We start from the raw sequence: 72,089 nt of genomic DNA, 5'->3' as shown, positions 1-72,089 counted from the left end.
ACCAGGGGTCGAACCCAGGCCCCCTGCATTTGGAGCACAGAGTCTTAACCAGTGGACCACCAGGGAAGTCCCTCTGTTTCTTTACATTTCTGCTTATCCCTAACCCTGTCTTTTTCCTCCTTCATCTCTCTTTTACTCCCTTTTCCCCCTCTTTCTAAATGTAAATGCATTTATCCTTAACTTGATTTTAACGTAGACATTATATGCCTACTATTTTTCTCTACACATGCTCTGAATTTTATATTTGGAGCAGTTTGCACAGAAAAGCCACCTATACTAAGTGACTCTTCTTTCTCTGAATATCCCCTAAAACTTAGAATTTCCCAGTGTTTTGAAAAGTTTTTCATCTGATGATTTGTCAGTGGTCCCAAATTCAGTGACTGCAGGTTTAGGAGGGCAAATTAATGAGTGAAGCTGGTCAGGTACTTCTTCCAGCAAACTGGAGAGCATGCAGCCAGCTGCGTCTCACCTTCAACCAATTGTTGCCCAGAGGAAATGGGGGCCCAGTTTTGCCAGATCATCTGATTTTTTTTCCAAGAGAAGAAGGAATTATGAAAATCTGTTTTGGTGAAATCTTCAAATGTTTAAATGTTATTAATCAATTTACAAATTTATAAAACACCCCACGTGGTGCTCAAAATATATAAAAGCTTGGCAAATAGGTGTGGCAGAGGTGTTGAGCTGTCCACTGAATAACGGTTTTCCATTCTGTTGTGCAGAATTCTTGCTGGGAAGTGACTGCCCATCAGGGATTAAGTTTCCCAGTATCTTTTGCAGTCAGATGAAGCCACAAAGTGATGTTTTAGATAATTTTACATTTGTGGGTTCAGTTGTCACACAGCTAGCCTCTTCTTTAAGTAGGTTTGGGGGATTTTAAAAGGTGAGTTGAAAACCAGTATTTCCATATTTCCGCTAATAAAAAGTACAAATGTTAACATGAAAAGACAAAGTTTTTTTTTTAATGGCAGTGTTTTTCAGATAAAATGTATTACAGAAACTTCTAGATATTGTCATCATAGTATTTGTATTATAATACTTTATTCATGTTACTTTGTAGTTTGAAGATCACCCAAAGGAAAAATACTGTCTATTCACATTTAGATATAATCCAGTTGTTGATGGTGGAATGGCTCTTGTCTTCCACTCACTCACCTTATGTCCTCCAGCTGGAATAGACTGATCTTTTGGCGTGGAGATGGGCAGAAGGAGAAGAATAGGTTGGTATAGGAAAACAGCAGCAGCAGCTGAGGAGGTGTAAGTTGAGTCTCTCATTCCCACTATTACCTGTCCCCGATATCCTCAATATGGGTGGAACAGACAACAAACAGATTTTTGGAGCCCCTGCTGCAGTCTTGCAGTTTCCAACCAGCCACAGAACCCAGAATTACTCCCACCAATATTTAAACCAAAAGTCAAATCTGCCACCAGGTGGCACTAGACCATACACAGGACATGGACCCATTGGGATGGAATTTCTTAGAGACTAGCTGAGTTCACCCCAGTCAGCTCATTAACCTTGAAAAAAAATGCAGCTCCTTATTTTATGCCATTTAATCATGTTGTATCCCACATATTGCCTTATGGCAGGAGTGTAAGGTATCAATACTTTCCAATACATTATCTCATTTGATATAACAACCCTAAGAAGTAGGCCACGCTGGTATATTATTGTCCCTTTGGATGAGGAAATTGAGGCACAAAGATTAAATGTGACACGGAATAAAAGAGTAAACAATAATACTGATTGCAGGTTTTTTTAATTCAAAAATTAATTTTTAAATGGAAGTCTTAATTATTCTACTCTAAAAGCCCTGAGTAAAGCAGTACGTCTTAACTCGGGTAAATGATTTTCATGGCAGCCACATTACAGCTCACATATGTTGTTCTCTTGTCATGTAACACAACCTCTGGGGCCATGGAACAGTACTGGTCCTCGGCCTGTTAGGAACCCGCCCGCACAGCAGGAGGTGAGTGGCGGACTATTGAGCAAAGCTTCATCTGCCACTCCCCATTGCTCCCCATCGCTTGCATTACCGCCTGAGCCATCCCCTGACCCCCCTGTCCGTGGAAAATTGTCTTCCACAAAACTGGTCCCTGGTGCCAAAAAGATTGGGGACTGCTGATGTAACATCCAACAGATAAGGTGCCGAGATCTTAGAACAGTTGCTAGTGGTGTGCTCTTTATACTATGTAACTCAAATAGTCAGTGTCTCAATCAGGTCACAGGCATCATGGTAACACTATGTCATCAGCTCAGAGGAGGGATCTTGTTTTACTGTTAGCTATATAGTAGCAGACAGACATAGATCCAATTTACTGGATAGTTATTTCATATTTTAAAATATAATTTTTAAAGAAGCAACATGCATAAGGACTTATTCTAATTTTACACTAACTAAAGTTGGATTTTCTCTCTTTTCAGCCTACTCTAATTCTAATAGAATTAGATATAGTTTGAAGATGAATTAATAAACTGATATCCATACTATAATTTACAAACTATGCTCATAACTCAAAGCTGTCATGCTATTAATGAAACCTACAATAACCCTATTTGACTTTGACCTTTTTATCTCCAAGAGTTAACATTTAGCATTGATTAGAAAAGGAAGAGTTGGGCTTAAAATCTGTACTATGGTGAGATAGCAGACTGCACTATTTAATTATGTAACAGCTAATGAAAAGAACTACGAATTTGGAAGGAAGATTCAGATGCCTAAGAGTCCCATTAATTTGAGCAAGGTAAATGCATTTGTTTTGAAGACTGAATAACACATTTGTTGAAGGGTTCTAAATTGGAGGGAGAAATTAGTCTAATAATAGAGATTTGCACTTGAAACACTAATCTAGAAGAAACAAACAAAATAGACAAATAGGTTCCCAATTCTTCATTAATTATTAACTCGGGGTTGATCCCATGAAGTTCCAGACATGAATAATGAGCACTCATTTCTGTCAAATCTGTGACTTGTTTATTGGCAAAGGAAGCTTTTTCTTTAAGAAGGCACTGAACACATTTTAGACTTCAGCAATAACTCATTAGAAAAGGAAACTTTTGCAGCTTATCAACATTCTCATTTAATATTTCAGTTGTTTGAAGCCAAAGCTTATCTTTAATGTTAATCTAAAATAGTAATCTTTGAAAATGGATATTTTTAAAAGATATCACTGAAAATAGAAAAGAGACAAAATACTACATATACATTTCATTGATTCTAAGATGGACTTTTTCACATTTAATAATACTGACATCAGGATGCATCTTCCAATCAATGATGCGTCATAGTGTAATTGGCTGCAACTTTTCTCCTTTCTTGGTGATGAAAAAATACTTAATCTTAAAATTAATGACTTTTAGATTCAATGAAATATGTGATCTGTCTTCTGCTTCTCTCTGTTTACACTGAATGGATATCTCTGCCTGACCTGTATTGTCTGGGCCTCTTTTTCCTTGTCCTTATAAATGTATTTTAAAGAATCTCCTACTTTCCCTAATATTGACATGAGTATTGAGTGTTGTGTGTATGTATGTATGTTTTATATATACATACTGTATAAATACATAATTTTATAGTTAGACATATTATTATGGAATACGCTGAAATTAGGGAATATGAAGTTATTTCACCAAGAGGAGGAGACAGTTGAGAGAAAGTCCTCAGTATAAGGGTGGGAAACTCATACAGTATTTACATAGTCATGTGCTTACTGCACAATGACCTTGAGACAACCACCTTGACAATGACCGAAAACAAAACAAAGGTTAAAAACTTTCTTGAATATCATGTTCTAAAAACTTTTCATTCGTCTCATATTTTTTTCTCAATTATATCAAAATGATGTTAGTAATAATGCTAATTTCTCTAAACTAAACCCCTTTTGCATGTCTTATTTTTATAATGTAAAATGATCGTATAGTAATAAATTTTTCTGTACCATTGTGGTAAGCAATTATTTCTCATAAATATATAGGAGAAGTAAATTATTTCTCCTGTATATTTATTGTTAAAATTTGGTGATTTCATTTTTTGGCATCACTTGTATTTCAAAATTAAATTGCAAATGCTGCTGGAACAGTGTCAGTCATAGAGAATTATGCTATATTTTCCCCTTGTAATTTCTCACTGCTTCTGATAACAGTTGAAATAGTATTATTTAACAGGCTAATTGACTTGAAAGATCCAACTCTTCAGCATGTTTGTAAACAATGTAAAAATAAATATCAACCCATTTAAAATAGTAGTCAAACTAGTTATGTGACATTTTCTAGCTATTATTTCAATATTCACATTCTAGCCATTATTATTTCAATATTCATACTATGTTCAAATTATTTCAATTTTTACATTTCAACTATTTTGACTGTATCTTCATACATGTTTATTTGACTCTCCCCTTATTTACCTCACAAAATTAAAGGGGCTTAATATTTTAAAAACATAAAATTGGTAACAGCTTTTAAAATAAAGAAGATAAACTTCTTTATACACATGGACTTTGGTCATGATGAAGGGAGATAAATGCATCTGGAAAAGGGATGAGATGGTTGCTGTAACTAAGCATTTGAACCTAGTTCTGTGGTTTTGGCACTCAGGCTCAAAAAAAAATACAAAGAAAAATAACATTCATATTATCTGATAAATGTATGTCTATCAGTCCTTCAAAAGATAGAATGCTTTGAGTCTGAAGTTCAAAATAGATTCATCGATTAGTTTCTTATATAAAGGTCAATGAGTAACATCACAAAGTTGCACGTGTAAATAAAGCAGAACTGGTACGTATAAGTTACACTTTCTTATCTGGACTAAATTAGGTGAAGTGTGTAAAATTCATAGTGTTTACAACTATAATAGTTTGAAGGTCTTTCTCTTGTTTTGTGGAAGAAACATGTATCTGTTGAATATCATAACACAGATATTCCACATAATTCTTCAAAATGGTCTTTAAGTATAGTGTTCTTATTCTCACTAAAATCACAGTATGGAAGTATCATCATTAATTCTTCAATGGTTGTCATAGAAGTTGAATATATGTGTATATATGTATGTGCGTACACACACACACACCCCCTATTCACATTCACGTTGCTTTCATCAATCAGTATGTGCAAAGGAGTGATTCCCTTTTGTTGAAATCTTAGCAACTGAAATGTGGCTAGTTAAAAGTTAAATCTCTCAGCCCTTTCTCACTTGACAATAGTGAGTAGAGAGCCTATTGAACTCTACAGAACAATACAGATCTTCTGAGTCTTTGAGGAATTTTTGGTCTGAAATAAAATGCTTTTACACATGGATGATTCACAGAGGAGTAAATCTCTGCCCCTAAAGTTCTATGGCTCATCAGTTCTTGAAAGTTTCAAGATTTTTAAAGCCCAAAAGCAATGGAGAAGCTGTCACAGATTCTGTTATTTTCAGGTCAAGCCTTAAATCACTACTAATTCTGGTGGACTTTCCAATTTCAAACCATGTCCAGTACAAACTTTTAGCTTTGAAAGAAATTATGAATTTCAAATTGCACGATAAATTCATGGGGTAATATCTGCTTCCAAGATCAGTAATAATGGAAGAGGTTTCAGGCATGAAGCCCAACGGGATCTTAGAGCAAATGAATGACTGCACAGTTTAACCCAAAATAAGACATTTGCACAGCCTGAAACATAGTATTTAACCAGCAGCCAACAACCTTATTCTAGGAGGACACTGGCAAGGATTAAGAAGAATATCAGGTTCTTATACGAATTAAATTGACTGAGACTTAAGCCTCCCTCCAGTCCAAGAGAAAACGACAATGCTAGAGAGAAAAAATGAGTTCAAAAGACGAAGCCATTATTTCAGGGTATAGGAGTGCTCAGGTGCTAAATCCTGATCTCTTGACAAGATTTATTGCAAGACTGTCTAGACGATGGTGCTAAAATACCTAATATACTTATTGCTCTCTCTGCTTTTGGCTCAGAAATCAGGCAAGACTGAGTTTCATCAGTGAAGTGATGGAAAAGGTAGGGACTGATATATTTTAAAGAAAAGTTAGTTTTTCTAACTAGGTAATAAGAACACAGTATCACAGTTGTGCCCAGGGCACATAACAAAAGCACCAAAGAGGTTAACCAGATTTGGTTTAGACTTCCTGTTTAATAGCATTAAATTAGGAAATATGTAATTCAGGTTTGGTGCATCAGCTCAAGTATCATCAAAAACTTAATTGCCTTCTGATTTCCAGATCTGCTCTTCTTAACACAGATTTTTTCTCCTCATGCTTGCAAGCTATCTACGCATTTTATCCATATTGCTGGTAAGAAGACTCCCTTTTTTTATTTATTAAAAAAACCATCTCCAACAACTCATCTAGAAATATAACACATGACCATCCTTAACTGCAGTTGAGGCTGAGAGATTAAATTATTTTCTCTAGGTATATTGATGTCCCAAACAAAACTGCAGTTATGTTAGCAAGAAAGAAGAGTTAAATGGGTATTGGGTAGATACCTTCATTTTCTGCTATGACTATCTCATATATATTTACCATGTATGTTGATATTTGGATCACAGGAAGTCCAGGATGACATGAATAGAGAAATTATTGTAGAAATCCTACCTTTAGGATATGAAGTAAAAATGGAACACTAAATCTGAGAATCGCTTACCTTTATTATGGAAACAAAATAATAAATAGTTTGGGGTTTTTAAAACTATTAAAGAAAACACAAAGTATATGGATGTAAATGAAGTTATAGACCTCATTCGTAATTCCCAAAATATAAAAGAAGGATATCACATATCTCTGAATCATTATGCATCATACATTGTTTTGATAAAAAAGTAAACTTACAAATTTTAATTGTACTTTCTTATTTTGGAGATAGACATGTCATATCATTTGAGATCTCTTCTGAGAGGTAACATTGAATTTTTATGGTATGTGGAAGAGACTGTGGGAATAAAAATTCTTATCAATCAATTACATTGCTCAGAGAGATGAAATTGACATTTAAATATAGCTTTGCATTAGCCCTTTCAAAATAATTATATTCAGGCTTATAGCTCTACATATTAAAACACCATCACAGAATATATTATTTGCAGCATCCCGATGCAAAATTCAAGCTTGCCAAGTTTTGTTCAAATTCCTTTAATAAATTTCATTTGAACTGAACACTTCAGCTCTCTTTAACCAAAGGAGAGATTTCCTATTTTATTGCCCATGTAAATTTACAACTTTAGCTCCATTCTTGTCTTTCAGATATGGCTATGTTATTGTGAACACATTTTCTTAAGAAACAATCAGAATGTAGTAATTTTATACTTTATTTTCTACATTACAGAAAGCATCATAAAATATCTTAAATAACATTTTCTTTTAGCTTGACTTCAGATTTTTTCTTATCAAGAAGAATTATATCATTTCTAACCCTCTTCTCATTATGAAGCCACGTGGATGTGAATTGTAAGGCAATGCAGTAAAAGATGAGGATAAAAGAGTCTGAGATTTTGTAACTGTGCTGAAAGGTGGGTTTTGTTGTGGTTTTCTAAGTAGTCAAGCTATTGATTGCTTCATTGCCGTAGAAGTTTGATGGCTCCAACTTGGTTTACAATGTGATTGAGGAAAAAATTAAACAGGAAGAGAAGAAATTTCGACAAGTAATAGTATTGCATATAGACTATTCATGATGAAAAGTCATGTTTTAGATATGGCCTTTACTGTAGTGGGACCAAGAAAATGCATAGTGGCATTTGATAACTTCTCAAGGTTACATGTGCAATCTAAAATTCAAATGTTTAAAGGTACCTTGGTGTAAATAACAAACTAAGTCTTTTTAGAACTTTGCAGGACTTGAAGGACATATAATTCCTCTCTGCTTTCCAGAGGACTGGATAGGAGACTGGAGACAGAGGGAACAAAACTTAGGCAACACTATTTTTAGTCACTTTGCTATAGAATAAGAGAAAACAGAACAAGATTTAATCTTGTGCCGATAGTTTCTTTCCTCAGAGATGGTATCTGTTGATTTATCTTTATTGTCTGGTTAGAAGAGACCCTGGCAGTACAACACACAGGATAGCTGACCCACCCAGCTGTGGATGCCAAGGTGTTATGATACCAAACAAATAGGAAATATGGCAGGATTGTTTCTGCTGACAGTAACAGAGTTGGTGAAATAAATGTTTCAGAACATAAACTAGTTAACATAAGGATTACGCGGCAGTATATACAAAGGATATAGTCCATGAAGCAAACAAAAAACACTCTTATCTGGTGTGAATGGTGTGTTTGGCAAAGGAAAATTCTCTGTGTGTGTCTCATGATATTTTATATAATTTTTATTAGAGTATAGTTGATTTACAATGTTGTGTTAGTTTCAGGTGTACAGCAAAGTGATTCAGTTATACATATACATATATCCACTCATTTTTAGATTCTTTTCCCACATAGGTCATTACAGAGTATTGAATAGAGCCCTGTGCTATACAGTAGGTCCTTATTAGTTACCTATTTTATATATAGTAGTGTGTATATATCAATCCCCATCTCCCAATTTATCCCTCCCCCACCCCTTCCCCCAGTAACTGTAAGTTCTTTTTCCTACATCTGTGACTTTATTTCTGTTTTGTAAATATGTTCATTTGTACCATTTTTCTAGATTCCACATATAAGCGATATCATATATTTCTCTTTCTCTGTCTGACTTACTTCAGTCGGTATGACAATCTCTGGGTCCATCCATATTGCTGCAAATGGCATTATTTTGTTCTTTTTTATGGCTGAGTAATATTTCATTGTATTTATGTACCACATCTTCTTTATCCACTCCTCAGTCAATGGGCATTTAGGTTGCTTCCATGTATTGGCTCTTGTAAATAGTGTTGCAATGAACATTGGGGTGCATAGCCTCTCACTGTTGTGGCCTCTCCCATCACGGAGCACAGGCTCCGGACGCGCAGGCTCAGCGGCCATGGCTCACGGGTCCAGCCGCTCTGCAGCATGTGGAATCTTCCCGGACCGGGACACGAACCCGCGTCCCCTGCGTCGGCAGGCGAACTCTCAACCACTGCACCACCAGGGAAGCCCCTCATGAACCTTTTTGAATTATGCTTTTCTCTGGATATGTGCCCAAGAGTGGTATTGCTGGATCCTATGGTAGTTCTAAGTTTAGTGTTTTAAGGAACCTCCATACTGTTCTCCATAATAAAAAGATGATTAACATCACTAATTATTAGAGAAATGCAAATCAAAACTACAATAAGGTATCACCTCACTCTGGTCAGAATGGCCATATCAAAAAATCTACAAACCGTAAATGCTGGAGAGGGTGTGGAGAAAAGAGAACACTCCTACACTGTTGGTGGGAATGTAAATTGGTACAATCATGATATTTTTCATCTGACCAAAAATTTTTGTATCTAGGCATTTCAAACTAATATAACCTCATAGTTTTATTGTGATGTTTTGAATGAGATTGTATATATAAAATGCTTATCCCAGTCCTTGACTAATAGTGAACATTCAGTAAATGGTAGTTATAATTAATATTTCATTAAGAAATGAAAAGATTTTTCATACTTAAACTAATTGTTTAAAATGGTTCCTCTTTTCTTTTTGTTTATTTTTCTATCAACTTCATTGAATGTACTTTCCATACAATACAATGCTCATATTTCAAGTGACCAGTTCAGTGAGCTTTGACAAACATATACACCATGTAACCACTACCCCAGTCAAGATACAAACTGTTCTTACCACCAGAGAAAATTCTTTCATGCCCCTTTTCAGTCAACCCTACACTACTAAAACCACTGATTATTACTATCACCATTTTGAAGTCGTAGAATTTTAAAGTTATTGGAATAGTATTGTACTTGCGTTTCTGTGTCAGACTTATTTCCCTTGTTATAATATTTAGAGACTTATTTATGTTGCTCTGCTTACCAGTAGTCTATTTTTATTGCTGAGGAACATTCTATTGTATGAATATTCCACAGTTTAGACATTCAAATGTTAATGAACATTTGGGTGATTTCCTGTTTGGAAAATGAATATAGCTATACGAACATGGATAAATCTTCTTAGAGACACATCTTTTCTTGGGTAAATACCTAGGAATACAAATGCTGTGTCATTGGGTAGGTATATATATACTTAACTTTACGAAAACTTGCCAGTTTTCCAAAGTGGTTGCACCATTTAACTCCTATCATCAGTGTATGAGAGTTTCAGTTACTCTAAGTCATTATCAGCATTTCATTTTGTCAGTTTTTTAATGGGTGTAAAGTGCTATCACATTATTGTTTTGATTTTATTTTACTGATGACTAATGTTGAGTATCTTATGAGGTACTTACTGGCTACTCATATATCTACTTTCGGTGAATTTTTTTTTTTTTTTGAGTCTTTTGCCCACTTTTATTGGGTTGTTTTTCTTAATATAAATAGTTGCGTATATTTGAATAGGAGTGCTTTGTCAGAAAAATGTTTGCAAATGTTTTCTCTCATTTTGTGACTTGACTTCTTAGTGCCTTAACAGCATATTTTGAGGAGCATAAGTTTAAAATTTTTCTTTAATAATTAATGTTTTTTGTGTCCTGTGTAAGGAATCTTTGTGAATCCTAAGCTCATTATTTCACAATCTGTTTTTCTTTCTGTACTAGAATTTTGAATTCCATTGACTTGAATTCAGTTTCATTGATCTTCCTGCTATTGTGTTAAATATGCTTGCAATTTAGTAACAGGTATCCAAGACCTTTTGTTTTTCAGCCCAACCCTCAATTTTCTATGCTGCCAAGGGGATTGATAGCTAAAATTGAATTGTATCAGGATTTGGTTACAATAGTTTCCATAACATTTTGAGAATGAATTCAGAGGACTCTGAAACTAAACATTATAATATTTCTAGACCTCAGAACTTCATGACCCTGAGCCTGATAGATAGACTGTGGACCTGCAAGACTTGGAAGACTGTGAGACGTTAAGATTCTGAGAAAGTGTAGTTGATTTACAATATTAGTTTCAGATATATAACATAGTGATTCAAAATTTTTAAAGATTGTAGTCCACTTAAGGTTATTATAAAATATTGGCTGTATTCCTTGTGCTGTGCAATACATCCTGTAGCTTATTTGTTTTATGCATAGTAGCTTGTACCTCTTAAATCCCTACCCATATCTTGCTTCTCCCCATTTTCCTCTCCCCACTGGTAACTATTAGTTTGTTCTCTATATCTGAGTCTGTTTCTGTTTTGTTTCATTCACTTGTTTGTTTTCTTTTTTAGATTCCATGTATAAGTGATAACATAGAGTATTTGCCTTTCTCTGTCTAACTTATTTCATTGAGCATAGTACCCTCCAGGACCATCCATGTGTTGCAAATTGCAAAATTTCATTCTTTTTATGGCTGAGTAATATTCCATTGCATCATACCACATCTTCTTCACCTGTTCATCTAGTGATGGATATTTAGGTTGCTTCCACATATTGACTATTGTAAAGAATACTTCTGTGAACATTGGGGTGCATGTATCTTTTTTAATAACTGTTTTTGTTTTTGTCAGATATATACCAGGAGTGGAAATGCTGGATCATATAGTAGTTCTAATTTTAGTTCTCTGAGGTTTCTAAAACCCCCATAGTGTTTTAAATAGCAGTGCACCAATTTACATTCCCACCAACAGTGTACTAGTGTTCCCTTTTCTCTACTTCTTCGCCCACATTTGTTACTTGTGATCTTTTCGACGATAGTCATTCTGACAGGTGTGAGGTGATACCTCACTGGGATTTTGACTTGCATTTCTCTGATGATTAGCATTGTCGAGCATCTCTTCATGTGCCTGTTAGCTATCTGTATGTTTTCTTTGGAAAAATGTCTATCAGGTCTTCTGCCCATTTTTTAATCAGGTTGTTTGTTTTTTGATATTGAGTTGTATGAGTTGTTTATATATTTTGGATATTAACCCCTTATCAGTCATATCATTTGCAAATATTTTCTCCCATTAGGTAAGTTGTCTTTTTGTTTTATCATTGGTTTTCTTTGCTGTGCATAAAGCTTTTAAGAAATAGAAAATATGAACTGTCTTAAAGTCTATCGAAACTGCTGTGCAGTCTTGGGGGATTTTAGTGGTTTCCATAGTGTAGTGGTGTTTTACAGACATCTTTCCATATCACAGGCTGTGAGATTTCAAGACCATGAGGCTGTGAGACTATGAGGTCTTGATGTTATGAGACTGCATACAACAGGGTCTGGAATGGAGGGACTGAGAACTATGATACTCAGTGACAATGAGAAGGTGTGACAAGAGTCTCTGAGATTTCTAGACCTCAAGATTGTGACTTTGAAACAGTAACTTTTGGCTTTCCAGCCATTCCCAGCCTCTGATTACTCAGCAGAATTTCTTTATAAATGCATTACATGGCAGAGAAACTTATCTTTGAGTCTGAGCTTTTTCCTGTTGAAAGCCTGACACACTAGCCCACAGGTTTGTCAGAAGTTTGCCTGGTTTCTCCTCATCCAAACCAAGATTTTCATTTTACCAAAAACCTGTCTCTCCTGTCCTCTCCTCTTACCACAGCTTCAGCCATGTGTCTCAGGTTTGAAAGTTTCCTCCATCTGTCTCCTTGTCCATGCAGAAAGTCTCATCCCTCTGAGTTCAGTGTTTTCAGGTTTTACATTTCTTTGCACTCACATCTCTTTAAAGAAAATATGTATTTTTTGAATAAAATGTTTACATTTACTTTGAAGTATGCAATAAAACTAAATGATTTGTACTAGTCAGTGTAACTTTGCCAAAGCAGAATCACCAACTTCTATGGGGGTGTTCCAGTCAGCTACAGCAGTGACCCCCATGAAGGAACACCAAGGAGAAGCCTGGGAGACCCCACTCCACAAAGCCTCCTTTCAAGAGACCCCACCTCATTTTTCCTATGTGCACCCACACAGATTTTCATATACTTGTAGTTTCTTCTTTAGTGCAATAAAAATAAAATTGGCAATTCACATATATGACAATACAGATAATATTTCAGGCTTTATATGTATATGATATCTATCTTTCTGAATATATAGATTTGTCTATGCAGTAATTTCTTATTGTTTCAGTGGGAGTAAAGGTATTTCACATCCATCTTCATCCCAACTGGTAGTGGAAACTTAGGTTTCCCAACTTTCCAGGTGTTTTGAGAATGTGTCCATTGCTCCAGTCTTTCATAGGGAGTCCCCTGATATTAGTAGGTGATACAGATTCCATCAGAAAATATGGCAAACCCTTATTGGATATTTCAGTTGGGCTTTCCTTGTCTGTGTGGTGAAGGGTGACTGATTAGTGTGGTCAATCTGTATTTTAAGCATAAAAAATTTTAGCATTATAATTTTGTTCTTGGAATTCACATCTACTTTTAAATTGAGGCTTGCATTTTTCCTACTTTTTTCATTTCAACTAAGCACTGGAAAAATAGCAATTTAAAACTTATGTGTAGTATGTCATCTGGGAAAAGAACTCTCCAAGCAGAGCGTTATTGTCCCTTAATTCATTTAGAATTATGTTTTCATTTTCAATTGGATGTTGAAAATGGAGCTATCTACTGTAGCTGCCATTGTACTACCTTTTAACCTTGTGTATAGCACAACTCATGAATGGGTTACGCCTTGAAAAGCTGTGAGTAGGAAATGAGTACCGTGTCATGGAGAAAAGAGAAGGATTGAATTACTGCACAAGGTCAGAGGTGTTAGAATAATTACTGGCAGGAGGAGACTTCAGAAAAGAAATAGGAGAAAAAGGGAGGTCATCCCTGGGTTTTCTTTATAGCAGTTTTTCATTTCCCAACATGGGACATTTTTCGTACATCTCTTTCTGATGTGACAAAATATGAGAGGCACGTGTCCTCAAGATGCTATGTTAAACAGTTCCACTGAAGGAAAAATATTATAGGTTTATCTTGGATTTCTCCCAGGTATTAGTCCTAGAAGCAATATGGAATATATAATGTCCTAGACAGACTTTGTTTTAGTGTGTTGATTTATGTATAGTCTTCTCTGTTTCTGATTAAAGTTTCTGAAGAAAAATCCAACGTTAAGACAGCTACCAAGAATAGACCCTCAATCTTCAATATAAAGGTGTTATAAACAAAGTTTAATATATTAATTAAAGTTCTTAACATTTGGGATTTATACTCCTACAGTTAACCTATATGATAGATACTTTGACTTTGAAATTGACTAGAGAGTAGGTTAATACACCGTGAAACCTCCCGCCACCTCACTCATGTTTAAGGGAGCACACAAACATACACAAATGAATCAGTCTTCTTGGGATAAATGCACTTTTTTCCCTATGGTACATAATTTTCAACATTCTACAGTTTGAATTTTTCATGAAGAATGAGCATAAAGAAAAACTGTTTGAATTCTGAAGTAGATAATTATTGTAGTATACATGACTACAAACACTTATTCAAAGACATTCTCATCCTTTTCTTCCTTTTTATATGTTCATTTGTATTGATATTCTTTTTTAATTGTATCTCATCCTTGAAGGATAAAGATAATAGCACAGATATCTCGTAAATTCTCAGTTAAAGTAAATGAATTTGAGAAAAATGGAAGATACTTCCTACTTGCATAGGTGATAGAATTTCATTGACAAATACCTGGTGAGTCAGGTTTCAGTCTGAAATACTTCGACATAAGGTCAGACACTGATGCTTCAAATGAATGTAGTGAAATCTTACTTTACTTCTTCAAATGAATGGAATAGGAAAGATCCAAGATCAAAAATATGTATTGGGACTAAATGGAATAACAAGATGGAGTGACAAGTATCAGATATAGTCTCCCACTAAGTCATCAACAACAGGAACAACAACAAAAAGAAGACACAAGAAGCAAAGTTGTTTTTAAAGATACTGGACATCAGACAATGAAGGACAGTGGTCTTGAGAAATGGGAAACAAATGAGGTGAGCTCTACAATAAGCCCCAGCTATTGTCTTGAGTTTCCAGTCCATGACACAGAAAAGGGAACCCGGGAGAGTCAGGCAGACTCCCTTACTTGAGGAGATTGTCTAAGGATCCCAGAAGACCAAGTTCTTAGAGTTGATAAGACAGAGTCACAGAGAGGATAGAGTTGCACAGGGAGAGAACTCTGGAGATCAGGAGAAGATCCTTGTTTAGTAATCAGAAAATATGAAAAAAATTATCAAACCAGAATTATATACCTAGTAGAAGTCTCTTTCAAAAACAAAATTAAAATAAAGACTTCTACGGACATACAGTAGCTCAAGAATTCATCACCAGCATACCCACACTGCAAGAAATGTTAAGGCAAAAATATATAGACTATCGGGCAAAAATTTAAAAGTCAAATAATAGAGCTGCAGATTTGAGTATCTATCTCTCAGTAAGTGATATAGATGTGAACATTGACCTAACTGATATTTATAGAAAACTTCGTCAAACAGCAAAAAGCATACATTATTTTAAGCATACATAGAATGTTTCCCAAGAAAAACTATATACTAGGCCAAAAAATGTGTCAATAAATGTAAAAGGATTCAATTCACACAAAATAAATTTTCTGAGCATAATAAAATTAATTAGTAATTTAAAAAGAAGAATCACTGGAAAATACTCAAATATGTATAACTAAATAATATTGCTAACGAAATACAATGGGTCAAAGGAAATCCAAAGGAAGAAAAAAAATAGTTTGAACTGAATGAAAATTAAAACGCAACATATCAAAATGTGAGATGCTGCTAAAGCAGTAGGTAGAAGGAAATTCTGGGTGCTGGATGCCCATATTTTTTTAAAACTTTCTTAAATCGGTGTCAGCTTCTACTTTAATAAACTAGGGAAAGAACCAAAGAAAAATCCAAAGTAGCACGAGAAAGGGAATAATAACGGTCGCAGTGGATATCAATAAAATTGAAACAGAAAATTAATAGAGAAAACAAATGAAGCTTAAAGATGATTCTTTGAGAAGATCAATGAACTTGATTAACTTTTAACCAGAGAGAGAGAGAGAGAGAGAGAGAGGGATGTTGTAAATTAGCACTATCAAAGATATAAGGAAGTCACCAGCTGCATTAGCCCTAACTAGAGAGTTAGCTTGTCCTTTGAAGCTTTAAATCCAGGCATTGACTTTTCCTCTCTGGCTGTAAAAGTCCTAGATGGCATCTTCTTCCAGTATAAGGCTGTTTGGTCTACAATGAAAATCTGTTGTTTAGTGTAGCCACCTTCGTTAATTATTTTAGCTAGATCTTTTGAATAACTTGCTGTAGCTTCTACATCAGCACTTGCTGCTTCACCTTGTATTTTTATGTTGTGGAGACGGCTTTTTTTCCTTAAACCTCATAAATGATCCTCTGCTAGCTTCAAACTTGTCTTCTGTAGCTTCCTTATCTCTCTCAGCCTTCACAGAATTGAAGAGAGTTAAGGCCTTGCACTGGATTAGGCTTTGACAGAAGGGAATGTTGTGGCTGGTTTGATCTTCTATCCAGACCACTTAAACTTTCTCCATGTCAGCAATAAGGCTGTTTCAATTTCTTATCTTTCATGTGTTCACTGGAGTAGCATTTTTAATTTCCTTCGGTTTGGATTCACAACTTGGCTAATTGTTCAGTGCAAAAGGCCTAGCTTTTGGCTTATCTTGGTTTTTGACATGCCTTCCTCAATAAGATTAATCAATTCTAACTTTTTATTTAAAGTGAGGGACATGCAATTCTTCCTTTTACTTGAACACTTAAAGGTCATTGTAGGGTAATTAGTTGGCCTAATTTCAATATTGTTGTGTCTCAGAATAGGGAGGCCCAAGGAGAGGGAGAGAGATGGAGGAATGGCTGGTCAGTGAAGTAGTTAAAACACACACAATATTTATCAGTTAAATTCACCATCCTTAGCTGGGTGCAGTTTGTGGTGCCCCCAAACAATTACAGTAATAACATCAAAGATTACTGATCACAGATCACCATAAGATTAATAATTGCAAGAATTACTGAAATGTGACACGAAGACACAAAGTGAGAAACGCTGTTGGAAAAATGACACCTATAGGCTTGCTCGACACAAACCTTCAGTTTGTAAAAAAATGCAGTAAAGTGAAGTGTAATAAAACAAGGTGTGCCTGTGTTTGATGTTGAAAGGCTGAATACTATCCCGCTAAGATCAGGAATGAAACAAGGATGCTCATCCTCACTACTTGTGTTCAACATTGTTTGGCGGTTCCAGCACACGCAGTAGTCAAAAAGTAATGAAAGGTATCTAGCTGAGAAGGAAGAAGTAAAACTCTTGTTTTTCATAGATAACAGTAAGCTGTAATAGAAAAATCGGATGGAATCTGTAAAAACCTGCTAGAACTGACAAGTGTTTTGCACACCACAGGTTACGAAGTCAATATACAAAACAATTTCACTTTTATGTGCTAGCAGTAAGCAATCAGGAGTTGAAATTAAATAACACTATTTTCAGCAGCATCAAAATATGAAATATGTGGGGATAATTCTGACAAAGATGTGCAATGCCTGTACACTGAAAACTAGAAAACATTGTTGAAAGAAGTTAAAGACCTAGATAATTCAAGAGGTTCACAGTGTTCACAGAGGAAAAGACCTAATATTCTTAAAATGCCAATTCTCTCAAAATTTACATATAGATTAAATGCAATGCCAATCAAAATCTCAGACAGCATTTTTATAGATTTATAAGCTAATTCTGAAATGTATGTGAAAATGCAAAGAATCTAGAAAGTAATAAACAACCATGAGAATGAAAAACGAAGTTGAAGAATCAGCACTACCTGATTTCAGTCTTAGTTTGAAACTACAGTCGTCAGGAAAGTATTAGTATAATGATAAGCAGTTTTATAAATGGGATAGAATAGAGAGTCCAGAATTAGAACCACAATTACATGGATTTTCAACAAAGGTTGCAAGCAATTCGTTGAAGAAAAGATAGTCTTTTCCACAAGTGTTCCTGGGGTAACTGGCTATCCATGTGCAAAAAAAAAATTCTATCTACATTTTATATCGTACACCAAAGTTAACTCAAAATGCATCATGCACCTAAAAGAAAAACCTAACAGGCTAAGACTTCTAGAATAAAGCATAGAATAAAATCTTTGTGACTTTGAGTTAGGCAAGTATTTCTTAGATATGCCACTGAAAGCAAATTCTACAAAATAAAAGATTGATATATTGGACCTTATCAAATTTTCAAACTTCTTTTCCTTGAAAGACACCATTAGGATAATGAAAAGAAAAACCAGACACTCAAAAAATAATTACAAAGCAAATATTTGATAAAAGCCTAATGTTATAGACTGAATAGTGTTCCCCCAACATTTATATGTTGAAGCCCTAAGCTCCTCAGTGTGACTGTATTTAGATATAGGGCCTTTAAAAAGTGATTAAGTTTAAATGAGGTCATGGGTGTGGAGCCCTAATGCAATATGACTGGTGTCCTTATAAGAAGAGAAAAAGGCACCAGGGATGTGCATGCACAGAGAAAAGTCCTTGAGGACACAGAAAGAAGGCAGCCATCTGCAGACCAAGCCAAGAGACCTCAGGAGAAAATAATCCTGTTGTTTCCTTGATCTTGGACTTTCAGCCTCCAGAACTGTAAGAAAGTAAATTTCTGTTGTTTAGGCCATCAGTCTGTGGTATTTTGTTATGGCAGCCTATCAGATTAACCCATCTACTGTCTGGAATATATCGATATATAGAACTCCTAAAACTCAGTAATAAGAAAAACAATCCATTTAAAAATGGGCCAAAGATTTGAATAGAAAATTCACCAAAGAAGATGTAAGATGGCAAATAAGTATATGAAAAGACCCACATATCATTACTCATTATGAAAATGCAAATTAGAACCATAGGAAGATACCACAACAAATCTATTAGAATGGCTAAAAATTTAAAAGACTCACTATACCAAGTTTTGGAGAGGATGTGGAGAAAATGGGACTTTCATACAGTGATAGGAATGTAAAATGGTTCAATCACTTTGGAAAACAGTCTGGCAGTCTCTGGAAAAATTCAGCATACCCCTATCAAATGATTCCTGTCTTAGGCTGTTATTTCTCCTGATTAAATACTTATGTTCATGCAAAGACTTAACACAATTTTTCATATCATCTTTGTAATAGCCCCAAACTAGAAACAACCCTAATGCTCAATAGCAGGTCAAAGGATAAACAGATTATGGTAAAACCATACAATGGAAAACGATTCTAGACATAAAAAGGAATGAACCATTGATAACTATAACATGCGTGAATGTGAAAAATGATTCTGAGTGAAAGCAGCCAGAAAAAAATGAAAGAGTATATAGTGTATGATTCTATGTATATAAAATTATTGGAAATTCAAACTAGTCTGTAGTGACAGAATACATAAATGGTCACTTGAGAGCAGGGAGAGTGCACAGAGAGTGGCAGGTGGTAAGGATGACAAAAGGGCATGAGGAATCTTTTGGGGATGATGGACATTATGGACTGAATGTGTCCCCCCAAAATTCACATGTTGAAATCCTAACTTCCCAGTCTGATGGTTTAGAAGGTGGGCCCTTGGGAAGTAATTAGGTCATGAGGGTAGAGCCCTCATGAATAGAATTAGTGTCCTTATAAAAGAGACCCCAGAGAACTCTTTTGCTCTCTTTTCACAAGATGGTGTCAGTCTGCAGCCCAGAATAGGGGTCTCACTATAACTCAACCATGCTGGCACCCTCATCTTGAACTTCCAGCCTCCATCTTTCTCCTTCCTGTGAGAAATAAAATTCTGTTATTTATAAACCACCCAGTCTATGGTACTTTGTTACAGCACCCTAAACTAGTAGAATGAATGGATATGTTCTTAGTATGTGATGGTTTCATGGGTTGAACATGTTAAAATACATCAAATTGTTTATGTAACCTGAAATTTATTGTATATAGATTATTCCTCAGTAAAGCAGTTAAAAATTAAATAAATTAAAAATGCATTGGTGCATATTTTAAATGGAAATTACTTTCAGTTGTTTAAATTTAGCAAAAGTCCTAATAAAGTGGCTTCCTGGCAAGCATGAGATGTTTAAGCAGACCCTCCATATATTAATTAGGCTGGTGTTTCAGAATGATTGTGCCCGTTATATGAAAATGCAGTTTTTTGTTTTGTGACATGAATTAATGTCATCTTATAATCCTCACTGGGGACTCAACATTATAGTTTCCTTCCAAATAGTAAATTCTATCAGGTAAGTTTACCTTCAGTTTCTAAATGAATTAATAATTTCACAGGAACTTTTTCCATACCTAAGCTGCTTAATGAAAAAAAAAAAAAAAGAAGGCAATGGTTATATTTAATGGTTATGGGAACGTGTCCTCACAGACTCTGAATATCTTTGACTAACTCTGTCAATTCAATATGACCTTGACTACTTTAATAATCTCTTTGTCTCTACTTTTTCAATTCACCTTAATGCTTCGCATCATTTCTTCAACCTGTTCCAGACTTTCTGACTCTTTCCTCAAATGAAATGGCTTTATCAAGGTTAATAGGGAGCTACATTCTGCCACAACTAATGGTCAATTATCTGTCCTCATTTTAGTAGACCTCTTAGCTGCTTTTGACATGGTTTATCACTTGCTCCTCCTTGAAATATTGTTTCCCCTAGGTGACATCATATTCTCCTTGTTTTCTCCCCCTCTCTCCTTCTGTCTTCTTTCCTGACTTCTCCTCTCCATTTGACATCTAAGTGTTGGAGTATCCCATGACCCAGTCCTCTTATTTTCTCTATCTCTTCTCTTAGACAAATTGATCTCATTTCATCCTGTTGCTTCCAACATCTTCTGTGTATTGATGACCCTCAGATTTTTTTTTTTTAATGGAGTCCAGTCATTTTCTTCCTCCTCTAGGTAACTCTGCATGTGGGAACTCCAAGTGGTTTCAACCACTTCCAGAGTCCACATGAGGAGGTTAAGCACATAAGAGAAGCCCTGCACTGTACAGTTTATATGCTAAGCATTTTCACATTCATTGTCTTTTCAGTCCCCTCTCTCTAAAATGCTGTTATGTAAGCATTATAACCATTATTCTCATTTTAAAGATTAAGAAACTAACAGCCAAAGATTAAGACTCACTGATAGTCACACAGTCAATCAACAGACTAAGTTTACAGAAAAGCCCATTTTTAGGCACCTAGATTGTGAGCAATGTGAAAGTGAGGACTGTCCAACTCTTCATCATTATTCTTAGTTGCAGGAAATAAGAGATGTTTAATCAGTGCTTGAATGATTGAATTTATTTGAATTTTTGCTATTAAAATTCTTTCTAAAGTACAGTATCAATCCATTTTGCTGATTGAAAACATATCCTCAGATAACCAAGGCTCTTAGAATGCATCTCAATCAAATTCAGATCATCAATTTTTATACATTTATGAAATACAAACCTGGAATGATTGAAAAGTAAACCCAGAACATTTTCCCAAAGGAATTTAAACCCAGAACATTTACCAAAAGACATTAAAATGAAATTAAATCATAACATTTACTTGTTTCCTTGTCATTTGCTTCATTTCCCTCTCTTAGAATGCCAAAAAATTAAGAGCTCTAGTTCATGTATCATTTATTTTCATAGCAACAAGTCTCATTGTAATATCATATTAGCACTTATCAGTTTCATAAAGCATAACATGGTGGAATTAGGTGACTGTAAAAAGAAGTGACAGCTTGCTGGTCAAATCTAGAGGAGATATGGGACTAGCAGTAGCTTCACATTTAACTGTAGTTTAAAACAATTATTATAAAATTAATTTTAAATATTTGGTATTGTACTTTAAATGATAGCAGTAACCAAAATAAATTTCAGTGGGCTTAATGAGTAAAAGTATTTTTTTTAATCTAGATATGAATAAGGGGAAGAGCTCTTCTTAAAGGAATTGGTTACATTTAGCAACATTAGGGAAAATGTTTACTGTTCTTTGAACAAAAGCTTCCTTACAAAGCAGGGATCCTAGGAAAATGGCAGTGGCAATGGTAGCATAGATTTTAGACTTTCACAAATTCAAAATAAAAACAAAACTACACAGTAAAACTAAATCACATGGATAGCATGGAATGAACAACATGGATGAATCTGGAGGGCGTTATACTAAGTGAAATAAGCCAGACAGAGAAAGCAAAATAATGAATGGTATCACTTATATGTGAATCTTAGAAAATAAAAAATAAAAAGCTGACTTCATAGAAACAGAGAATAGTGGTTGCCAGTGGGTTGAGGGAAGAGAAAAACAGGGCAGTATAGGTCAAAGGGTACAAATTTTCAGTTGTAAGAGTAAGTTCTGAGTATATACATGAATACATAGGTGATTATATATTCATACTAATGTACAGCATGGTGACTATAGTTAATAATACAGTATTGTATAACTGCATGTTGCTGAAAGTAGGTCATAAGCATTCTTAACACACACACACACACACACACACACACACACACACACACACACACAGAATATCAGATCATGAGCACACCTAGTTCATTCTCTTGACCAAAATGTGAGACAACATAAAATTACTCATTCAGCCATCCATCTATTTATTAAACCAAATGAGCTAACAGTAATCTCTCAATCTCTCTCTGTCTTTCATACACACAGTCACATTTTACTTTTGGTATCCCTGTGATTGTGAGGATGCAGAGATAAACGGCACATATCTTGATCTCAGAATGAATGTAATCTACTGGACGTCTCCAGAGAATTATATCGAATACATAATCAAAAAGCCTTCCAAGAGAGAATCAGAGCTACATGGAAAATTTTAAAAACCCACTCATACAAAACAAACAAAGCTTTTATTGGATTTATTCACTTTTGAAAGGTTCATCTAAAGTCTTATTGAATAAACATTCTTCTATTGTACTTCTCTTGACTCTCAAAGAAATAAATTTGTAATTTCTGTTTTTCCTTCTGAGGTTGGGTGTATGGAAAATTATTCAATATAATTTTGAAGATTCAGTAGGATTCTGTTCTATTCTTCTATGTAATTCTCAAATGAAAGTAAAGATTAAGGACATATTAAGCTAAGGCTAGCCCATATTCAAATTATTGAGATTTCTAAGCAAGGAGGGTACTAGAACCGTTAATTTCTCCCTCTGGGTTAAGATGAATTAGTTCAACCTGAGGAGGGTTTCCCAGGAAGAACTGTTGTCTTCTGAACACTTTATTGTATAAAACAATTAAAGTAAACTAAGCCTTTAGTTTAGGAGTCCATGAAAATTGTATTGTTTAAAGTCCCCAAAAGACACAGCATTTCAAAGAAAAAATTAAAAGCTTACTAAAATACCACCAACCAAAAGTAACTTCTTTAAACATTTCACAAATACCATTCAAGACTCTTTTTTATATATAAATGAATGTGTTTATACATGTAATCTTATATGTATACATAAGTATTCATCTATATCTATTCATAGATAAATGTTAAATACAATTTTAAATACATTAAAAAAATAACTTTTAATAGAAAAAGAACTGAAGTAAAACTGAAGGACCTGCTTAACTTCTAGTACACAATTCTTCACCACAAAAGAATATGATTTTAGGTGTTGGGGTGGTCAAAGTTATAATTGGTAGATGAGGAAATCGACACTTTTCACTTCCTTTGACCCACATTGTTTTAGGATGGATTTTATAATGTTAAAGTTTATAAAAATTATATTTATTTTTATTATAAATCCCACACTATTAGTTCTATATTTGAATGGATTCAGTTTCCATCAAATATCTTTTTATCGTATCCAACAGGTCAAAAGAGCTTTAAAACATCTTTTTTTAGTTTGTAGTAGGAAGAAACATTCATACAGGTGTGGACTTACTAATTTAATTTATTCATCCAAACATTTATTAAGTGTCTGTCATACACCAGGCACTGTGCGCTGGGGTTCCAGTGGTAAGCAATACCAGAAATTATCCCTCCTTGCACGGCTTATCTCATAGTCCAGGACAAAGGTAAAAAGTTATGACAGATCAAAAACACCAGGATACACTTGGCCCTCAAGAAATGTTGATTTCCTTCCTGTCTTGATCTTTCTCCACTCCTAGTCCATTGTGGGAGATATATTACTGATCTCCCTTCTTCCAATCTCTTAGGCTCTCCTCTTAGCAGCCATCAGTAACTTGGTTCTCACTTCTGACCCTTTGTCTTGCCCTGAAGTCTTTATAACTCTCTGATGCAGGGACCTAGTGTTATCAATCTAATTTTCTCTACCATTTCTCACATCCTGTCTTATAATACATATTTTTGAACACATCAGCAAATTGTGGTGAGGGAATCTCTTACTAGCTCATTAAATGGATAACTTTGCGAAAGTAATAATTTGTTAGATGGTAAGGGAATTTTCCAGATGCTAAGTCAGCAAGGTGAGATGTGCATAGCTTGATATGGCTTTACCTGGGAATAAAGATAGTAATAGTCTCTAAGATTTATTGCACTTACTGTTTGATAGACAGTATCCCAAGCAGGCAGATTATCTTTTTATCTATTTAGGTCTCACAATAATCCTGTCAGATAGGTATTTATTTTACTAATGGGAAAACCAGAGCAGAGTTATTTGCCCAAGGTAACAAAGCTAGTGGTGAAGTGTCACCTCCAATGATGAAGACCATAAGAAAGACTATTAACAAATCTTGTAATAATTTCTGAGAAGACAATTTGTTAGCACAGAATCACAAACTATAGGGACTTGAAGGGGCTTTAGAAAAAGTATAATCCAACTCCTGGATTTTACAGATTAAAACAACACTTTAGATCTTGATAGGTACTTTGCCTAAGCCAACATCTCGTATGAACAAAACTTGAGCCGGCTCCCACCAAAAGCTAATCCCTCCACTGAGTTTTGGATATCATCTCTACTTGACTCTTTGAGGTCTTCACTTCACCACTTAGTCCTTTTTCCCCTGCCTCTGTGGTCTACTTTTCTGTTCTGAATATCTTTCTACAGCATGAAATATGTTCTAATAGCTCTCATCTTTAAAAATTCCTCTAGCCGTGACTTCATTTCTATTTCTCGTGGCCCCCTACACCCAGAATTGTAAACCCCTAGCCTTAGTTTTTACTGCTCAACTGAAAAGTAAGAGTGTACTCTCTCTGATTGCTAAGCTGTTCATTGTTCGTGCTAAACTCAAACCCACCAGCTGTACTTTTATGGACCTGCAAATCCATAGGCATCTCCTTCTGAGAAGTGAAAACAGAACATTTGCTTTGCCTCACACCACATTCTTGTGTACTTATACTTTTTACTTCAGACCAATCTAAGTGCCTGGAACATAGAACACTGTTCCTGACTCTCAGAAAGGTGCAAATAAAGGGTTCCCTTTATTGCTCCGCTTTGATGATCTTTATTTCAAGACCATTTACCTCTGTGGTCATACTTGTTGAAATGTTTATGCACTTGAGATTGCTACCTCCTCAACCCTAAGTTCCTCTTCAACCCATTCCAATCCGGTTGCCGACCCACACCAATTTTCTGAAACTGTTCTCATCACAGTTTCGAATACCTCCATTTTACCAATTTTAATAGGAATTTCTTGGGCTTATCTAAATCTCTACAGCTTTTAATAAATGAGGTCACTCTCTTTAAAGCACCCTCTTCTCTAGGTGTTTTTTACACCAGGAGTCTTTAATTCTCGCTCTGCCACTTTCTCGCTGGGTCATTTTGGCAAATTATTATATTTAACCTACCTGAGACTTGATTTTCTGTCTTGTAAAATAGATCTAAAAAATATCCTCCGTTTTATTCAGTTTCTCTAGAAATACTGAGTATAGTTTACAGAGTAATATTTATTTCTCTTTTATGAATTAAATGCAGCAGGCATTATAGTTCTGCATTGACAGTATGTATCTTTAAGAGATCAGAAAAGAATACTATAAACGTAAGGTCATCGTATATCCTATATCTGTCATTTGTTTCTTTATAACAACAGGTCCAAGTTCTGACCAGTCCAATTTATTCACAGTAGAGACAATTGTAGAACTTATATGAGAAAGGCACCCCCCCCATAAACCTTGATAAAGGATATTTAACAAGAAAGAAAATGCTTATTAGTGATAGAAACTACTACTTAATCAAAGCTTACTCTTAACATTATGATTAACGTTTCAAAGCCTTGACACACTACCATGACATTAAATAGTATAACTTTGCTTCTCCCACTCTCAAGATACAAGCAATTATAATTTGTAACTGGCCATCTCATTTGGTTTTGAAGATCCACCTGTAATTACATTCAGCACAAGGTTAATTGGAAAACTGTTTTCCGGATTCAACTTGGATTTTTATGTAATTATCCAATTCATATACATGAAATCAATATTAAGGAAGCAATTTGTTTGAATAGACTTCTGTCTTTATGACTGAAAAACACTGTGCTCAAAAAATCTTTGTAAATAATGTTACTTGTGGGGTGCCGGGGGGAAAATCAGCTTTTGGCTCAACTCACAAAGTATATAATTTACCCAAGGGTAAAGATGCTTCTCTAGACTTTTCTGATGTACAAGTGTGTTTTTCAACTAAGACATTACCGAATTGTTAACCCAAACAGGTCTATTAGACATACAAATGCTTTAAGCCTTATTTCATGGTGTATGTGGTAAAGAGAGTTCTATACATGGAAAGGACAGTCTTAGTTAACCCTCAAACAGGAACGCACTGCCCTCTTGTAGTTTGTACCGGGTGAACACACAGACTGGCTTTTGCCCATTTCACTGCCGGGGGTATTCCATTTTCCTGGTGCTCTGGGAGCCATTTGTAGCTGGAACCATAAGAAAAGTTACCACTCAGAGACCAACATGATCAGTCGGAGTGATTGAGATTGCTACCTCCTCAACCCTAAGTTCCTCTTCAACCCATTGAGTCACACCCCTATGAGTAATTATCTTTGGCTAAATTTCTCCCGTGTTGTTTAGTTATATTTCAAAATGTTTTTCCAGAGCTGGAAGTGGCTCAAGTAAACCTATAAGCTAAGCACTATGAAAATGATTTAGTTACACTACTAACACGAATCTATAGCTAAACTGTCCACTCATTCAATAATTTATATGCAAATAGGTCAGTCAGAAATTATTTATGATGTACTTATCACCTGTAATGTGCTAGGCCAGTTATTACAATAAACAGTGAATAAAATTTACATCTAATTTAACATATGCAGGTGGTTCTGGGTCATTTGAACCTATATATTTGAAAGACATTATCCTTATAATTTCAGGACATTATTCACAATCGAGATGGCGAGAAAAATTAAAGATATTTTGTTACCTTCAAAACTCTCCTGGGCTTTTGAAATAGACCACTTTACCATGGTTCAGTATTAATATTGCGCTTCAAAGGCTCACAAACCAAACGATGGCTTCGACATTCAAGGAAAATACCTCTGAGTCATAAAGTAACTCAGATAAAATAATTTGCTTAGAAGAATTATTTATGAAAATATCTTAAAATGTTTTGAAGAGCTGGATCATTTGTTGTCGAGGAGAAAGGAAAGGGCACAGCAAGAGGAGATTTCTCCAATGAAAATGTTAGCAATTTTTTAAAATAACAAGCCAAAGGAATCAAGCATAGAAGAAGCCAAGAAAAGAAAGTAAAATGTCCAGAATTAAAGATCTCATGCTGCATTGGCCGTCATCACTTGAGTCCGTTGAGCCTGACACTATTTTAATCCACAGAACATACCTACAAGGTAGACGTTGTTTCCCCGATTTTATGGATACGAGAATAGAGACCAAATGGAAGTGCAGATCAAGATCACAGAGAGAAAATAGTAGGGCTTGGAACCAAGCTGTGTTTTTTAGCCAACCACATACTATTTCTAAAATGCTAAGTTGCCGTCTTTAAAGGTTACCTGAAGCAAAGCTCAGTGTAGGAAAGATCTTGTTATCCCATGAATATCACATTCTGGGCGTTAATGAGAGAACATGGACTCTAAAGTAGAAATACATAATAATTTCTCACTATTATTTGCGAGCTAAACTACCCCTTGATCCCAGTAGGCCCTAGTATGTTTATTTCTGTTAGAAATATTCTAAATATTAAATATATTTGTGCTATCATAGCAAAGTCTAACATGAAATCCAGATGGAATAAAATGTATTGAAGAGAATAAATATCTAAGGCAAAATTCCGAGAATTGAAAAAGATTACTGAAGAGTAATATAGAAACTGTCATGTAAGAGCACAAAGTTAAATCTAATAGTTTCATAGTTACTATAATTTTCACACATTATCACAGTGGTATGTCTTAGGTCCATCAGCAAAATTTTAAGTGAGTAGATGGCACAGAATGGCAATTGTCTAAAGAAACCTTAACATGTGATAGATATCAGCAATGATGGGAATTAGAGAGGAAGAGTAGCATCTCATGGGAAGCTTCCTCACGTGACATTTGAGATTTTCTATAGTGGTGACCTATAAATTTGGAACAACCTAACAAGAGAAATGTTCCAGAACATCAATAACTAAACTTACAGTGTAAACGTAGCAAACAATCTGATGAGGTGCTTCCAGAGCAGAATAGTTCTGACTTTGATACAAACAGAAAGCGAAGAGATCTAATATGATAAGATGACCCCATAATACCTGAAGCAAATTGTAATCAAGTGCAGTTCAGCGTGATTAAAAAGATGGTCACCAGATAGAACACAGTCATCAGTAATGATATATATTCTAGTCTAAAAACTGATATAAGGGTCTGAGGAAAATGCAATGCATTACTTCAAAGGAATACCAACAGTGTATAAAAACAGAAATCAGTAACCTTTGCTGTGACTCGTATCAGTCTCCCTAGTCTCCCCTTCCCATCTTGCCCTGTTACACACAGAATTTGACCTAATTTTTGCGAAAAATGTCCTTCTTAATCCCACTGGAGCACATGAAGACACCCTCAGCTCAGAGAAATAATTAACTGGATTGACATCAGTGCATAAAGATGTGTTGCCTATACAGGATCTAGGGACGAGGAAAAAAGAGAAGAACAACTAAAACGTCCATATTAGACCTCTGATTTTCCATTTACCCCTTTTTCAAATCCGTGACCATCTGAAATACTTGTGTTCAGCACATGTGGGAACTAGTGGATAAGAAAGTATCATCTAAAACTCAGCAGTCTTGTCTGTACCTTCTTACTGTTTGAATTAGTTTTGATGAAGTAGAAGAAAAAAAGTCAGCATATTTTCAGATCAGAATTGTTTTAGGTATATTTCCTCAAGCTCAGATTTGTCTATCAAAACAAACCTCACACTTGCCAAAGCAGAAACGTTTACATACATATGCATATGTGCACTTACACACACAAGTACACAAGGTTTACTCGTTTGAAATAGGCTGGATAGAGAGAGCTGTTACATGCATATTCTTTTTCAAGGACAACATAGAATGGCACATTTTGTGACACTGTACTTGTTAATAAGCCTAAAATGAAATCCCCACTGTTGTGTCTACAACTCATTAACAAATACAAAATGTGCACTAAATCGTAAAATGTGGAATGGTGATAGTTGCAGCAAATGGCAGGTTCTCCTTTCCATATGTTTTAAATTTATTCATCCCCACTCAGACGTTAGGGTTTTATTATGTTAATATTTCCCAAACATGGCAACATTTTAGAGTTCTGTGTAGAGATTTTTGTAGGTATTGATACCCCGGTCTCATTCCAGACTGTTGGAATCAGAACAGCTGGGAGGTAGCCTGGGGCAGAAAACCACCATACTATGCGATTCTGTGGCCAAGTTTCAATCAAACCTGTAGGACCTTATTATCACTTAATATTGGCAAGTATTATCATGAGTTTTGGTGTCTTTGTGATAGTTACTAAAGCGCATGCCACCCTTCACCTGTGCTTCCTTGGCTAAGATATCTCCTCTAGCTGTTTTTTGTCCCTTGGGACATTTAAAAGTGTATCTTCTGATCTACTGCCCCCAGTACTTTTCTCATTTCTGCTCATCTTGCCTCCCGGTGGGATCATATTCAAGCTTCAAATCATATCATTTTATTTCTACAGAAAAAAAATCTCCTGAGCCTATGAACTTGTGGTAGTGAATCCAGAGGATAATTCTAGCCGTTCCCTACAATAAAATTGTATATGTTATTGAACATATATATCACAGAGATCTAAAATGAGCACACTCAAAGGCTTCAGTCCTCTTAAACAGAAATGGATCGGTCCTATATTTTTTTATAAATACATCACATGCTGCTTCAGGTTCTGTTTCTGTCCAGCTGCCACATTTATTGGTATAAAGGCCTAGTATTAGGACTTAAACCATGCCAAACTAAAGTGAAAATTTAGTTCTTCTTTTTTTTGATGAAGATCATACTCAGTCCTCACTCCCTACCACCCCACCTCATTTGAATGAAATGAATTTTGCTACTGTTTTTTTCCCCCCTGTGGAAAAATGATAATAGAGAAAAGCAAAGGAGGGAGAAAACAACCACTCAAAATTTGACATACAAGAATAACTTCTGTACAGTTAGGCTTGAAGTGCATTTTAGGAGAGCAGTATCTATCTCAATCTTTCAACAATGGAACACATTTTTACTGTCCCAAAACTATCAATTCAGTGAGTTACTGAAAAATTTTCTCACCACACTTGCTGATGTGTTAAAAAATATGTATTACAAGGCAGAATGTGAGAACTGGTGAAGAAAAGTAAGTTTGATAAGACTAGATTCTTTTATCAAAAATAGCTACAAAGACTTCGATGCAAGATCTAGGGTCATAAGTGAGAACCAAGTTACAGATGGATGCTAAGAAGAGGGCTTAAGGTATCAGAGGAAGGGAGATCAGAAATGGAAGTCCTAAAATGGCACAGGAGTAGGAAGAGATCAGGACAGGAAAGATATTGACATTTCTTGAGGGCCAAGTATATGCTGGTGTTTTTGACCTGACACCTCAGTTTATCTTTGTTCCCTGACTATAATGTAACCTCATTCAAGGAGGGATACTTTATGGTTTTGCTAGCCATTGGAATCCCAGTGCACAGTGTCTGGTATATAGCAGACACTCAGTAAATGTTTGAATGAATAAATGAAATTAATAAGTGCATCCCTGCATGAATCTCTGTTCCTACATGTGAACTAAAAGAGATGTTTTAAAGCTCTGACCTGTTGGATATGAAAAAAAAATAGCTCATGGAAATTGAATCTAAAATTCAGATTTACTTGGTAGCCTATTTCTTACCTGGCAATCAAAGTGAGACATCAACAGTATCTACTATGATAGAAGAATATTCGAAAATAGCTGTAGCATCATAGTATATTGGCATTACGCAAAAAACAGCGATATTGTTAGGCAGTGAAGTATTATCAAAGAGGATCACTGGCAGACACCCAGCAAAATTCTTAGCAGAAGGGTAGAGGGGAACAAGGATCCAGTTATGCAGTTTACGACCTGAAATTCAACCCCATGGAAAACTTCGGTAACAGATCATTATTTCTAGAAGAACTTCACTCTGAAGAGGGACCTAGACTGCAGGATAAGATGGAAACTTGGTCATAAAATTTCCTGTTTTCAAGAAATAGGCTACAAGCATTGGACTTCCCTGGTGGCGTGGTGGTTAAGAATCCACCTGCCAATGCAGGGGACACGGGTTCGAGCCCTGGTCCGGGAAGATCCCACCTGCTGCGGAGCAGCTAAGCCCGCGAGCCACAACTACTGAGCCTGTGTGCCACAACTCCTGAAGCCCCACGCACCTAGAGCCCGTGCTCTGCAACAAGAGAAGCCACTGCAATGAGAAGCCTGAGCACCACAACGAAGAGGAGCCCCTGCTCGCTGCAACTGGAGAAAGCCCGTGTGCAGCAATGAAGACCCAATGCAGCCAAAAATAAAAAATAAATAAAAACTCTTAAAAAATAAATAAAAATTTAAAGAAATATGCCACAAGCATAGAGTATGAACAATATCTAGAGATATTTGGAGCTAAAATATTCATCTAGAATTCCCAAGTTCATCTTGATGAAAAACAAATCGGGATAAGTCAGTCTAGCTAAAAGGCCAGGAAAACTGTTGAGACAAGGCAGGTGGGTGTGGACATGAACTTAAGAATAATTTGTCAGGGATGTAAGCTTTAATTTCAGCCATATTTGTGTCCTCCTTTATATTTATCCAGATCACATGTGGCACTGTAACTGGAAGGAAGCCTGAAATGTGATTTCAAGGTGTCCAGCCTCTTCAGTTTTGAAAGGCATTCTTGTAGAGGATTGAACTGGGTGGAAAGTGAGCCATTGGACAGTAACTGCCACACTTTTGCTGTATCCTGTTGCCACAAACTTAGTCCAGGCTTTCAGCATATCAACAACAGATTACACACAATAGGTCTCTTGTTTTTTTTTGTTTTTTTGTTTTTTTTTTTGCATTATGCGGGCCTCTCACTGTTGTGGCCTCTCCCGTTGCGGAGCACAGGCTCCGGACGCGCAGGCTCAGCGGCCATGGCTCACGGGCCCAGCCGCTCCGCAGCATGTGGGATCTTCCCGGACCGGGGCACGAACCCATGTCCCCTGCATCGGCAGGTGGACTCTCAACCACTGCGCCACCAGGGAAGCCCTTGTCTCCTGTCTTTTCTCTTCAATCCTGCAACTAATTCACCTTTAAAACCTCACTGCAGGATCTCTCTCTGCTCAGATCATTCTTTTTGTCTGAAATATCTTTTTTTTTCATTTTTCTTCCTATCGAAATACTTCAATATTAATTTCACTTACATTTGCTTGTTTAGGAGGCTCTCAATCAGGACTGCATCTACTCTTAATTTCTGAAACTGTTTACATCTTTTATCTTGACATGTGTATACTTTCTCATGCTGGTATAAGACCCCTAAGTGCACAGGTTGTGTTTTATTATTTATTGTCCTCCTGGTACCTAGCTCAATACCTGAAACATGGTCTGTACTTGTAAAAGAGATTCAACTCATGAAATGCATTAGTCTTTTTGTTTCAATGGTGTCCCCTCAATGATTCACGTATTGACAGGTTTCATTGTTTTAATGTATAGATGCTATAGATGTCCCATCCATGTACCCGTGGTCTACTTCTGCACATGGTTCGCTTTGGGCCAGTGACTTCCTGTGTCTTTCTGCCTAAGGGTATTCTCTGGTGTCAAGCATGCTTAGCACTTCTGCAGGTTCTGAAGGATTAACGCCACAGTAGAAATCTTTAACCAATGAGGAACAGAAGTTGGCGAATGAATATTCCAGCTTCCTCTTACCTCTTAAAGGAAAAACTCTACGGCATGTTTCCTACAATCTCATTACAGCAGGGTTATAAAGTGGCCTTTTTCTACGCTGCTCACAGAGGAAACCTACCTAATAAAGCACTCTCTATTGCCTGTCCTCCCTGCCTTGTCTCACTTCCATACTTGTACAGAGTGCTTCCTGGAATCATTTCCAAAATAAACTACTTGCACTCAAATTCTTGTGTAAAAGTATGCCTTGTGAGACTTCCACATAAACCCAGTTAATAATGTGCTCATTCATAATTTTTATTAACTCAGTAAAGCATCTCCACAGAGTTTAGCCCAACACAGGGCTTTTCAAGACTGTGCCTGACACATAGTAGAAATTTAATAAGATATTAATTGCCTTCTTCAACTTTTTGGTGATACTTTATTCACTTAGATTAAATAAGATAGGTAGTTGAAGATAAGTCATTGCATTTTGTGTAGTCATTTGTTGTGGTTCTGACACAATGCATACTTGTCTTTCTAAGTTAGTACCTAAGTTATTTTTAAAACATCTCTCTTGTTATATTCTATATAAAATTTTCCAACTATTTCCAAGTTCTTTCAGTTTGAATATTCTTGGAAATGAAATTCAAGTATCAAAATCTAGTGTAACTTAGTAAAATTGTGAGTAAGAAACTGATGAAAACATGCACATCAAACTATTTATCTACTGATACACTATGCATGGGAACCCTAGGCACTGATGTAACTTTCACTCTTGGAAAAAAGACAAATGTGTATTTTTCCTAAAAGAAAATGGCAGAAGGGCCTTCAACTTAGGCAGTGTACTTTCTAGCTTATTATTATTATCACTGGTAATTGCAAAATCTGTACAGTGAAGAATAAATTATGTGGAAGAGGCAAGTTAGCACTATAGATTTTAGTACTATTAGTATTTGAACAGTATTTTATCAGTTAGTAATTGTTTCAGTATTCACAATTTCCAGTCATTCTTGCAATAACCCTGGAGGTAAGTAGCATTGTTATCATTTCTATCTCCATTTTACAAAGGAAGAAATGTAGCTCAGAGTAGCTAAACACCTTGACCAGTGTCACACAGCTAAGAGTTAATGGACCAAAGCTTCAACTAAGGTCTTCTGAATCACTCTGAAGCTATAGCATACTGTCACAGTAAAGACAAAGAATTTTGCATTTTAGTGAACCTTGAAATCTCTTTTAAAAGTCATTCTATCCCTTAAAGAAGAAAGAATTTAAAAAGTTGGATATAATAGCCTCTAAAGCTCTTTTGAAAAGAGTTTCCATTTCACATACCTGTTGACCTATCTGCATTTTCCTCACCATAAATCAGGTTTGATTGTTTTCTTCGTTTAGTTATATACTGGTTTATTTTATAAAAGGGATTTAAGGTGGCTCATTCATCTTATAGTCGCTTTTCTATTAACCAGTTGCCTTTGAATGTAATGCTAAAAAGTCTTAAAAGATTTTGGATTGGACAGTCCTGTGAAGATGGTATTTCCAATCTAGCAGTATAGTGTCCACCACAGTAAAAAGATTCAAGGAAGCAAGACTCATTGGTATCATAACCCAACTGTTCAGTGATTTATTGACTGAATAGTTGGGCTGAGATGGTAGCCATGAAAATGAAAAACAATGGTGAGGTATAAGAGAACTTACAAAAGGAGAATCAACAGGGCAGATCTTGATGACTGAATGTATAAGAAATAATAACAAAGAAGTCAATGAATAGTAGAAGACTTCTGCTTCATCAGTCTTTACAAAGCAAGTTCTCTTATCCTGACTAACTTCGGGTATATCTTCGAAGTGCACAAAACAGAATAAGGTGAAATGTGTATAATCCTATGTACATAATATTCTGTGTAGTGGTTTTGTTGAAGTGGAATCTAAATTTAGTCTTGTTCCTGTCAGGAAACAAAAAGAAACAGAAAAATGTTGCATGTTTTATGGAATGCTAACCACTGTGTAACACAGCTTTCTACAATATCTGAATCTAGAGTATTTTGTGCATTTCATTTTTTTAGCTATTTTATAGCTCTGTGAGGTGTAGAAAACTGATATTGATGCAAATTCTTCCTGTCTATAGATATGCAAATGCATTTTTTCCAATGAAGGTGTATTGATTCCCCCAACCCTTGAGAAAGAAGCCAGTTTTGCATCTATTAACACACCAATTCAGCATTGCTTTATTGCCTGTATATGTGTCTTCTCTTTGGCTTCTCCTTTGAAACAGTTTTTAAGGCCTTTGCTCATCCCCGCATTAATTAATGATAATTGTTTAACTTAACAGCAAAACCATAACACTCATACAAGTGCAAAATGAACATGGAGCAAAGACAGGAAGAATTTGCATCAATATCAGTTATCTTGTAACAAAACTTTTTTCTAATCCAATGAATTATTATTTCCTCTTGATAACATCTAAGTTGAGTACAATGGTGATGGTGGGGAAGGAGAGTTATGCATGTTGGATAGTAACTCAGTGTCAACTTGCTGCGCACAAATAGGGTAAATTACATTTAAGAAAGGATGAATGAAGCGAATGGCTTGTACTGTTGAGTGAAATAAAAACGCACAGTGTGAGAACTGTGAGTTTCAGTTTTACTTGGGGATTTACCGAGGACCAGAGCCCAGGAGTCAGGCTCTCAGATAGCTCTGAGACATTGCTACCGCTCCAGAGGTAAGGGGGGTTGTCAGCATATATGCGACTTGAGAAGTAGATGTCTGCGTTAATGATTTTAGTGCTTTTCTAGGTATGAGAAGATGCAGGAAATTGGGTTCATAAAATTTTCTCCTGAAAATACCTATCTGAAGGCCTTTTCTCCCAGTTTTTCTGAGAGCACAGTGCCTCATTCTTGATTTTCACCCTGAACTCTTTCAGGGGAAGTTGGAGGTCAGCAACTGCAGTGGCTAGTGACCTAATCCTTGTAGAGCCAGGTGGCAGGTGACATTCTTTAGTTGACAGCGCAAAGGAATGGAATACTTGGTTCTTACTCCACGTCAGCAATTACACGTTAGAGAAACAGAGTTCAATTATTTCGCCCTTTGCTTGCTTCTATACCTAAAATAGTAACTTGCTGAATGTATATATTGTGTGTATAATAAGGTTGCTGTATGACACAGAACTGGTTCAATGGAAAAAAGTTCAATTAAGTGGATGATTGGCTCTTGATAAAGACTGTAATTTTAGATTCGATCTTAGCTACAGCCACAAAGCTAAACCTCTTTGAAATACTGCTTTTATCACAGGACTTTGGGTGCTTCACTTTCGGTTTTATCTCAAGTGGAAGTGGGAGCTTGTTCCAGTTTTTTTTTTTTTTCAAAATAACAAGGAACTAAGATGATTCATTTTACTTTTTACCTTCTGTGAGTCATGCTGTGGTGCGTAAGCAACCTTCACCATGTGACATAGCCTCGGCTGCAGGCTGCTGAAGTCCAGACCTAATTACTATCTGTCGAAATGCTATTGAACATACTTTAATGGTTCTGCATATGACTTTAGACTGCCATTTGCTAGTTCTAAAAAAATGAGCTTTTAAAAGTCATACCATTAATATATGCACATTGTATTATAAACTAGTTTATGACTGATTTCACTCCATTAGGTATTTAGTTATTTACTTATAATCCCCAAGTCTCCTTTCTTTCATGACATCTTCCACATGTTTTAAGGTAAAAAAAGAAGAATTTGACCTGATTGTATCTGTATTACAGATTAAGTAATATTTAGTAGAATGTCCGTTGCATTTGTATAATAGTATAATTCATTTCCTTTCCTGAGTTTTGGGAGGATGAGGGAGCCCTTTTCTTCTTAGCTCTGCTTTCTTTTACCATAAGCAAAGAGATCTTCATTTCTTTCCACAATGGGGAGAATATGGAAGAGAATCCTTGTTTCTCTTTTCACCCCATGTTTCCTGCAAGGTTGAAAGAACAACTAATCTGGCTGGTAATGGATTAATATCCACTTGGTCCTCTTAGAAGTAGGTAACATTACTGTGTCTCAAAAGTAAGAACTCTTTCACTCGGTCTCGCATTGTTACGATGAGCCAGGGCTTCCTCTCCATTTCTCCTGGAGGCAAGCCTGGGCGCCCAATATGTTCTCTTATATACCTTAGTCTGCTGGTGACTGGGTTTCTGAGGAAGCTTGGAACAGACCTTGCATCTGGCTGGGTAAATATATTTGGCATCTGCTTTGAAAACTCAGCTCTTCCCACAGATGGAGGTCAAAGGGTAGATTTGCAATAAGCAGTAGCATGTCCCTACTTTGGCCTCAGATTCCAGACATGCTCTCCAGTCTAGATTTTTCAGAAAGCTCTGTACTTTAGAAAATTAATGAACCATTATTTACAAAATCTGTACATTAATCTCTATTTGGCATTTTGTATCTGTATCTTCATAAAAGAACCTAGAGAAAAAGAGGGGTGATAATTGAGATCCAAACAGAAATATTCGATTTTAAAGTATTTCTGTGTACATAATAAACTCGTTTATTAGAATCAGATCTTTTTTGCAGTATTGCCTCACTTTAACATTTACCAGTATTGATTAAATGTACATTAGTACTCATTAATGTTATGACTTGATATATTTACTCTCTTAAACCTGTTTCTTAAAGCTGCTCCCTGGACTTCCCTGGTGGCACAGTGGTTGAGAGTCCGCCTGCCGATGCAGGGGACACGGGTTCGTGCCCCAGTCTGGGAAGGTCCCACAGGCCGCGGAGCGGCTGGGCCTGTGAGCCATGGCCGCTGAGCCTGCGCGTCTGGAGCCTGTGCTCCGCAACGGGAGAGGCCGCAGCAGTGAGAGGCCCGCGTACAGAAAAAAAAAAAAAAAAAAAAAAGCTGCTCCTAGCTTTTCTGTTATTAAGCTCTTTTAGGTAGAAAATTATGCCCGCATTATTCTATAGTCCAGCAATATGAAAATTTGGAACCTTAAGAAATGCTGATAATGATAAACTAATCATTCTAGGCATACCCTAATGGACAATGCGAGTACTTTATTTTGAGTCACCTTTATTAAAAAGCTTTTATACTGTCTCCAGTTCAAGGTAATAAATTGAGCACAAGAACTTACCTCGCATCTCATAAGAGACCTCGCTAAAAAAGATGATGAAAGTAATTGAAAAGTAATGGTGAGGTGAAAGTAAGATGGGCTATTAGTGAATCGTCCAACAAATCTATGGAACATCAAAATCAAATGGGGCTTCCCTGGTGGCGCAGTGGTTCAGAGTCCGCCTGCCGACGTGGGGGACGTGGGTTCGTGCCTTGGTCGGGGAGGTCCCCAAAAAAAAAAAAAAAAAAAAAAAAAAAAATCAAATGACAGTTTGAAGGATGAATCAGCAAAGGAAGCCACAGCTTAGAAAAGATGTTATGGGGACAATGGTAGAAAAAGGAGCTGATCACTTGAGTAGAAACAGAGAGAGACTTTAGAACAGGATTGGCAACTATGGCCCATGGACCAAATCTAGTCCACTGTCTGGTTTTATAAACATATTTTGTATCAGAACACAGCTACTGGGCTTCCCTGGTGGCGCAGTGGTTGAGAGTCCGCCTGCCGATGCAGGGGACACGGGTTCATGCCCCGGTCCGGGAAGATCCCACATGCCGCGGAGCGGCTGCGCCCGTGAGCCATGGCTGCTGAGCCTGCACGTCCGGAGCCTGTGCTCCGCAACAGGAGAGGCCACGGCAGTGAGAGGCCCGCGTACACACACAAAAAAAAAAAATAGAACACAGCTACATCTATTCATTTATGGATTTTCTTTGGATGCTTTCACGTTATAATGCCAGAGGTAAGTAGCTGTGACTAAGACCATCTGGCCTTCAAAATCTGAAATATTTCCTGTTTGGCCTTTTACAGAAAAAGTTTGCTGACCCCTGCTCTAGACTCAGAAATGGAATGTTGCATAGATGAACAGAGAGAAAAATAATAGGATTTAAAAGAAAGGTGAAGCGAAGGTGGTATGGTGTTAAAGGTCCACCTCACCTTCTATCTCCCACCTTCTCATGTCAGGAAAGAGTAAAATCCTACCCGGGACTGACAGAGGGAAAGCTCAAACTGAAAAGGAAAAGAGCACTTTGCCGTTCTTCAGCCTCTGAAAGCAAACAGAAAGCCAGCTTCAAAGTTAACAGAAAACACTGTTTCACTCGAGATCGCAGAGCCGTTGTAAAATGCTATCACAACTCCCTCTTTGACTGACTACCGCTTTCTATCAGTGATGCTCTGGGCCCACTTGGCAATCTTCATTTATCACAGGGGATATTGCAAAGTCTTCTTCACCTTAGGACAGACCCGGTGCCTAGTTAATCCCATTTCTTCTAAACCTGCTTCAGAAAGAGCAACCAATTCTGAATTGACTACTACACCCCTTAGTTCCTCTTCAGAGCCCTTCAGTGGAAAAACAGAACCTTACAAAAGATACTTCCCTCCTCCCTCTGGGCCAGCAGAATCCCTCTGGAGTGCACTCCCTGGCTGTGAATCAACAAATCTTATTTTATCAGATCATGGACTTGTTCCTGGGCATCTGATTAGGTGTTTTGTTTCGTTTTGTTTTGTTTGTGGTACACGGGCCTCTCACTGCTGTGGCCTCTCCCGTTGCGGAGCACAGGCTCCGGATGCACAGGCCCAGCGGCCGTGGCTCACGGGCCCAGCCGCTCCGCGGCATGTGGGATCCTCCCGGACCGGGACACGAACCCGCGCCCCCCAGCATCGGCAGGCGGACCCCCAACCACTGCGCCACCAGGGAAGCCCCTGATTAGGTTTTAACACTTATTCAATGTAATATTCCGAAAGGTAAGAGCATGACTCTCATATAATTACAAAATGAACACGTGTCAAATACGTTAAGCTCAATTAACGAGGGAACTAACAAAGTTATAGGGAGGCAATTTAATAGAAATCATGGTAGGGTAGGTGTGCTAGGTTAGATACACAGCTGCTTAATGTCCATCCGGAACACAAACTATAATCTCTAGGATTATCTGTTCTACTAGACAGAAATTATTTGTATCTCTACTGAAGAAAAATCTAAAGGTTAACCTCTGCGCCCGAGAACTGTAAAATAGCACAGAGAATAAAATATAAATCCCAGGAATGCACTAAAAGAATACTTAACAATCTCTTCTGCTTTTTATAAATTTCAGATAATTTCTCTTATCGTGCAGATCACAGTGAGCATAGATTATCTCCCTCTCCCAGGCAAAATATAAGTAGTTTTTAATCTTTGTTAATAAACTACAAAAATTGGGGAGAATGAAGGAATCTAGTTTGCTACGGACATCCCAGAGTCAGCCCCACTCAGACTTCCTGGTGTTTGTGAGGCTTACCCCATAACGGTTGGATCTTGCCTTCTAACCCTAAAGAAAGTTGATTGACAAGTGATAAACTGCCCATATCAGTATGCTCATCTTCTTTCCTAAAGATAAATAAATTACCAGGCCTCACCAAATAGTTCAAGAAAGCCTTCAGAATAAAAAAGAAATATAGGTAAAATAAATAAATAAATAAATATTTTTCTTAACCAGGAGGAAATATCTAACCTTAAGCAACAAAATTTGTACTCTCAGAGACATTCAAAACGATCCTGCACCCTAAAGTAAGAACAGGATACTAAGAAAAAGGGAAATAAAAACAAAAAGAGCTCTTGGACATTTAAAATACATTGCCAAGACAGGATTCAAAAGAAAATTTGAAGAAAAAGATAAAAAATATCCAAGAACGTAAACAAAAATTCAAAGAATGAATTTATTTTGCCTACCCCCATTGGCAGATGCCTTTTTATGAAAAAAAAATAATAATCCAACATCAGTTGGTGATTTGGGGGTCATATCTTTGAAGTGTTTGCAAATGGGTATTTTGTCAACTTAAGTACCTAAAATTCCTAGAATTGTATATTTGGAAATTGCTAAGAGAGTAGATCTTAAAACTCATCACAAGGAAAAAAATTGTAATTAAAAGACATACACACATACATTACCTAGCAAGTCAATAACAAGTGTTGATTACTTACTCCTTATGTAAGTTCTGCACAAGTTGCTGTGTGTTTGTGTGTTTGGGAGGCGGGGTTGGAGGGGGTGTTAACATAAAAAATAATAAAAATTATAAAGCATTAGAAACCTCTAAACATAACCATAATTTGTGATCTATGTAGCTCAGCTCTGTACAGAAATCTTTTTTAAACCAAAAAGAATCCATTCCAGACAAGTTAAGATAAAATTATTTTCTACTCTTGCCTTAAGTTTCACTGTGACTAGTCTTCTTCTAAACACTTGGAAGAACACACAATGATCATGAGACACAGACAGTGATGCTCTCTGGTCCTCAGGGTCTCTGGCAATGATGAAAGATAAATCTTTAAATAAGTGAGCTGTGACATGTATTGCAGGGAGTCTGTCTTACTTGTCGTGCACATAGCCTCTCTCTTTCCCTCAAAAAGAACAAGAAGTCAGTGCGTTAAGATATTTTTCTTCAACACCATTGATGTTTCTGAAAAGCCTTTCATGGACGGGGACATGGTATAAGATTGATACTAGGCAATAAAACCCAGTGAAATGTCATCATTGCTAGATGAAGCTGAGGGCTCACAAACATGTCTAATGGATGGATACCCAAGGCTCTTCTTCACTCTTAGAACTCATACAAAGGGTGCTTAATTAGCATGTCTGGGTTATAGATCTCTTAATCACCATTATTCACAGGTTAAATTAAAATTAACACGATGTAATTGCTCATCTGTCGAAAGAGCACAGCTGTAACCAACAAAAAAGAATAAAAACAGTCAAAAGAACGGAAATGGATGGCTTGGGAATTCGTTGCTCATGTTTCTGGGTTTCCATCATCCTGTCTCTGACACCCTTCTTTTTTAAAAATATTTTATCTTTTTGTCTTTGTTTTTAAATTTTTTATACAGTGTTTAAAGGTTACTTTCCATTTGCAGTTACTCCAAAATATTTGCTGTATCCCCTGTGTTGTACAATACATCCTTGTAGCCTATCTTACACCCAATAGTTTGTATCTCCCTGCTCTTTCCACTGGTAACCGCTACTTTGTTCTCTGTCTGTTCTCTATCTGTGAGTCTGTATCTCTATATCTGCTGCTTTTTTGTTATATTCACTAGTTTGTAGTGTTTTTTTAGTTTCCACATATAAGTGATATCATACAGTATTTTTCTGTGAGTTATTTCACTTAGCATAATGCCCTCCAACACCCTTCTTATTGTTACCGAGTCCAAGCTCGCTCTGCTCACAACACCACAAGCCAATAAATCGGAGACGGAGTGCTGAGGCAAGGAATACAACTTTATTCGGAAAGCCAGCAGACCCGAGAAGACGGCAGACTAAAGTCTCAAAATAACCATCTTATCGGGGTTTGGATGCCAGTTTCTTTTATAGCACAGAGAGGGGGAGGAGATGAGGAAGTAAAGTAAAGAGACCCTAAGTTTTACAAATATCCCTTGGAATGGCCAGCCTCAGGGAGGGGATGTGCTAATTTCTTCTTCCTTGCAGCCATCCACAGGCGGACAGGGTCTGGATGTTTCCCTGAACGAAGGCACTTTGGTTTAACATTCAGGCAGAGGGGCAGGGCTCCCCAAGGCAGGTCATTATGTATAGACAATATGCTTTTAGTGAACAAAAGCAACAGGAAGCAAAGGTTAAAGTCAAAGAAACAGATCCAACACATAGTCAGATTTGATTCTTCCCTGTAACGTTATTGCTTTTCTTCAGTGGGTTCATGGCTATTTTTTTCCTTTTCTTAGTATGTGGCAACTGCAGCTGTATCTTCCTTTTGAAGAAAGTCACAAAAGGAGGTTCTGGGAACTTGCTAATCACTCTATCACTAGAGTGAATATTTACTGACCCTCAGCATTTCTCTACTAAAATCAAGCCAAAGAAGGACCAAAGCCAACTTTTATTATTTTTGTTTCCTGAGTGCATTACATTAATTTTAAATATTACTAAATTTGGAAATAAAAGACAGATGCAGACAAAATCATCCCTTGAGGACTTAAGATTTAAATAGTAATTTATATGATAAATTTTGGACCATTAAAATTTGATGCCTAATACTTTGGGGTCAGATAATTCTCTGAGAAACTAATGAAAAGCAATGAACCCTTAACCCAAAGTCACTAGGAAAACTCACATAAAATTCTATTGTATACATAAATTCGGTAGGTTTACATACCCACTAAAACCAATTGATTGAACAGTTAAAAGTACTTGGTTAAAACAAAATGTCTTCTGTGACTGAAATAACAGGCACAGATTCTTCAGTGTGATTATAGTAGTTAAGTGAAAAGAGCTGAATATCTTAGCAAAACAGTTTATACTAAAGAAAATTTAGAGTTTCAGGATTCAGTTCCTCAAATTTGTTTTCCACAATTTAGTCTTCCCAGATAATTATTCAGTAGTTTTTTTTGTTTGTTTGTTTTTTCTTTTTCTTTACAATGTATACTGTTTGGCTGTTCACAATCTAAGAAAAAAAATACCAATTCTTTTAATTAAATCTGTCGTCCTCCAGGGTCCTTGCCATACACACACATTCTCCCAAAGCAAAACACAAAGTGCTCACAGTGCGAGTTCGTGTGATTCCCTTCACCCAAATCCATGTCTTCTTTTTCCTTCCTGATTAACAGCAAAATTCATAGGTTGTACGAATAAACTAATTAATTAACAAAGAAAAAATAACTTTAAAATGTTTTCAGTTGCCATATACCGAAAATAAAAACTCATCAGACTGAAGTGATGACATAAGGTTTTTGTATCTACCACTCTGGTGGATTGGCTGTTACTTTGGCGGATAAGCCAGAGCTAGTTTTACTCCTGTTTTGTGAATCTCTTGATGTGAAAAATAGTATTAGCCTATAAAAATTGAATCTTATTTAGATGCACATAACTCGCACATTTAGATACACATTTAATAACTTGCTTTCCTGTAAAAGAATAGTTGAAATCAGGACTGTTTCAGAGAATCCCATATTTGTTCCCTATTACTAGGAATCCACTGTCTCTCATCCAGGCTGCACTCCCAGAAATTCTGTTGTTAGTTTGAGCTGTAGTCTGGGCATCAAGATTTTTTAAAGCTCTCCAGTTGAATCTAATATGAAGCAAAGTTTGAGAACTACTGATAAAAATAATGTTACTTTAAATGAGAATATACTGAGTTTATCTTATAGCTGATCTATCTAGAGCTGGCATTTTTCCTCATTGCTATATGGGAATTTAAACCAGTGTTTCCCATCCTTCTGTTATCAAGGCATACATAGATATTTGTGTGGCTCACTGGGGGTAAACAGAGAAAGTTATTTGTAGCAGAAGTAACCAGCCTGGAAACCTCAGCTGCCCCAGTTGGAGCTGGACTCCTCCAGGGTCGCAGAGGGTCGGAGGTCAGCATTGAGACATTCCAGTAACCCATTCTGTGCTATTCAAAGATTGAGACCCTCGGTCTTAATTACACTAAAATGTAGAGTCGATGAACAACAAGAAAAAAAAACAATAAATTAAAGCTATTTACTTTGATTTTTCCAATTTTCTTAGAGGCTAGCTCAGTTTGGGGCTCATTTAGGAGAAGGTTTTCTAGACTGGAATGGGCCTCTGAGTACTTAGGCAATCTCTGGGGATTTCTGGTGGGACACCTGACACAAATTCATCATCCCTTTTGAATTTATGGAAGAAGTAACCCACTTTTTGCTCAAATCCAGTCATTCCAGTGAAAGTCTCACCAATATTATGCTAAGCCTTATTTTTCAAGGCTGGACAAGGTTAGGAATTGTCATTTCCTTTATCTTACCTCAGTCATTACTGGGAGAAAAGTATGGAGAATTAATAATCACCAGCTCCTGAACCTAATAATAATGGATTTAAAAGCTATAAAATCATAGCATATGAGCAAAGAATAAAAGTTGATTTTTATTAAAACTCCATCTTTTTGATAGGAACAAGGAACACATAGCATGTGGGATGGGAATATAAAATAAGAAGAAGCTGATTATAATTATGCTTAATTAAAATTTGTACATGTGGGACTATGACAAAGCAAAGCATGTTTGGCTTCAGTTATTTTTGCTTAAAACAGGTAGGATGAAATGGAACTTTCAGAGTCTGAAATTAAATCATTATAGAGGGGTTTTATTGAAGTAAATTTCATATTTTAAAACTTGCAGGTGGAAACCATTTTAAATATGAAATAACAATGTTCACAGGTTATACTTGGGAAGTGATTTCAAAATCAAATTTCAGAGTTTAGGAGGAATAACTTGTAAGGACCTTTTTTCCCAAAACATTTATGAAGCATCATCTATGGGCAGCACACATTTTCTACCGAGAGTGAAAGCTTAATTCAAGGCAAAGATGTATTAATAGAAGGAGGAAGAGGGGGATGGAAGTGTTGACTGAGAAAAATGCGCAAGCTAAAAGTTGAGAATTATGTTTTATTTGGTGGACCTTCTGAGGACTTCAAGCCTGGGAGACAGGCTCTCAGATAGCTTTGAGGGACTGCTCCAAAGAGGCAATGTGGGGAGCCAAGATATACAGGAGTTTGTGCAACAAAGACCAGGTAGTCGGAACATCAAAAGATTACTGTTAATTAAAGAAAACCAGACATCTCAAGTTAAGGAATTCAGCTCTTTTCCATGTATGGGAAGATGCAAGAGTCTGGGCTCGCTGAAATCATTCCTTTGATGTGCACCTCAGCTTTCTGGGGCCAGTATCCTGTGCTTTCTCGTCCTGCGTCTCTTCAGAGGTGGCTGTAGGGGTTGACTGCTAGATGGCAGGCAACCTGTTTCATCCCGAGTTGGGGAGGCTGTAATGTGGTGGCTTGATGGCTGCAACGTCCTTTGTTTACTGATACGGCAGGCAACATTTCTCCCTCACAGTAAGAAGGAAGAGAAGGAGGAACAGGAAAAGAAAGCATGTTGAAAATTATTTACTTGCCTCACTTCAAAGAATATCATAGACATTAATACCTTCACACTCTGGACAAAGTTCTAACTCTGTGAGACTTCATTTACAAAGTGTCTATAAGAGTTTCAACTGAGAAAATTATGAAAAATGGTGTGATGCGTGTTAGACACCTTAAACAATGGGCACATAGTAGGTCTGTGATTGAATACCCTCAACACCTCTATCTTGGTGTGTTTAAAGCAGAATTCAGTTTTTTTCCTTACTCTAAAGCAACCGCCTCTTTTGAATCTCCTATTTCTATTCCACCTGCCCAATATTTCTCAGAGGTGTGAGTCTCTTTCACTTCTCACCACCAGCTTATTAGTTAGGACTTTGGCTCTTCACACTGTAGTTGTTGTAATGTATCCTTAACTGATATTTTTTCTTTCATGTAACCGTATTGGGAAATAGAATGGTTGCAGTTGTAATCAGTTAAGAAGAGGTCACGCTGGGGTAGTGTGGTTCCTTGATCCAACAGGAACGGTGTCTTTATAAGAAGAGGGAAATTTGGACACAGAGACAGAGACACACAGAATGGGGAATGCCGTACGAAGACACAGAAACAAAGACAAGATGGGATATAAAGATGAGGCAGAGATTGGAGTTATGCTGCCACAGACCAAGGAACCTGGGCTGACCAGAAGCTAGAAGAGACGAGGAAGGTTCCCCACTAGAGGCTTCAAAGGGAGCATGGCCCTGTCAACACTGTAATTTCTGAATCCTAGCTCCAGAATACATTTCTATCTTTTTTTAAGCCACCCAGTTTGTGGTATTTTGTTACAGTAGCCCTAGAAAACTATTGGGTTGGCCAAAAAGTGCATTTGGGTGTTTCTGTAATATCGCACGAAGAACCCAAGTGAACTTTTTGGCCAGCCCAACATCACACCCTCTAACAGTTTTTGTAGAGTGCAGCCAAATACGTATTTGAAGGGTCTGTAATGAGTGTACCTAAGCAGTATAGGCAATGGACCATGAAGTCTCTCGCACATCCCCTTGGCCCACCTTCCATGGCACCCCCCCCCCCCACAGCTATTGCCGTTGAAATCAGCTGCATGCTGGTGTACCCGACAACACCTTGTGCTGCACATCCCTTACTTTCCATCCTGGGCTATTTGGTTGCTCACCATGGGGAACTGAAGGTGCCCAATGTTCTATACGGTGTACCTGGAGGTGCAAGGGGGTCAACACTCCTCTGGGCAACCTTTGACTATTGGGAGATGGGAGCCAGTGGCTAACATTCCCCACTTCCATATCCAGGGTAGACGATTCTGATATGCTTCAACACATTCCCCCGAGGGCCCACAGTGATAACTAGATTAATAATGCATCCTTGAAGTGCCTTTCTCTCCTTCCTGTTTCTCTCCTTTCTGTTATCCTATTCTAGTTTCCTAGGATCTTTTCTCAAAGTAAATTACCGATAAGCAAGCAGTCTTTGTTGTCAGAAAGAACCCAAGGAAAGAGAGCTGTGAAGTTTTCCCAAAAAATTTGTGCCTGATGTTTTTTATTACTGTAATACAAGGACCCAACATAATACCTTGCACATAGTAGGCATTCAGTAAGTATATATTTATTGAATGAACAAATGTACAATGCTGATCCATTTATCATTACACATTATGCATATATCAATACATTATAGTTGACTGTATATATAACTAAAATATCTTGATAGTGATTCAGGCTGCATTTCTTTGCCTTGCCTACATGCATATTTTGAGAAACATTGTTTAAAAAATTAAGATAAGCTATGTATCTGGAAAATTGATGATTTATAATTCTAATAACATTATTAAAAATAACATCAGGTTAGGGTTCGTTCAATGTCTGATACCAAATCTACTGACCCATGTGCACCTGGACCAGCCCTTCTGCCATGTAGAGGTGTCTTCCTCCCTATCTGTGGAAAATCATTCTTGCCACCATAAGAGTGTACTTATCTCCTACCATGCTAATCTTTTCTTCTACTCTCCCATCTTTTCCACTCCACTTCCTGGATTGCAGTGGCCTTATTCTCCTTTCATGTCTGCAAATGTGTCAAGCTCTTTCCTCCTCTCAGCCTTTATAACTATTCTTCCTTTGCCAGAAATATTCTTCCCCTTGCTCCTTTCTCATTCAGAGCTTAGCTTACGTGTCAACAATTGAGAGAAGCCTTCTGTGGCCACCATTTCAAACTATCCACCTTAAACCGCCACATTCAGTTCATCTCTTTGATTTTAATTCCTAAATCAACTTTTTCTGTTTCCCTTTTTCTTGACTACCCTTACCCTAGCCAAAGTGGGATGAGTTACTATGACTTCTTTCCTTAACTACTATGAAAATTCTCTTAAAAATTATCCCCTTGGGAAGGTTATCTAAAAAATATTTACAGTTTCTACTAGACAGACATCAACTGATAAGAGCAGATGCTGGCTGTAGTGCTGGAATAGCATTCTGGAAGCCCACTGCTATACCAGGTACTAATTCTTTGGTTGCTTGATTCTGGCATAGAGTCAGGACTACCCAAATGGCAGGAAGACACTTGGACACAGGGTAGCAACTACTTCTAACAAGAATGAAATTATGTCAGTGTTTTAACAATATGTATGGTTGCACTTTTGCAAACTGATGCATACTGGTTAGTAAGCTATTTGCCCAATCCTTCACATCTAAACAAAAGGGACCTTTAATAAACACACACATGCATGTGCACACACACATACGCCCACACTCCAAATTCTACAGTGACTGCCCAGTTCTTAAACATGACCCATAGTTCCTAGATATCTGACCCTTGATTGCCTCCTCAATATCATATTGCATCATGATCCCACTGAGTGTCCCCAATAGAGGCAAACAGGAGACTGAACATAGCATGCATTCATATCCCAGAATGTGTACAGGACTCCAACAGAAAATAATTTGCAATGATGACCAGCTCAAAGGATAAAATTGCAAAGCAAATGAAAACTTAAGTGCCATGTGATATAGTCACAAATGAGTGGCTATAGATAATAAGTTAACCTGAAACTATATTTTTATAAATAGTAGAAACGCAATTTGGGAAATATACTAGAAGTCCATAAAATATAAATACCTCTGACTCTGCAATTTCAATCCTAGAAATTCACCTTAGAGAAAGAGAAATACACAATTTTTTACACAAGGATGTTAATTGCAATATTATTTATAATAAAGTCACAAAGCTTCTAGCAATAGATGATTAGTAAAATAAAATATGATTCAACTAGCAGTAGACAGCCATTAAAAATGTTTGAGAAGTGTATTTAAAAGCATATATTATCAAGTGAAAAAGTCAAGTTATACAGTAGAAATGTGCAGTGTGATTCCAGTTTAGATAGAGTCAGACTAAGTGGTTAAGTTAGGTGATGAGATCACAAATAATTTTCTTCTTGTCTGTGTTCTTCTGTATTTTCTAAATGTGCTTCAGAATACTGGAATTACCTTTATGACAGGTGGGAAAGCCAATACATTTTATTAACAAAATAGTAGTACATTATTTTTGAAAGGAGTGTACCGACATGCTTTGCTGATCTTGTGATCTCTTGTGAAAAGCAGACCTGTAAATGTCTGTAACGCATAGATGGTAAAAGATTTTGCTGAACAGAGTCAATACCATTTTCTGGGCTTCTGTTTTTTTCTGTGACTTTTAAGATGATGCAACAGACTTTTTCCTAAGACCCAAGAGCAATTTTTCTTGGAGATGGATTTATGCAAATAACTTTTACTTACTGAAAGATTGAAATAGAATCAAAACTTATAAAACCAGGCAAGATGAAGGGGAAAAAAGGATCAAAGAGTCCTGCTCTAATTTCTCAAAAGAGCACTGCGTTCCCTCCTAGCCTATCTCCATTTAAAAGACCTATGTGCTTAGCTTCTCAAAGACTTTTTGAATTTGGTATAAATTAAAGAGGTGTGAGATGACATCTGAGAATAATGTCGAGCTAAGAAAGCTTCTTTTATTCACAGGGCCAAAATTTTTAAGCCCATTTTGTAAAATAAAGCTGAAGCATTATGGGTCAAGGAAAATTGAATCCAAACTCCTTGCTCATTTATTTTATTTTGAATGTCAATCGATTAGAAGTTCATTCTAGCTGATAAAACATCATTAGTGAATGTGTGAGGAAAGCTTGTCAAAAGTTGTCAGTGGGGCTTCCCCGGTGGCGCAGTGGTTGAGAGTCCACCTGCCGATGCGGGGGACATGGGTTCGTGCCCCGGTCTGAGAAGATCCCACATGCCGCGGAGTGGAAAGGCCCGTGAGCCATGGCCGCTGAGCCTGCGCGTCCGGAGCCTGTGCTCCACAACGGGAGAGGCCACAAAGTTGTCACTGTACCATTTGGTTATTCAAATCGAATCAACTTTCACTTAAAATTATTTCTTATTATTTAAGTGTGTTCTTATGATTAAGAAAAATTGCACCTTCAATTTGTAAGTCTCTTAAAATGTCTCAGTCTTTTATTCCAACATGACAAAACTTCCTTTTTTTCAGGTGAAAGGAATTACTGATAACCTTCAATATATTTTGTTTCCTATTTTTTTCCATCTTCATTGCCATCTTTTATGCATTGCTTCCATCATCTCATTTGTCTTGTTACAAAGAACATTTTGTCCTCCAATATGTCCTGCTAGATGATTCTTCTAGAACCTCAGTTTTATCTTATTATCTCTCGCTCTTACATCAACAATGGCAACTTGTTGACTAAGAACTCACATTGACACACTCGGTATAGCGTTAATGTCCCTCCGTGAGGCTATGTTATCAACCCAAATCCACATAAACTGCTTCCCAATAGATATTCTCTAAGCCTGGCCGATTCGCTGCATGGCATGTTAATATTCTTTCGGGGGCTCTTCTTTCTTCCTGTGCTTGGTCAAGTTAATATCTTATCTCAATTCTTTTAAATCCTTTGACAATCACTTCTAGTTTTCTCACTATTTCAGCACCTGATTTAATTATCTTGAATAATTATCTGATTATCTAGTACCTATAAAGTATAGGTGTTGCTCCAATAAAATTACAAGCTTTTTGTTGATTGAGATTGTATCTTAAAACTTGTTTGTCTCACTTAAATATTAGAATAAAGTAGAACATCTATGAATTGGACTTAACAAACTTTGGAGAACTGAATTATATTACCTTTCATTATATTATTCAGAATGTGATTACTAGTTTTAGAACTGCTTCTAAAGGCATGAATGTAGCCAGTTACCCATAAATGTGTGTGAATGGAGTGGTTTGGAGATGGGAAGGGACGTTTAAGCTCATCCGTTTCTTCAGCAAACTGTCATTGCACACCTCTTGTTTATTAGGCAGTGGGTAGACATTGATAAATAAAATTCGGGGCCAAAAAGTTTATGGAACTTACAATCAAATTGGAGATAAAAGATACTATGTAAGTTATTAGACACATAGACATGGTACTTATAAACTGTTTTGAATGCTCTGACATTAGCAAGGTGCAGTGATGGAGAAAAGTGGATGGAGGGAAGGAAGAGCATGATTTAGACGGGCTAAAGGAATGACCTTGCTAGAGGGTTGCCGTTTACACTGGGATCCAGAAGAGGGGAGCCAGTCATATGGAGAGGGGGCTGGGACTTTTCAGGTTCTGGCAACAGTATGTGAAAAGGCTTCAAAGTAGGGACAAAAGAAAGAAATAATAGACTTTGAAGCATTAAAGAGAAGCCAGCAAGTTGAGGGCAGACTAGCGCGAGACAGGATGGAGATGTCAGGATTCCAGATCATGCAGGGCATCCTTGGCCGTGTAAAAAAGACTGTGCATCTAATTTAAACTAAAATGTGAGTTGGTTTGTTCCTTAAGGTCAGCTTTACAGCTGTGTGGAAACAGATTAAAGAATACCCAATAGGACAAAATGTTTATTTTTTATTTATTTATATGTCATTCATTGAACTATATCACCTCGATAATGGAAAATCCTGATATCACCTAAAGTTAGATATTTTAAAATTTTACAACTGGTTATTAGACAATTGTCAGGTTTTCTTTTTAATGGTAGTTGTTTCATCACTCCTGGAGATACCTAACATTTTATTTTTCAGTAGTGATTAAAAAAAAATGCCTCTACTTCAGCTTCACTAAACTTCATTTTCATCAACACGTTGAGGAAATGGTTTTCTGTCTCAGTCGTCTGTGACCAGGGAGGGCATTCTGAGATGTCTTTGTAGGATGCCTCGCTCTGTATCTGGGTATAGGCCAAGCAGACCACAGAGAATGCAAAGCAGGAGGTGAGGTGAATTCGGGGGCCGCTGGACGCTCACTTGAAGACAAGGACCTTTCTGGTGGGTGAACGTGTGATACTGGCTGACATCACAGTTGTCTGCACCCTGTTGTGGCTTTATAAACAGGTTCTGGAAGCTTCTTTCTGCCAGGCCTTCCCTAATCCAAACCGCTGGTTCCTCACCTGCATTAACCAGCCCCAGTTCCGGGCGGTCTTGGGGGAGGTGAAACTCTGTGAGAAAATGGCCCAATTTGATGCTAAAAAGTTTGTGGAGAGCCAGCCTAAAAAAGGACACCCACAGAAAGAGAAAGCTTCTGCGAGAAGAGAAGCAGAAGCCCCAGGCCGAGCGGAAAGAGAAGAAGACGGCTGCCCCTGCTACTGAGGAGGAGCTGGATGGACGTGTGCAGACAGCAGCTGCTGAGCCGAAGGCCAAGGATCCCTTTGCTCCCCTGCCCAAGAGCACCTTTGTGTTGGATGAATTTAAGCGCGAGCACTCCAACGAGGACACACTCTCTGTGGCGCTGCCGTACTTTGGGGAGCACTTTGATAAAGATGGCTGGTCCCTGTGGTACGCCGAGGACCGCTTCCCTGAAGAGCTCACCCAGACCTTCGTGAGCTGCAACCTCATCCCTGGAATGTTCCAGCGATTGGACAAACTGAGGAAGAATGCCTTTGCCGGTGTCATTCTCTTTGGAAGCAACAATAGCGGCTCCATTTCTGGAGTCTGGGTCTTCCGAGGCCAGGAGCTTGCCTTTCCGCTGAGTCCAGATTGGCAGGGGTACTATGAGTCATACACATGCTGGAGACTGGATCCCAGCAGCGAGGAGACTCAGACTGGTTCGAGAATACTCTTCCTGGGATGGGGCCTTCCAGCACGTGGGCAAAGCCTTCAATCCGGGCAAGATCTTCAAGGGAACATCTCTTGCCATTGCCTAGCTGCCCATACCTGCCCTTCAGGGAGAATGGGGGTCATTAAAGGAAACTGAACATTGAACCCTTTCCTGCCCTGCCTCCTTTGTGGGTGATGGCTTCTTCAAAGGGGAGTAGATATGTTGAAGCAGGGTGTTGTCTATACCTGCAGGACCTCCCTGTGCAGGAGAGAAGTCTTCAAAAGAGCAGGAAGAGAGGCCTCTCCTCAGTTTTGATTTTTTTTTTTTTAATTGCCTTGCCTCTCCTGTGATGACCGTCTTCTAGCCTAGCTGGGAAAGACTGGATGTAGTTAGGAGGTGGTGACACGGGGCTTTGTAACTACCTAATTCCAAACCTTCCCTCATGAAGGGGGAGAATACCTGCTGACAGGGTGAGAGCACAGCATATGCAGAACGACTTAACACTACTGCCCTGCTTCCCGCAGCTGCCCTGTGAGCTGGGGCGGCAGCCGTATCCAAGAGTCAGAGTTTCAACACTTCAGACAAAGAGGCACAGACTCCTTGGAACAGATACTGGCCTGTGGGCCCTAACCTGCCTGTGGATCATCTCTGGGGTATCCCTACTTTCTCACAAGGAAGTGGGGTTCAGAGATTTAAGCAACTTGCCTGTGAACACACATCTTAGGTAGTGGAGGCAAGATTTTGAACCCAGTGGGTGTCACTGGAGCCTATACCCCAAACACGCCCTAGCGCTTCCTGCAATGTAGAGCAGTCATAAATGTCCTTTAACAACCCCCCCAAAAAAAAAAAAAAACCCAAAACTAATTTGAATCACTTCATCCTTACATTTAATTCAGTTAGTGTCTTTCCTCATCTATTACCTTAGCCTCAATTTGTCAGCTGATAATTTTTCTAAGCATCTCAAGGAGCTCAGAGTAAGCTAATTGTGGTTCTGTGGAGCTGGACCTTTGGGAGGAAAGAAAAAGCTGGTATCTACATTCCCTAATCTGTGATATCCTTTCCAATTCACATAGAAAGTGGCCTAACTCAACCAAATTAGCAGAAAACATGTAGGAGTTTAGCTTACATGGCCCTTATGTGATTGCTGTCCTAAAATCACGACACGCATACAATTTTAAACTGATCTTGAAGTGAGATGAGTAGATGTTAAATAATACGCTATTTTCTCGCAGTGTGTTTCAGTGACAAATTCCATTTTAAACAGTTACGCGATTACAAGCTCTGACATTAAATTGCATGATGAATAATTCAGCACCGCTTTTCGGAGGCCCTGGGAGAAGACGCATTCTCTTGCAGCACGCACACTTGGAATAATCGATTGGGAGTCAATTGGCAAAGTACTTCAGATTTAATTTGCAGTCCTGAAGGATCCTCCTTCAGCAGTTAGGGAGTCTGCTGCAGCCCCTGCTGTCCCATCTTGGTGGGGAAAACAAGCAGGATTTTATCTTGCTTTGGTACTGTTTCACACTGTGGTGTAAGATTCCTCAATTGATTGTGAAAGATACTTATACAAGAGAGTTCCTACTTATTTAAACGTCTTTTAGAGTCACAGGTAGAAACAATGAAAAACATAATTTAAGAATTCTTGTTCACTGTTTTTTATTCTGGAATTCAGGGGATAGTTGATGCGGGAGCATTGTAGAGAAAAAAGACCCATGGCCTTTTTGTTTTGAGGAAAAAAGGCTAGATTTCAGCCACTTGGGATCTGGAGCAAATGGGCTAAATTCTCTGTGTCTCAGTGGCTTTATCTGTAAAATGGGTATAGTAATATTTCTCAAAGTTGTTGTGACGAGTAAATGATATTATAAATAAAAGACTCCTCACACAGTGCTTGGCCAGAGTAGACAGTTTTCTCTAAGGATGAAGTCTAGATCATTCCTTACTCACAGACCAGAGAAAGTTTATAAGGATGGTATTCAATGCTATTTCCATTTTCAAAAAATTTTACCTGCCTTGAATATAGACAAGACAGGGGTATGAGTGAAACATCAGTCTCTCCCCACAATAATGCTGCTTCCTCAGCCCAGTGTAGTCTGTCTGGGCTCTGCCACTGATGGAGAGCTGGATACTGGCAGTGTTGGTGAAAAGCAGGAGTCGGCAAACATTTTTCTGTAAAAGACCAGGTTGTAGGCATCGACTTAACTCTGACAGTTTGTGTCCCATCGACTTAACTCTGCTGTTGTAGCGAGAAAGCAGCCATAGACAACATGTAAATAAATAAGTACACTGTTTTCCAATAAAACTTTATTTATGGACACTGAAATTTGAATTTCCAATAATTTTCACAAAATGTTACTCTTCTTTTGATTTTTTCCAACCATTTAAAAATGTAAAAGTATTTTAAAAGGAGAGAGTTGTGTGGCTTCACTCTTGTCAAAAAAGTAAGAGGCAAGGACATCCACAGAAAAATAGGGGATCAAGATCTGATGGGAAAAAAAAAAAAAAAACTGATGGGAAAGAGGTAGATGTTTTGGGATAAAACAGGAGTTTTAGAGTCAGAACTGGGTTTGAATCCTATTTTCTCCCTTCATTGGCTCTCTGACTCTAAACACAAGGCTGCTGAACATCTGTCTCGCTCAGTGTTTTCATTTATAAAATGGTGATAAAAATACCTACCTGAGTGGGCTATTGTAAGGATTAAATAAATTATTCTATACAGTGGTCCTTGTATACAGAAGGTACTTAATAAATGCCATTGTGACTAATCTTTTTGTTCCTATGTGGTAGGCAGAATAATGGCCCTCTAAAAATTTCCATGTCCTGATCATAGGAACCTGTGAATAGATAGGTTTTAATGCAAAGGGGAATTAAGGTTGCTAATTAGCTGACCTTCAGATGCGGGAGATGATCCTGGGTCATCCAGGTGGGTCAAGGTAATCACAAGGGTCCTTATAAGTGGAAGAGGAGGCAGAACAGAGAAAACCAGAGAGATGGCAGTGAAGAGGAGGACTTGCCCAACGTCTCTGGCTTTAAAGATGGGAGGGAGCCACAAACCAAGGAATGCCAGCAGCCTCTAGATGCTGGAAAATGTGAGCACATGGATTATCTCCTACAACCACCTGAAAGAAATGCGGCCCTGCCAAGCCTTGATTTTAGCTTAGTGAGACTCATTTTGGACTTCTGTCTTCCAGAACTGTAGGATAATAAATTTGTGTTGTTTTAAGGCACTAAGTTTATAGTAATTGGTTACAGCAGCAATAGGAAACTAATACATACTGTTACTGTTATTATCCATGCGAAGAAAGCTAGTTGTCCACAAAAGTATATGCTTCCCCCTTCCTTAGTGCAGAGATTTTTATGGAACTGGGTGCTGTCAAAAATCGAGAAATAGCACAATTAAAACCACCAAATTAATAAATGATTAATAAATTCAGTAAGAGTTATTGTGTATCTTAAGAACAATTTGCAAACTGGAAGCTTTCAAATGCAAAGACTCCCATGAAGCTCAGGGGTGTGGTGTTACAGGATGGCTTATAAAGTGAAAATGAGGAAGCTGTTAACCTTTACAATGATTGATTATTACAATGGGGGTTTCCAGATGGTAGGAGCTTGGTAAAAAATGATTATCTCATACCATTTTTAGGAAGATGGCTTAAGTTTCTTTTCTGATTGTCACATGCATTTACAAGAAATAACCTAAGTATTGCTTATATTTATGAAATGAGATTTAGTTTTACTAACATGGCTTTTGTCTGCTCAGGGAATTCTCAGATCTGGGCTCCATTATATATAATTTGAACAGTTTTTCCCTTTTGTTCATTCTCTCCACAAGCTTAGAGTGTGAGTAACTAGTAGAGTGTTACTCGCCATTGCCACAGTTAATGGAGTCAGGCTGAAAAATCACATATTTGCTGTTTCCATTGCTTGAGTAGTCAGGACGGAGGGTCATGTAGTCGCTCTTCCCAACAGTTGCCTGTCATCGTGGAGGTGGGCGGACAGGTCATTTAGTTCTTCCAGTTGCCTAATCCTCATGGATATTTGATGTGTGAGTGGCTGCTGAAAGGCATTTTAAATTGCCCTTGAGAGGATACAAGGCACTAGAGAGGTTAATATGATGGCTCTAAGGAGAATATTAGCCGAGGATTAAAAAATTCCCAAGAACAGAGATTCGCAGGAGACAATATTTAACCAATTAAATAAATCAAATGGGTTATAATAAAATACAGCGTTCACCACTTTTTTTTAAAAATGGATAATGTGTATGTATTTGGGTTTCAATTTTTTCTGAGTTATTTACATAGGCACAGTATGGTGTATTAGCAGTCACACATCCTCATGACGACTTAGGACAAGATGAACATATGGATGTTTTTATCAGGAAGTGAAATGAAAGTTCACCTGAAATGTTTTCATTTCAGGAGGTGAATGAAGTTTTACCATTCTCGGTAAAACTTGCGTTCCGATGATCTGTCTCCCTCCACTGTCTCTCATGCCTCCCAGCCAATCTTCAGCCCACTTGGTCGGGAACTGCTCCCGTCAAATCTTCCAACCCCCTCTGTGTTCCTGAACTCAGACACTTCTCTGGCCTCACCTTGGCCGCTCCGCAAGATCTGACACAGCTGACTCCTCCCTCCCTGAAGCCCTTTTTTCTCTTGGCTTCCAAGAGACCACCCACCATGCCGTCCTGGTGTGACCCCACCTCTGGCCTCCTGTTCAGTCTCCTCTGCCTCCCTCTCTTCTTTCCAGCCCCTAAATGGTCAGGGGCGGCAGAGCCCAGCTCCGTCTGCCCTCCCCAGCAGGCTGATCTCACCCAGCCCTGCTTTCAGTATCACACAGCCTGATGGTTCCCACATTTCTATCTCCGGCTGGCACCTCTCCTGTATACGCAAAAAAAAGAAAAGGAAGAAAAAGTTTTTTTAAAAAATAAAGGCTTTTAATTTATTTTATTTATTTCTTAAATTAATTAATTTATTTTTTGGCTGCGTTAGGTCTTCGTTGCTGCTCACAGGCTTTCTCTAGTTGCGGGGAGCGAGGGCTACTCTTCGTTGCGGTGCGCGGGCTTCTCCTTGCGGTGGCTTCTCTTGTCGTGGAGCACGGGCTCTAGGCACGTGGGCTTCAGTAGTTGTGGCTCACGGGCTCAGTAGTGTGGCTTGCAAGCTCCAGAGCGCAGGCTCAGCAACTGCAGGGCACAGGCTTGGTTGCTTCCCTGCGTGTGGGATCTTCCCGGACCAGGGCTTGAACCCGTGTCCCCTGCAGTGGCAGGCGGACTCTTATTAACCACTGCGCCACCAGGGAAGTCCTAAGGTGTTGTAGGTGAGCTTCTACTAAATCAGGCCTCTATGTGATGTGAGCAATCAAGTAATTTAACAAGATGCATTTCTATGGAAACAAAAGAAAAACGAAGTTTAATTTTAAACAAAGGTTAAAAGGTTAACAAAGGTTAAAGTTCAAGTAAATTACCAATTTAGTTTCTGTGTCTGGGGAGCAGCCAGTTGAGAAAATTTCTAGATTTGAGTTTGAAGCATCTTTACATGGAATGGGGTTGGCAGTTTCAGTCTGACAGATTTTCCTGGTTTGCAGTTTGACTGGATCTGATGTTATTGGGTGTTCTGGTGAACTCTCTTAAGTGGCCCATATAGCAACAGGCATGAAGGCTGTTCACATGTGATCTGTTGTGGTACTTTCTGTGACATTTACAAGTAGATAACAAAACCTCAAAGACAATGAACAGGACTAGAATCTGATAACCGGTCCACCAGAGTTATCTATTGCAATACATTTTTTTATAGTCGTCACATTTTTATCAAAGATACTGTGAAACAAATTTGTTTGTAAAGTAAGTCTAATCTTATTAAACTTGGCTTGATTATTTACATAAATATAAGAATATGAGTATGCATTTTCTTAAAAATGACATTTCAATCAAAGCTTGGGTCATATCTAAGAGACTTCACTGGCTTCATAAAGTCAACCTTAGTTCTTTAAGTTGTTTAGTGATGAGGAATCTCAGATCAGACCTCTAAAGTCTCTTTAAGCTAAGCAGTTTAGCCTAATTGTTTTCTGTTGTTTCTGTTGTCTCATTGTTTTCTGTTACACAAGGAGAACAGATTCTTATTGAACTTACGTAAGTACATACATTGTCATGAAGAATAAGAATATTTAATAAGAGTTTCTGAATTCTGGCGGGATCAAGGTGGGAGAATAACAAATGTTTCAACTTTTGTTGACAAAAGTATATTTTACCATTTGCTGTAAGTTATATATAGCTTAAAAGGGAGGAGAATAAAAAAGAGTCTTTTAAATCTGGAAAACAAAACATTAAAGAGCAGTGGGGTTTTTTCTGGGTTTTTTTTTTTTGTGGTACACGGACCTCTCACTGTTGTGGCCTCTCCCGTTGCGGAGCACAGGCTCCGGACGCGCAGGCTCAGCGACCATGGCGCACGGGCCCAGCCTCTCCGCGGCATGTGGGATCTTCCCGGACCGGGGCACGAACCCGTGTGCCCTGCACCGACAGGTGGACTTAAAGAGCAATGTTTTGAATGAAGTCATGAAAATTACAATTATCTTCATCAGTACATTCGATCTCCTGTAATTCTTATTTTGCTTCATCTTGGGTTAGCAGCTTTATGAATCATTTTTCCAATAGTTTCAGAAGTTCTTACCTAGTTCAGTGTTACAAGCTTAAAGTGATCAGAAACTTGTATTCTACAGTACTTGTCAAGGTTTTTTCCATGCATATCTTTGAAGATGAAGCATATTTGCCTATAGTTGATTGTAAAAGCTTTCAGAGAAGAATTGAGAATAAAACAATAACCATGAATGACAAAAGACTTAAAAATATTCACGGTTAAAGATCTGTTGATAGTTCATACCCACACAAAAACTAATGCAATTGATGAGTAAATTTGGTTATATTTGTGATATACAGTAGTTGGAATTATGACTGATAACATCGTACCAGGCCATATCAGAATTTTAGGAATTTCATACAATTTCTGAATTACTTATATTAATAAGATATACCTATGTAAATATAATCTAAGGAGGTTAAATATTATTTTTATTTGACGATATTTCCTATGCAATTTAACATCAAATAAGCTTAAATAAATTAACATTTCTCTTATAAGGAGAGAGAAGAAATCTTTTGAGATCTTCCAGGAGCCCTCTGGAAAATCCCAAAGTTAGTTCAAGGTCAAAAAGACTTCATTCAGGGCTTCCCTTCCCCAAAAAAAAAAAAAAAAAAAAAAAAAAAAGAAAGACTTCATTCAAAGTTTGTCCAAAATGTCAAAAGGTTTGAAACATTTGATCAAGTAGGAGCATAAGGCACTGTGAAACAATATTTAGTTATCCCTTTAACCAAAGTGACAATGAAAAGATTTGCATTGCAAATACAGAAAATTACCTGGCTATAAAAACAAACATACAAACAAAACCCTTAGCTCATTTAAAATTGAAAAGACTCAGTTTTTCTAAGTAATCAAAGTCCTGATAAAGGCTAGGTAGAACATAGGAAATATTTTCAAAGATGCAGAATCTTTGTTTTCCTAGGCAGATTACATTTACATAAAGAAAGACCGTTTATAAACTTTTACTAAGAGGGGATCAATAATCCACAAAATTTGTGGCTTTAACAGAGAGAAAATTAAACTCTAGTTTTGTATCACTACATTAGTGAGCTCATTTAAGGAAAACCTTATAAATCTATCCAATTTAGCCAGCTTTGACCTCACAACATAATTTCTTTTCCACAAACCTTCTGAAAAATTTCTAGATCCAATTAAGATTTATCTTACTCTTTTTCCTTTTGTTCTGGAATAACCAGTCATTTTATTTTAGACAACATTACTCTTTTTCTTTAACAGAAATGCACGCTATATTCCTTGCGTACTCTTCATGTCAAAATACATCCCATTTTCTTCCCATATTTTGCATATAAAGTTGTTTCCCTTCACTCTTACTGTTTCTAGTAGTTCTATTTTTATACATTGATTATAAATTTTTACTATTAGTAACCTTTACTTTCCAGTGAAAACTAAGAAACAGGCAATTGTGAAGTATCATATATTTGCATCCTGTAGTAGACTCACAAACTTATAAATAGCTAATTAAAATTTATAATTTTTTAGAAACATTCTTCACACTACCATTTTCTAAATGTGGCAGAAGGCATATTTATTAATAGACACAAATATCTTTTGTTTCTATAAAAATTAAGCCAAAAGTAGATAGATTTAAACTTATATTTAGCAATCTATGTCTCAGTGTGTTATCTTCTTGGAAATGATCTTGATATTCAATGAATATCCATTATTTAGTTTAACTTAGTGTAAACTTTTATCTCATTCATATTTATTTAAACTATTTTTTAACAATTATGCTTAAGCATTTTTCTCACCACCTTAATGTTCAGACGTCTGAATTCCCAGGATTCACATATTACATCAAGCTTAGCCTCTTGGTCTCCTGATACCCAGAGCCATATCCTCTCATGTGCTGCTTGGTCTTGTGAGTGAGTGTGTGTGTGTGTGTGTGTGTGTGTGTGTGTGTATGGAATATATGTATGTATATACACATTCACATATAAGAAATTAGCATGACCTAAAAGATATTTGTAAATTACCTTGCTCATAATGCTGATTTTAAGGGACTAAATTTCTCCTGGTTTATTATTCATCTTGCTTTTTTTCTTCTTTATTGAATGGTTTCTACCTCACTGTTTATGTAGTCTCCAGATAGTAACAGTAAAAGGGAAGGTAGAAAGACTCTGAACTTTTCCTGGCTTACCGTTTTACCTTGTCCAGTTTCAAAGAGTGATTTGAGTTTAAATAAAATCATACCCCTGTTTGCCTGAGACTGGTGTCTCCATGCAAAATTCAGTGACGAAAAGTGAGAAGTCTGGCACTGGGAAGAAACTGTTGGAGAATCAAAGAAAGATATCTAATGGGGAATTAAATTTCTGTGGTGTGATGTTAAAGAGTATTTTTTCCACTGTTTCCTTACTCATTCAGAAATAAGAAATCTATTGCTCTGGATGTGTTTTAGTTCAGGCTGCTATGAAAAAAATATGATAGACTGGATGGCTTAAACAAGTGAAATTTACCCCTTACAGTTCTGAAGGCTGGGAAGTCCAACGTCAGATGCTGGTTAATTGGGTCCCTAGATTGCAGGTGGATACCTTTTTGCTGTATCCTCACACAGCAGAAAGAGAAGAAAGCTCTCTCATCTCCCATCATGAGAGTTCTACCTAATCACCTTCCAGAGTCCCCATCTCCAAATATCATCACATTTGGGGATTAGGGTTTCAACTTATGAATGTTGGGGAAACACAAATATTCAGTCCATAGCAAGGTGGGTTGTGAAGGTGCATCTCTTTTGGCTTTGTGATGGTGTGATGATTGATGACTCGGGGTAAGCAGACACTACCCAAAAAGACTGACATAGGGGTACCACAATGCAGATGGAGAGTACACCAAAGTAGGAGTTAGGGGCTGGCAGTTCTGCTTTACGTTTTATCAGCTGAACATACTCAGTGACTCTGGGTCATGGTTTTTCCTTCTGTATCATGAGATCTGCTCTCTGTAATCATGCACAAGTTTTTTGATCCAAAGGTAAATGTGTTGGGAAAAGCTTTTGAGAAAATAAACTGATATTAACATAAGTATCAGACCCAGAACGTATGATACACCCAGTTCATTGGCAATCACAGCCTCTTCACAAAGATGGCCTGTTCTACTGAAAAATCTGAAAAAATCTTCTGAGTCATGCAGGTTGTATCACTGCCAAAAGAACTCTTCAGAAAGTGTAACCATGGAAACAGCACACTAGACATCTCAAGGGGTGTATAAAAACATCTGAAAACTAACAGTCAGAAGGAGTACTTGGCGAACACTGGGAAAGGTGAGAGTCTGTGCTTACCTTGTGGGTGAAGAAAGGGCCTTTTGATTGTACTGCTGCTCTGAAAAGTCCAAGCAAAATGTCTAAAAGCAAGAATCCTGACGTCTGAGCAGAATCTGGCAACTACATCACAGCTGGCATATGTAATCTGCAACACGGGGATCCTGTAGAGACCAAGAATCTTTAGTCTGAATTTATCTACAGTCACGCCTCAGACAGCCTGAAAAGCTCTGCCGCTATCAATTCTATTATTTGATGGTTGATCTCTTTATTTAGTAGAACTCCAGAGAAAGTGTACCTCTGCACAGGATGAAGGAAGCTGTCTCTAAACTCCCTGATACACACATTAAACCACACTGCTCTCCTTATCCTGCAGTTATTTTAATGCAAACAAAATGAGTTTACTTACATGGGTATTTATGTCATTTACTTCCATCTGTAACACACAGATTGATTCTTGCAAAAAAATTTAACTAGAGAGCGTACTGGACAAGAGTTTTTCTTCCCACTTGTTAATCCCCTTCCTTCTGAGAGGCAAACTTATTTACCGGTGATGTATATAACCTTTCAAACCCTTTCCTATATGTCCTACAGTTTATTGCTTTGGGTTTGGGGTTTATTATTTATTGGTATGTTTTGACCTCCAAAGTGCTTTTTTCCACTTAACTATGTTTGTTTGTTTTTTTTAACATGTTTACTGGAGTATAATTGCATTACAATGGTGTGTTAGTTTCTGCTTTATAACAAAGTGAATCAGCTATACATAGGCATACATCCCCATATCTCCTCCCTCTTGCATCTCCCTCCTACTCTTCCTATCCCACCCCTCTAGGTGGTCACAAAGCACCAAGCTGATCTCCCTGTGCTATGCAGCTTCTTCCCACTATCTATCTGTTTTACATTTGGTAGTGTATATATGTCCATGCCACTCTCTCACTTCGTCCCAGTTTACCCTTCCCCTCCCCGTGTCCTCAAGTCCATTCTCTATGTCTGCATCTTTATTCCTGTCCTGCCCCTAGGTTCTTTAGAACCGTTTTTTTTTTTAATTTTTTTTGTAGATTCCATATATATGTGTTAACATATGTTTTTCTCTTTCTGACTTACTTCACTCTGTATGATAGTCTCTAGGTCCATCCACCTCACTACAAATAACTCAATTTCATTTCTTTTTATGGCTGAGTAATATTCCATTGTGTATATGTGCCACATCTTCTTTATCCATTCATCTGTCAGTGGACACTTAGGTTGCTTCCACGTCCTGGCTGTTGTAAATAGAGCTGCAGTGAACATTGTGGTACTTGACTCTTCTTGAATTATGGTTCTCTCAGGGTATATGCCCACTAGTGGGATTGCTGGGTCATATGGTAGTTCTATTTGTAGTTTTTTAAGTAACCTCCATACTGTTCTCCATAGTGGCTGTATCAATTTACATTTCCACCAACAGTGCACGATTTCTTTGTGACGTCTTTGTCTGGTTTTGGTATCAGGGTGATGGTGGCCTCGTAGAATGAGTTTGGGAGAGTTCCTCCCTGTGCTACATTGTGGAAGAGTTTGAGAAGGATAGGTGTTAGCTCTTCTCTAAGTGTTTGATAGAATTGGCCTCTGAAGCCATCTGGTCCTAGACTTTTGTTTGTTGGAAGAGTTTTAATCACAATTTAAATAAATCACAAATTTACTCTCAATTTCAGTGCTTGTGATTGGTCTGTTTATATTTTCTATTTCCTGGTTCAGTATCGGAAGGTTGTGCTTTTCTAAGAATTTGTCCATTTCTTCCAGGTTGTCCATTTTATTAGCATATAGTTGCTTGTAGTAATGTCTCATGTTCCTTTGTATTTCTTCAGTGTCAGTCGTTACTTCTTTTTTCATTTCTAATTCTGTTGATTTGAGTCTTCTCCCTTTTTTCTTGATGAGTCTGGCTAGTGGTTTATCAATTTTGTTTATCTTCTCAAAGAACCACCTTTTAGTTTTTTTGATCTTTGCTATAGTTTCCTTCATTTCTTTTTCATTTATTTCTGATCTGATCTTTATGATTTCTTTTCTGCTGACTTTGGGGGTTTTTCTTCTTCTTTCTTTAATTACTTTAGGTGTAAGTTTAGGTTGTTTATTTGAGCTGATTCTTGTTTCTTGAGGTAGGATTTTATTGCTATAAACTTCCCTCTTAGAACTGCTTTTGCTGCAGCCCATAGGTTTTGGGTCGTCGTGTTTCCATTGTCATTTGTTTCTAGGTATTTTTTGATTTCCCCTTTAATTTCTTCAATGATAACTTGGTTATTTAGTAGTGTATTGTTTAGCCTCCATGTATTTGTATGTTTTACAGTTTTTTTTCCTGTAATTGATATCTAGTCTCATAGTGTTGTGCTCAGAAAAGACACTTGATACAATTTCAATTTTCTTAAATTTACCAGGGCTTGATTTGTGACCCAAGATATGATCTATCCTGGTCTATCCTGGAGAATGTTCCATGAGCCCTTGAGAAGAAAGTGTATTCTGTTGTTTTTGGATGGAATGTCTTATAAATATCAGTTAATTCTACCTTGTTTAATGTATCATTTAAAGCTTTTGTTTCCTTATTTATTTTCATTTTGGATGATCTGTCCATTGGTGAAAGTGGGGTGGTAACGTCCCCTACTGTGATTGTGTTGCTGACGATTTCCGCTTTTATGGCTGTTAGCATTTGCCTTATGTATTGAGGTGCTCCTATGTTGGTGCATAAATATTTAATATTGTTGAATCTTCTTCTTGGATTGAGCCTTTGATCATTATGTAGTGTCCTTCTTTGTCTCTTGTAATAGTCTTTATTTTAAAGTCTATTTTGTCTGATATGAGAATTTCTACTCCAGCTTTCTTCTGATTTCCATTTGCATGGAATGTCTTTTTCCATCCCCTCACTTTCAGTCTGTATGTGCCCCTAGGTCTAAAGTGGGTCTTTTGTAGACAGCATATATATGGGTCTTGTTTTTGTATCCATTCAGCCAGTCTATGCTTTTTGGTTGGAGCATTTATTCCATTTACATTTAAATTAGTTATGTATGTTCCTATTACCATTTTCTTAATTGTTTTGGGTTTGTTATTCTAGGTCTTTTCCTTCTCTTGCGTTTCCTGCCTAGAGAAATTCCTTTAGTATCTGTTGTAAAGCTGGTTTGGTGGTTCTGAATTCTCTTAGCTTTTGCTTGTCTGTAAAAGTTTTAATTTCTCTGTCAAATCTGAGTGAGATCCTTGCTGGGTAGAGTAATCTTGGTTGTAGGTTTTTCCCTTCCATTACTTTAAATATGTTCTGCCACTCCCTTCTGGCTTGCAGAGTTTCTGCTGAAAGATCAGCTGTTAACCTTATGGGGATTCCCTTATATGTTATTTGTTGTTTTTCCCTTGCTGCTTTTAATATTTTTTCTTTGTATTTAATTTTTGATAGTTTGATTAATATGTTTTGGCATGTTTCTCCTTGTATTTATCCTGTATGGGACTCTCTGTGCTTCCTGTACTTGATTGACTATTTCATTTCCCATATTAGGGAAGTTTTCAAGTATAATCTCTTCAAATATTTTCTCAGTCCCTTTCTTATTCTCTTCTTCTTCTGGGAGCCCTATAATTTGAATGTTGGTGCGTTTAATGTTGTCCCAGAGGTCTCTGAGACTGTCCTCAGTTCTTTTCATTCTTTTTTCTTTATTCTGCTCTGCGGTAGTTATTTCCACTATTTTATCTTCCAGTTCACTTATCTGTTCTTTTGCCTCAGTTATTCTGCTATTGATTCCTTCTAGAGAATTTCTAATTTCATTTATTGTGTTGTTCATCATTGTTTGTTGCTCTTTAGTTCTTCTAGGTCCTTGTTTATCATTTCTTGTATTTTCTCCATTCTATTTCCAAGATATTGTTTCATCTTTACTGTCATTACTCTGAATTCTTTTTCAGGTAGACTGCCTATTTCCTCTTCATTTATTTGGTCTGGTGGGTTTTTACCTTGCTGCTTCATCTGATGTATGTTTCTCTGTCTTCTCATTTTATTTAACTTACTGTGTTTCACAGGCTGCAAGTTCATAGTCCCCGTTGTTTTCAGTGTCTGCCCACAGTGGCTAAGGTTGGTTCAGTGGGTTGTGTAGGCTTCCTGGTAGAGGGGACTGGTGCCTGTGTTCTGGTGTATGAGGCTGGATCTTGTTTTTCTGGTGGAAAATACCACATCCAGTGGTGTGTTTTGGGATGTCTTTGACCTTATTATGATTTTACACAGCCTCTCTGCTAATGGGTGGGGTTGCATTCCTGCCTTGCTAGTTGTTTGGCATAGGGTGTCCAGCACTGTAGCTTGCTGGTCGTTGAGTGGAGCTGGGTCTTAGCGTTGACATGGAGATCTCTGGGAGAGCTTTCACTGTTTGATATTACATGGATCCAGGAGGTCTCTGGTGGACCAAAGTGTCCTGAACTTGGCTCTCCCACCTCAGGGGCACAGGCCTTATACCCGGCCGGAGCACCAAGAGCCTTTCAGCCACACGGCTTTTTGGAAGTCTGAGGTCGTCTGCCAGTGTTCAGTAGGTGTTCTGTAGGAGTTGTTCCACATGTAGATGTATTTCTGATGTATTTGTGGGGAGCAGGGTGATCTCCATATCTTACTCCTCCACTCTCTTGAAGGTCTCCCTTAAGTATGTGTTCTGAATATCTTTCTACTTCTGTAAATCTACCTTCAAACTTATTGTTCTAAAAGTTGCATCAAAATGTGTCCCATTTTCCTGAGATAAAATATTTTTTCTTAGTAAATATCCAGGAACAGCCAAGATTAGGAGAAAACTTAGGCTTTAGAATCAAAGATAAATTCATATTTCATCTCTGCTGCTTATTATCTAGTTAAATTTGGGCAAATTACATATACTATATGGGCCTTTGTATCCTCATAAAAAGGGAAGGGCTGTAATAAAGTTGTGATGAATGAGAATAAAAGAGGAACCCCATCCAGCATACTGTCTGGTACAAAGTAGGTACAGAGCATTTATTAGTTTCCTTCATATTTAAAAAAATTCTGTAAAGGAATAATACTCTAGAGCAGACATGTTGGTGATAGTTGGCATGAATTAGGTGATCATGTATTTTGTTGTGGCTCAGTGAATGAAGCTGCAACTCTTGTGTAGCAAATATAAAGGCTCTTCAGAATCCTATCAGGTTTGACTCTATTATAATTGTCTTACTTCCATTGGATGTGAGCTTTTTGAGGGAAGGATGAAGATTTGACTCAACTCCGTACACCCCAGAGTGTACAGAGCCTTGTCCACGGTTTCATATGATCAGCATACAAAATATTTTTCACATGAGTGAATGAGATTGTCTTCCAGCTGAAGCAACTGCCTGATTCAGCACCAAAGAGAGTTCCGCTTTTCCATATCCTTCATTTGTAATTTCCATCATTGTGTTGTCAATCAGATTACATTAAATCTTGATCAATTCAGAAATTCTGGGCACGTGTCAAATGATCGATGAAAGTTTGTTGAACAAATTGTTCATCAATTAGAAACTGAGATATACAGTCTCTGGAAAAGAGAGTATTCAAATTAAAAATCAATATTGAAAGCTGTACTTCTCATCTTCTCTCCAATCGCATAGTCACAGTGTGCTCTCCCCTCCCACTTCTATTCCATTCTTCCTCCCCTCTTCCCTATCTTCCTTCCATTACAGTGCCTCCTTATTTGGTCTATGATTTAAGGAGAACAATATCTGCTATCTAGTAGAACTAAGTCAATGTATAATTTCTCTATTAACGGTTCCTTTCCAGACCTTAAGGGTCCTCATTGCATATTGGTTACAATATAACTGACCTACTTACATGCATCATCTGATTTCTGTCTGTCTGTCCAAAGCCATTTCAATCCACCTTCCCCTTCTTTCACTAACCTTTGGCCACTCTGACTTTCCTATTTCTCTTCCTATTTCTCCTATTTCTGAGTACTTTGGGGACTTGGCATGTATATAGTTGCCTCTGATGGGAAGCTCCTCCCAATCTCTCTCCTTATGGCAGGCTCCTGGAATCATTTAGGTCTCACCATAAATGTCATATCCTCTGAAAATACTACCACCCTAAGTACTACTTCCCCATTATTCTCTAACACTTCTTTCTCTTTGTTTCTTTCAAGGTTTTAAAGTTTCAGATTGCAAATAGACCACAGTTTGTAATTTTTTGTTTTGTGTCCATTAATTATTCAGCTCCTTGAAAGCAGGTCCCATGCATATCTCTTTTAACATTTGGGTATGCCGCAACTAGTGCAAGTTTTGGCATATAATTGATACTCATAATTTTCAATAAATAAGTCAATAAAGGATGTTTGAATGTTTAATTTTCTAGATTTGAATTTATAGTTTCTTGGACACAACATTTAGTACAGATTTTAGTTGATAATGACCATAATTTATATTTTGATGCTTTGAATCCCTATATATTATGATTTACATTAACAAACCATTTATTCTCATTTTTTCATTAAACAAAGTATTGCTTTTTATTGGTAGGGGACGTACTTGCTCTTAACCAAAGGTGTTCACACCATTCAGTTAGTCATCAGAAACCTAAACAATAGCACTAATGTGTAAGAAACTCTAAGGGACTTTCTGAGCTGATAAACTATTTCATTATTAGGTGTACTCTCTTTTTACGCCACACACTTAGCATAAGACCTTGGTGTCATTGTTAATGACATACCGAATTGTTCATCTTTATTGCATTAAAGTAGAACATTGTAAAGTAGGACACTGGCTCAATCAATATTTTAAATGAATGTATGCAGAATATAAGGGCTTCTATTATTTGCCTTTATCCCACATTTGGTATATCATAAATAAGTATTAATAAGAGTTTATTAAAGGTACAACATTAAACTGTCATGGATAAAGAATTGGATTCTATTTCTTCAAAGTTTCTTCTTGCCAAGAACTCTCAATTACTTTGAGCTCTAAAAACATCCCCTCTGTACCAACATTTCCCTGATGGCATTCGTATTTTGAACATATCTTTTGAAATTACTTATTATAATATTGTTTACGGAGGAAGAAAAATGCAGTCTCTGTCACAGCATAAGTAAATCTCTCTTAAAGATGTTTAATTACTTAAGATTTTTTAAAACCGGAGGTTCCTAAGAATGCAATATGATTGCTATATATCAGCATAAGAGTGGATTCTGCAATCGTAAAAAGGAGTGTCCTTGATTAGGAGATAACCTTACCAACATATTTAACTTTTTGCTCCTTATTTTCAGAACTTAGAACTGGGATGTCACTGAACTTATTCTGTAAAGTATTTTGCGGGGGGAAAAGGAAACAGGGTGTTACCAAACTCCCCTGGAGATAATACTAATTACGATGATAATAGTCAGTACTTCTTGAGGACTTGCAGTGTGTTAGACAGTGTGCTAATAAAGTCACATGGTTTGGTTAATCTGCTCCTCACCACAGTCAAATAGGAACAATGATTATCCCAATTTCTGAATGAGAGAACAGAGGCTTTGAGAGGCTAATACTTGCCTCATGATAGCCTGCAGTCAAGTCAAGTTCCCTGTATCAATCTGTGGCTAATCAGAGGCGGAGAGGTGCCTCACGTCAGGCAGAGAAAGGCAAACATCATACGATATTGCTTATATGTGGAATCTAAAAAAAAGGCTACAAAGGAACTTATCTACAAAACAAATAGAGTTAGAGATGTAGAAAATAAACTTAGGATTATGGGGTTGGGGGGTAAGGGTGGGAGAAGGAATCAACTGGAAGATTGGGATTGACACATACACACTACTATATACAGAATAGATGACTAGTAAGGACCTACTGTACAGCACAGGGAACTCAATACTTTGTAATGGCCTATATGGGAAAAAAAGCTAAAAAAGAGTGGATATTTGTATACGTATAACACATCTGGCTCTACAAGGATTGGCTCTGCAAGGATTGAGTCATTAGCCACTGCAGCCACTGACCTTTAACACACTCTGAAAGGCGTTCAGGGTGATCAGAAATGAGGCACTCCGTGCTCTGGTAAGAAAGCAAAGGTAGAATGGGGGAAGATGTTCAGAGACATGGATAGGAGCTGTTCTTGATTTGGTTACTGATTAAAAAATTATAATGGCTAATTCCTCCTGTACTCTTCATGAAGTTATTTAATGATCATCATAACTTAATGCTGTCAGTACTTATTGCTATCACCATTTTATCAATGAGGAAACTGAGGCATAGAAAAGAGAGGTAAATTGCCCAAGCATCCATGGCTGTTGTAGAGTAAAACCAAGAATCAAACACTGGCAGGCTGACAGAAGAAGTAAAAAGCAGTCTTTATCACGGCATAAGTAAATCTCTTTTGAAGATGTTTAATTATTTAAGATTTTTTTAAACCCGGAAGTTCATAAGAATGCAATATGACGGCATCACTGCCAGTCACCGTGTGATGCCCTGTTGGATGGTGGAAGTCTGAGAAAACACAGGATAACTTTCTTGTTTTTCACCTTGGGTAAATGGGCAGTGCTTTTTGTTAAACTGGGGAGAAATATGCATTTGTTTCGTTTTGCTTCTCATTTTTCAAGGTAGGACTGAAGGGCCAAAGAGATGAAGTAACGTGCCTGAGGTCACATAGGGAGGTCCTGCTGTGTAATAGCAGAGATTCCAGCTTCACGGGAGCAGGTTCAAGGCTTAGCTCTATCAAAATACTAACTGGAAGCCTTCTTATCTTTGGATCTCAGCTATGTCACAGGAGAATTGAGATTCTGATCTCTACCACAAGTAATATTGCACGTGAAGTTAAGCTTCAGGGGCCCTCAAGTTAAGCTAGAGGGGCCCTCACACTAATACAGTTAATTCATATATGGGGACCCACAAAACGGAGACTGCCCCAGTGGCCTGGCCCACTTCACAAATCTAAACCCAAGTCAGCCTTCGTTTACCGGAAATGCCTCACTGCCAAGGAAACCAAACACCAAGCACAGTATTCCAACTCAGTTCTAGCTAGTTTACCTCACCGAGAAGATAGGACCTGCTAGACTTACAAGG

The 72,089-nt window shown here is 37.4% G+C and overlaps 1 pseudogene; it reads left to right on the top strand.

The window, feature by feature from the left end:
- The first annotated feature begins 51,647 nt into the window (after positions 1 to 51,647).
- LOC112407150 (elongation factor 1-gamma pseudogene) lies at positions 51,648 to 53,301 on the top strand (annotated as a pseudogene).
- Positions 53,302 to 72,089: the final 18,788 nt, after the last annotated feature.

Source organism: Neophocaena asiaeorientalis, unplaced genomic scaffold, assembly GCF_003031525.2.
Source record: "Neophocaena asiaeorientalis asiaeorientalis breed wild unplaced genomic scaffold, Neophocaena_asiaeorientalis_V1.1 scaffold496, whole genome shotgun sequence".
NCBI classification, from domain to species: domain Eukaryota; kingdom Metazoa; phylum Chordata; class Mammalia; order Artiodactyla; family Phocoenidae; genus Neophocaena; species Neophocaena asiaeorientalis.
The sequence above is the reverse complement of the archived record's forward strand: the minus strand, read 5'-3'. Positions and strand labels throughout refer to the sequence as shown.